Source organism: Mustela lutreola, chromosome 1, assembly GCF_030435805.1.
Source record: "Mustela lutreola isolate mMusLut2 chromosome 1, mMusLut2.pri, whole genome shotgun sequence".
Classification (NCBI taxonomy): Eukaryota; Metazoa; Chordata; class Mammalia; order Carnivora; family Mustelidae; genus Mustela; species Mustela lutreola.
The window spans coordinates 187,812,211-187,880,539 of record NC_081290.1 but is presented as its reverse complement, the minus strand read 5'-3'; the positions used below and the strand labels follow the sequence as shown (position 1 = coordinate 187,880,539).

The window sequence follows — 68,329 nt, the reverse complement described above, 5'->3', positions numbered from 1 at the left end:
CCTGAGGTGACTCACGAGTTCATTTATCCTGCTCTGTCTCCCAGACCCACAAATCCCTGTCGAAGACAATATCTCTCCCATCTCCATACCCTCTGCATCTGTGTGGTCACCTAAACTATGCCCCAATGACCTTTAAAGTTTCCTCTGGAGATTAATAGGAGCTCCCCTTGCCTGATGTTATAAACCTGTAGCCTGGCAGAGGGTAGGTAGTGACATTAGAACAACTTTCTCTTTAATTCCCTTCTATAGATTTCCAAGGGATTTTTAATAATACCATTTGTTCAATTCAATTCTAATGAATATGGATTAATTTTCTGCATTATAGCTATTGATCTTTGGCCATTGATCTGAGGAGGGAGTGTTACTGGTTATAAATCCGTCCATTCTGATTGGGGGCTCCCTGGGGGCAGAGATGGGGAGGCAGAAGTAGCAAAAGATGGAAAGCTAGAGGGGTAGGTTAGTTCCAGAAGAGTGAGACTGGGGAGATGATTGTGGGGGGACAGAGGTGGAGGGGTGAAGACCCTGTGGATCACCTTGTGCTCTATCCCAGTAATCCCATTTACTCTCCTCCAGCCACACCCCATGGTTTCCCATTTCTGGGCCTTTGCTTAGGTCATACTTCCTGCCTGTAATGCCTTCCTCTTTCTCTTCTCCCAGCTCAAATTCTACCTACCTTTTTTATCTTTCCTTTCTTTTCTTCCTCTCTCCATTCCTTCCTTCCTTCCTTAGCTTTATTTTTATTTACATAATTTCTACACCCAAGACGGGGTCAAACTCATGACCCCAAGATCAAGAGTCACATGCTTCTTTGACTGAACCAGCCAGGTACCCCCTACCTACATTTTCAAACTCAAATTTAATGCCATATTTTTCAAGAAGCTTTTTCTGGTTCTCTCCCCACCTATTGCTAATTGGAATTTCTGTCTTTTATGTTCCCACACTGCTTTATCTCTTAGGGTACCTAACACTTTGTGTTATGTGCATCTCTTAATTTCTGGATTGTAAACTCCATGAAAGCAAGCACACCAACAAAACCCAGTCTTGTTATTACCATGAGCCCAGAATCTAGCACGGTGTTGACTCATTTAAATACTTGTTGAATTGATAAGAAGTTTGAGACCACAGAGGTTAGGCTTATTTAAAAGCTCTTCCTTCTGTTCTTGATGGTCTTTATATAAGGGAGCCCCATGTTCTACCTTTGTTTAATTCCATCCCACCATTCACTGTTTTGTAATAAAATGGAATAGATTAAGGTTAAGGTTGTTGCCTTAGTCCATTTGGGCTTATATAGAACACCATAGACAGAACAGCCTATAAACAACAGAAGTTTACTTCTCACAGATCTGCAGGCTGACAGTCTAAGATCAGGGTGCTGGCATGGTTGGGTTCTGGTGAGAGACCTCTTCTGGGTGGCACACTGTCGACTTCTCACTAGCCTCTTTCCTAAGGGTACTAATCCCATTCCTGAGGGCACACAAAGGGTACTGTTAGTGGCAGCATATGGGCTGCATATGGCCGTGGCTTTTGGGCACCACCTTTTTTAAAATTCCTCTTCCTGCAGAAGCTTCAGCTGAATAACTGGGACAGGGAGTCAGGGGCACAGCAGAAATCCCAGTATCACAAAACAGAGTTTGGAAGGAAGGGATCAACCTGGAAAGACCATCGCTGTGGTTCATTCACAAAGGCTACTCCGTTAGGTACTCAGCATCCCTACACTCCTTTCTACACAGATGAGAACTTCCTACACCCATGAAAAAATGTGTCCTTTCATCTAACAAGATGCAGACATCTTTTGTACAAAGAGAGACATTCTTGTTCTCTCCTCAAGATGAAGAGAAGCAAAATTTCTACAGTCATTGTCTCCATCTTTGGGACACATTCCTATTTCCCATTACTGGCTCATGTGGGTTACTGTGCTCAGAGGGTTTCATCATCTTAGAATCTTCTTCCTCAGAGAGTAAATTGCAAAGTTAATCTCCCCATAATTTGTGTAATAAAGGAAGGAGGACAGAAAAGGAAACAATACACACACATACATACAAAGAAGAAAACATGCATAATTGCGATAGCCCTTGTTTGTGTAACTGGTCATAAAAGACAGATATATGTATGTATAAAATATATAAAAATGATATATTACATATATAAGTTATATATAATTGTATATTATACATAAAATTAAATGTGTGGATATATGCATATGTATATATGTGTATATGTATGTGTATATATACACATATGTGTATATAGATACAAATGTGTGTGTGTATATATAATATATATATATATTATATATAAAATCTTCCTTTGTCTACTATCTGTTCCATGTTTTTGAGTTTTCATTATCCTCATGCAGGATATCCTCTGGTTGGTGTTTTTTACCTGGTAGAGTGGTGGAATGACCCAAATCTTCATTCTTGAAGAGTCTGAATCCTTAGAGATTCTGTGTATTTTTTTGATTACTGTGATTCTCCATTAATATTTACGATTAGGCACAAAAATAGTAAGGCATGCCCCAAAGAATCCCCTAGGCTCCAAACATTGTCTTCTCTGCAATTGAATTTCCTCGTGGTCTTAATCACCCCAGCTAGTGGAGTAATTCCTCTTTTCCTACCTGCTGCTTCAGTGGTACATGGACCCCAGAAAGCCAGGGCGAGTCTCAACTTGTAAGTTACTGGAACTGTTGGTGTTTATCCTGGTGGAAGACTTCTCTCCCTTGGAAACCAAGACCTCCAGATCAGCGGAGCTCCAAGTTGCAGTGGGAGGAACAAAAATTCTGTGAGGTGTTGGATTTCCTAGTGAGAAGAACCATGCCAGCTTCTAGCCCTTGATTCTGAGATCTCTGGATCCCAGTTAAGGAAGAAATAGCATCATGTATTGTTCACCAAATCAAAGAATGTACTGCGTTCTGTAGGGCAGTCCCTGTTATTCCAGAAGGCCGTCTCCCGGTGGGAATCAGCCAAGACTCCCCTCCAGTGGCTCGTTCCACCGTTCTTTTGGGCCAGTTGTTTCTGGGTGATGAGGTATGTAACAAGAGGAATTCCACAGGCCTGAGCCTGCTGCCACACTTCTTTTGCTGAGAAATGAATTCCTTGATTAGAAGCAATGTTGTGAGCAACACTGTGATGGTGAATAAGGCGTTTTGTAAGCACATGGATGGTGGTGCTAGCAGAAGCATTACGAGCAAGGACAGCAAATCCAAACCCAGAATTATGCGTCTGTTTCAGTGAAGGACAGCTTTTGTCCCCGTTGTGTTGGAAGGGATCCAATGGAATCCGCCTGCCCCTGGTTTCCCTGGGAAATGGTGCCACACAGAAGGTTCAGTGTTGGTCTCGGCTTTTGGCATTTTAGGCACTCAGGAGGAGTGATAAGCAAGTCAACTTTCATGAGAGGAAGGGCGCGATGTCTATACCAAGAGTAGGCTCTATCCATGCCACCAGGGCCACTTTGTACTGAGGTCCACTGAGCAAGCACTAGCGGGGCTGGGTGTGAGTCTGCTGTCCAAAGAGGGTGAGCATTCATATGGCACAGAGATATCCTCCTAGCTTCACTAGCTTCACAGCTGGCACAAGGACCACCCCAAATTAAAGGCCACTGCGTTGATGAGGAAAACCCTCTTCCAACCTCTGTTCTAAGACAGTGGCTATTGGTAAAACCAGGTTCAAGCTCTACAGGTGGGGTCTGTCCACCTGTTCCTCCTTGGGGAAGTATTTTTCCCCCAGGAGCTTTTTGTAGCACTGTCTGACTTTGTCTTTGGCACTTAGCTCTGGCTGCCTTGTGTTATCCTTTACTTGAAAATATATGCTTGGGCGCCTGGGTGGCTCAGTGGGTTAAGCCGCTGCCTTCAGCTCAGATCATGATCTCAGGGTCCTAGGATCGAGTCCCGCATCGGGCTCTCTGCTCCGCAGGGAGCCTGCTTCCCTCTCTCTCTCTCTCTCTGCCTGCCTCTCAGTCTACTTGTGATTTCTCTCTGTCAAATAAATAAATAAAATCTTAAAAAAAAAAAAAAGAAAATATATGCTTAAAGCCAAGTTTAAATTAGACCTTGAGGGTAGCAACCATCACTAGCAGTTCATTCTGTGGCTCCTACTCAGGAAATAGCAAGATGCACGGGAAAGTTTGCTTCTTAAGAAAAGATGCCCTAGGTGTGAGGCCTCTTCTTCTGCTTCTCTGTGTCACCCTAAACAAGTCTTAGCACACTCCCTATGACCCTCATCTCCAAACAACATTTTACTGCTTTTTATTGCTTTCATGCTTTTCTTATGTAGAACCCCATCTTAATAAAAGAAGATGCCTTCTTTTTTACCTAAAGGGAGATTCAAATCTAATAAGTTAGAGCTCCTTTCAAAGTTGAGGCTGGTCACGATCTTGAAAAAACTCAAGACAAGTAATTAGTAAGGCCAACGAGTGTCCCTTAGTTGATGCCAATGTTGTAATTGATATTCATCATCTTTGTCTCTTAGCGACCATTCTAGATTTCCCTAGCACTCTGACTGGTCTTGCTAAGGACGCCCAGCTTTTACCCATGAGGCATCTAAGTCCTTAGTAGCCCTTGCTGGCTGAGGTTTCTAGAATTGCATATTAAATATTATCTTAGAATATGAAAGCACCAAGTGACATACCTCTAAACACCCTGGGGACCAAGAGTACCCCTCTCTGCCCTTACTGTGTAGCAGCAACTCTACCTCCTCCTGATGGCCAGGGTAGGTTTCCTTGCCATCAAACAAACCCTTTGCCTATTGGACACATAAGGAACCCCAAATAGCCAAATGATAGTCCCAGCTTTCAGTGGAACCCTTACTGTGACCCCTAACAGAAGTCTTTGGGAACCAGCACCTCTAACTTGACTGAGTATAATATTAGGGAGATAAGAAGGACAATTTCTCTATGTGGGTCACTGGAAGTGATGGCGAGGTGAGAATATCCAATCCTACCCCTTGATTCCCATTTCTATAAATTTTGGCTGTTGGGCTATAACACTGTATGTAGGTCATTATTTCAACACATAAAATGTATCTTGGAGGCCAGTATCTCAGTCTACAGGATATGACCCTTAGCTAGCACCTTAGCTAGAGTATTAAAGACAAGTCCACTCTTTGATTAGACTGGCTGTTTTGGGGTGATGCAGTACCTGGTATGGTCATGTGCCTAGTGGTATACCTCCTTTGGCATAAAATAGGAGGTTTTATCCCAAATGTGTTGGATGGGACACCATGTTGATAGGTTAGCATTCCTGTAAGCCTTCAGATGGGGGTAGGCAAGGAAAACAAATTCATATCAAGGGTACTAATTCTCGTAAGAACAAATGGATGTCTCCCTAAAGGATCAAGGGTCTGATGCAATAGAGGTTCTCCTTGAGAAACTGGCCTTTCAAGGGTTCAAGGTAGGTTCCTGTTGCTGGGATCTCAGGCAGGTATCAGGGGGAAGAGCTGAATCAGTCATGATGGGAGGGAGCCTACACTTTGGGGTCCATGTGTAGTTTCCATCCTTTTCACACTGTCACTCTGTTCATGGGATCACTGCATCAGCACTGGCTGGCTGAGGAGATGGGTTAGGTGGTTTCATAAGACAAACCTACCAGATTGTTGAGGTAGTGGGTGACCTCTGCTGAGCAGGAGGAGATATAAGGATCTGGGTACTTGGTGCCCACCTCTGTAGGCCTATTGATGTATCTCTTCACCAGGGCTCCTTGTCCCTGATCTTCCAATTATGTTCCCTACCAGGCTCCTCCCAACCAAGCCATTGGCTACTGAGGTTTTCTGTATGTATGTACAGCTCAGGTTTCTTTTCTTCTACCTATAGTAAATGATAAAGTATAATATTCCTTATCTGTCTACTAGGAATATTTATCAGTGAGAAAATTTCCTTTAGTCACTGTTGAGTAGATTTTAATGGAACTGCAATTCTTGGCTAGTACTAGCATATTGCACTTTTTACAAACTAACCTCAGGTCTTTTTTTTTTTTTTTTCTTTCTTTCTTTCTTGGTTGGTCATAGGAACTCCTCTACTCCATGAGGTCGTAAGTGTGAGTAGAGATATCAGGGAATATAGGGGGCATGGGAGTCTGGCTCACCCATTAGTGTAATTTACATATATCTTCTGAACCTGCTCTGCCTCAATCCAGAATGTGCCACTTGCATTGTGTGATGGGTTACTGTTACAGCCACCCCACCTTATAACTTGAGGATGGGGAATTGGATAGTAGCCACTCCAGAATGGACAGCTCTGCTTACAGCTCTGATTTTATTTTTTAAATTTTATTTTATTTTTTTCAGTGTTCCAAGATTCATTGTTTATGCACCATACCCAGTGCTCCATGCAGTATGTGCCCTTCTTAATACCCACCACCAGGCTCTCCCAAACCCCAACCCCCTCCCCTCCAAAGCCCTCAGTTTGTTTCTCTGAGTCCACAGTCTCTCATGGTTTGTCTTCCCCCTCTGATTTCCCCCAACTCACTTCTCTCCGTCTTCCAATGTCCTCCATGTTACTCCTTATGCTCCACAAGTAAGTGAAACCATATGATAATCGACTCTCTCTGCTTGACTTATTTCACTCAGCATAATCTCCTCCAGTCCCGTCCATGTTGATACAAAAGTTGGATATTCATCCTTTCTGATGGAGGCACAATATTCCATTATATATATGAACCATATCTTCTTTTTAAAAAAATTTTTTTTTTTTAATAAACATATAATGTATTATTAGCCCCAGGGGTACAGGTCTGTGAATCACCAGGTTTACACACTTCACAGCACTCACCATAGCACATACCCTCCCCAATGCCCATAACCCTACCACCCTCTTCCGACCCTCCTTCCCCAGCAACCCTCAATTTGTTTTGTGAGATTAAGAGTCTCTTATGGACCATATCTTCTTTATCCATTCGTCTGTTGAAGGCAATCTTGGCTCTTTCCACAGTTTGGTGACAATAGTCATTTATAGCTCTGATTTAATACGGTTCAGTCTCTACGAGGGCCTAGTAGTTTGTCAGTTGTCTCTCCAGTTGGTTCTTGTAAAAGATTCCACAAAATACCCTTATTTACCATGAATGTCTCTTTCTGCCTCTGGTTTATATGGTCTGATTGGCCTGACAACTTGTACCTGCAGGATATGATGCAGAGGATGTTCTTGTTGGAAGTCTCCAGTCACCTGATAATGGACCAAACCACTACCCTCAAGTGCAGTTGTGTACCCAATGCATGCCTCTCTCTTAGTGGTAGGTGTGAGATACAAGAACTTAGTTTAGAGAAAATGTCTCAACTTGTCCCAGACCACCAGAATCCTAAAAACTCCATTATATCGCAGGATCCTGAATCTTCATAGAATTTCTTATTTGTTGCACTCATTTTTCTTACTAGGCCATCTATAGTGTGGTTTGTAAACTGTTTGTTATTGTTCTGCAATTACATAGATGCCGAGATTGAGAGATAAGACTTTAAGAAATTTTATAGCAAGTTGAAGTTGCTATGACCTCTAAGTTCATGATTAGTGGATTCATCTTATTCAGCCAGGTTAGTCAGTATGGATATTATTGAACTCACACAAGCGTATCTTATATGATAGTTAAAGGTTAGTTTGTCAGATGTAATCCCTGTGTGTAAAACCATGGATGTATTCCTTTTATTAAAAGGTAATCCAAATTTAAGTATAATTTTACAGGATAAACAAAGAACTGAAGAATGATTTTGAAAATACAGCATCACTTGCTTCATTTTGAGGAAAATTAAGTACGCTAAGCTTGTTTGAAATGATTTTAAAATCTCTTCTTGGATTCCTGGCTACATCCCTCTATACAACTGGTTTTTCTACTGTGTGTTATATAATTAAATAAGTCATAGAAGTGGTTTAGATATACTCACTTCTTGCAAGTGATTATCATAAATAATTAATAAATAAATATATTTATTATAAAATATTATAAAAATAAAAAATTGTGTTATCATAAATCCAACCAATTTATGTAATTTTACAAGCAAGAAACAAGCATGTTTAAATGTATTTAATGTAGGGGAATCAATATATCATCATAACCTCTGCTTAGTTATAAATGAAAAATAATAAAAGATTTTGAGTGTAATAGTGATTTTATATTAATAATCTAAAGTACACTTTCAGTGAACATGTGTATGGTTTTTGTTATCTTTGTCCCTATGTTGTGTATTTTTCTGGTTGTATTTATCAAAATATAATTTTATATCTATTGAATCAAATAATTTAAAAAATGTTTTGTATATTTCTGTTTTTTATTTCATTTCACTAGAATTTTTTAGTAGTTCATTTTTGTTGGCTTTATAAAATTGTTATTCTGTGATGAATTGAAACAAAAGACTAGCCCTTTACAGATTGTTTGAAAAGTACTCATCAAGTACATTTGGTACTTCAACTTGTGGGGTATAATAATCAATATAGTGGACCACTGTGAAGGTCTGCAGAGTGTCAAAATGAACAAGGTTCACTGCACAATGGCAGAGTTACATAGCGCTTGGGAAATCTAATGTCAGTGTACTGATGCCCTCACCATGTAATGCAAACTAGTTTTAAATCTTTCCTACTGATGAGGAAGACTTCTGGCAGATCAATACCTATATTCCAAAGTGGGTTGATCTAATCTTGTAAAGTTACTACACCTGCCACATCAGCTGCAAGTCAGGCTACCACTGGCTAAATTCACAGCCATATACTGTAATCTGTTACAATCAGGTCTTCAAAGGGCTAAGGTAGATAACTGGAAAGGGATGTGATGTGGACTAGGACTCCCACATATAATTTTCTGATGGTCATGGTAACTTCTGCAATACCTTCATTGCAGCATTGCTTCTGATATACTGTCTTGGCCAGAGGTGAGAATGGGGTATTTTATGGGCTTCCACTTGACTCATTTTGCCTACCTCTAACCTTTACTCTGCAGGCCAAGGAGTCAATGTAATGGTTCTGCTAGGTGCCACAAAAGAACCACAGAATGGCTTGATAACTCCATATACTTGCTGTGAATGGGGTTGGGCCCAAATTCCTTTTATTATTTGTCCTTCATAAACCTCTACTCTTAATTGAGTAAACCTCTACTCTACTCTACTCTTCATAAACCTCTACTCTAACCTAATAGAGGTTCATGATGCCATTTTGTGTTCCTTGATATCAGAGTCAGCTCAAATCCTGTATCTAATGGTCCCTGAAAAGTCGAGGTAGTTCCTTTTCTCTAGGAGATAATCATTCTGACAAATGTCCTCATGTCACTTTGGGGAAGGATTAGTGTAGTTCATGCTATAAGCTTGTAGTGACATTGTAGGATCTTTTCACAATATGACATGCGCCTCTTCATCTTTGAGCTCTGGGTCTGCCCCATCTGAAAGTTGGGTGAAGACCTACACATTTTCACTGTGGCCGCTGATGGCAGCTTTCGGCTTGCCAGCTCTTTATTTGATTTTTAAAAATTATACAAGCAGCATGATTCCATAGGTAGCTTTCTGTTTCTCCATAATCAATTAGGCAATACTACAGATCCCTGTGGTTCAAATCCCTCTGATTGCTCATACCTTGCAACTATTTTGGTAACCACACATCTCACTGTTGATGGTTAAGTGTTGCTACTGTCCTGTGTCATTTAAAATCCCATGATGTCCAATTCTGTCAGTCAAAGTTCAATCAGAGAAGTTGAACAGATAGGAGATATATATTGATAGATTTATTATAAGGAGTTGGCATAGATGAATGTGGGGCCTGGCTAAGCAAGTCTGGAATCCAAAGAGGAAGCATCAGTAGGGTCAGACTGGGACTCTGAGGCATAGTCTCAGTCTGTTGTCTACAGGCAGAATTTCATCTTTGGTTAGGGAAGCCTCAGCTCTGCTTCTAAGGCCTTTCAATTGATTACACCAGGCCTGCTCAGATTATCTAGGATAATCTTTCTTACTTAAAGTCAATTGATTATGGACTTTAATCATATCCACAAAATATCTTTATACTACCATCTAGATTAGTGTTCTACTGAATAACAGGACTGTAGCTAGCTGAGTGGACATGTCAAAAAGACCATCACAGATCACCCCTTGCCAACTTGGTGCCCATACTCATCTCTTAAAACATGTGTAATATCCAAATAAAGGCAATAACAAAGTCATACTTCTGCTTAACGTGATTCAACTATCCTGAGAATAGTCACAAAAACACCAACACTTACACGAGAAGGGATTGCAAAGTCGTTGGATAGTGTTCACTCTTTTTTGTCTTGTATCTTAAATACTGAGATATAAAGTTAGCTATTATTAATATATCTGATTCGAGATGATAAGAGACTAAGAGGAGGAAGATATTATATATTTATGTAATAAGTGTAAATACTCACATGTATATTAAAAACCATAATTATAAAATTATAAATATATTTATTATAAATATTACAAATACATAATATATTTATTTTAAATATTTTATAATATTTAATATTATATAAATAAATATATACATATTTTTTGTGTAAGGAAAAAATGCTTGTAACTATTATAATCCTTGTTTCTAGTTCTTTTATTTCTCCAGAAAGGGCTTTTATATCTCCTGAGAGGGTTTCTCTAATATCTTCCATGCCTTTTTCGAGCCCGGCTAGAACTTTGAGAATTGTCATTCTGAACTCTAGATCTGACATATTACCAATGTCTGTATTGATTAGGTCCCTAGCCTTCGGTACTGCCTCTTGTTCTTTTTTTTGTGGTGAATTTTTCCATCTTGTCATTTGTCCAGATAAGAGTATATGAAGGAGCAAGTAAAATGCTAAAAGGGTGGCAACAATCCCAGGAAAATATGCTTTAACCAAATCAGAAGAGATCCCAAATCGTGAGGGGAGAGAAAGGGGATAAAAAGAGGTTCAAAAAGGAAGAAAGAAAGAAAAAAAGAAAAGAAAAGAATTAAAAAAAAGAAAATGAATAAAGAAAAATATAAAAAAGAAAAAATATATATATTAGATAAGCTAGTTAAAAAACGTTAGAAAATAAAAGGGTAAAAGTTAAAAAAAAATTTTACCAGAAGGCGAGAAAAAAAAACCAAAAATGAAAAAGAAAAAAATTAAATTAACTGCAAGACTAAAAAAAAAACACAGGGAGAAAGCCATGAGTTCCGTGCTTGGCTTTCTCCTCCTCTGGAATTCTACTGCTCTCCTTGGTATTGAAACCGCATTCCTTGGTAGGTGAACTTGGTCTTGGCTGGATTTCTTATTGATTTTCTCGGGGAGGGGCCTGGTGTAGTGATTCTCAAGTGTCTTTGCCCCAGGCGGAATTGCACCGCCCTTACCAGGGACTGGGCTGAGTAATTCGCTCGGGTTTGCTTTCAGGAGCTTTTGTTCCCTGAGCACTTTCTGTAGAGTTCCGGAGGACGGGAATACAAATGGGGGCCTCCTGGTCTCTGGCCCGGAGGAGCCGAGAGCCTGGGGCCCCACTCCTCAGTGCGCCCTCAGAGAACAGCGCCCAGTTACTCCCGTCTGCCTGACCTCCGGCCACGCTCCGAGCTCACCGAGCCTGTGGCTGATTCAAGGTAACCCTGAGTTGTGAGCTTACTGTTGGCTCTGTCTCTGTAACCGGCTTTCCTGTTCCAATACCTGCAAGCTCTGCGACACTCAGACACCCCCGATCCTTCTGTGACCCTGCGGGACCTGAGGCCACGCTGACCCTGCGTGGGCTTCGCCCTGGTTTAGCCTCTGGAGCGATATCCTTCAGTGGAACAGACTTTTAAAAGTCCTGATTTTGTGCTCCATTGCTCCGCCGCTTGCCGGGAGCCGGCCCCTCCCCCCGGGGTCTATCTTCCCGTCGCTTTGGATTCACGTCTCCGCCAGTCCTACCTTTCAGAAAGTGGTTGTTTTTCTGTTTCCAGAATTGCTGTTCTTCTTCTCTTCGATCTGCCGATAGATTTGCAGGTGTTTGCAATATTTAGATAAGCTATCTAGCTGATCTCCTGCTAGCTGAAGTAGTCTCAGCCTGCTACTTCTCCGCCATCTTGACTCCTCCCCCCATAATCCTTGTTTCTAAAATTGGTCACATGGTCTCTATACATAGAGCTGTTGTATAACTATGTATAGCTAGCTACTCATTGTACCCATTCAACATTACTTTTGTCTTTAGCAAGCACCTTAGCTGTCTTAGTTCTTGCCTGGTACAGTGACCCAAAACTGCATTGCTGAAGGTTCTGGGCCATTAGCTGTCCTGCCTGAATTAAGTTGTTGTAGTTTTCCATTGACTTCAATCACAGCACTTGGTCATACTAAGAGAAGTCCTAAGAGATCTCTTGCATTTCAGACATAATTTTGTCATCTTTTTAGTGTAGTGACAATCCGGATTTTCCTTAAGAGTGCTGGGTAACAGCCATCCAGTTCAGCGGAATTACCATTGTGTTTCTTGGTGGAAACATTCTTCTCTTTGTAATTACGATCTTTAGACAGACAAGCCTAAAGTCATAGGAAGAGGAAGCAAACATTTAGTGGATCTAGCAGATCCACTAAACATCTTTTAGATAACTAGGGATAATAGTTAATGGACCCACTCCCACTTCCAGGTTTTGATCCCTACCTCCATGAATCCTGCCTGTAGGAGAAACAGCACCATATATTGGATGCTGATTTACAGCAGAGATAGTCTTCTGGAGAACCTTGCTTCAGCCCTGTAAGCCATCTAGTGGGCACCATAACTGAGTCTTCTAAGGGCTATTCCACTGCTCTAACAAGTCAGATGCTTCAAGATGATGGAGAACATGGTAACACCAGTGAATTCCATGACCACAGGCCCTTTACAGAACTTGTTTTTCTATGGTGTAGAATACTATGATAGTACATAAGACATTTTATAAATCCATGAATGATAGTTTTGTCAGAAGTGTGGGGGGCAGGGAAAGTAAATCTTGATCTGAGTAATGATTTGTTCTGATAAGAACAAAGTATGCCCCTTCCACCATGAAAGTGGGCCAGTGTAATCAGTCTGCCACCAGGCATGTAGCTGATTATTTTGGTGAATGGATGCCATATCAAGGACCCAGTGTTGGTCTCTGTTGTTGGCAGATTGGGCCTTCAGGTTAGCCTTAGTGAGTGGAAGTCCATGTTGCTAAGCCCCTATATAACCTCTACCTTTGGACAGTGATCACTTTGTTCATGAGCTCATTTGACAATGATAAAGAAAGCAGCCCATTGGTGTCTGCAGAGTGGTCATCTTCTCTAATAGATTATTAAAACCATCCTCTGCTGAGGTCACCTTCTGGTTAGCACTCACACTCATGTTATCTTCATGTTCTTGCCCAGTCAGAGAGGTCTATTCACATATGTCTTTCCCAGATCCCTTTGTTTTCAATTTGCCAATTGTCCTTGTCTAGGTCCTTGACCACATGGCCAAACATTGGCCATAGTCTATCAATTGGTATGGACTTACAGGTATGACCATTTCTCCTTCCAGGCAATATGAATAATCAGGTACATAGCTCAGAATTTTGCCCACTGAGAAGATTTCTCACCACGGTCTTTCTGGGATGTTCTGAAAAGGAGCTGTAAGCAAGGCACATGTTCATTTTCAGTTGGTGCCTATATACCAGGAAAAACCACTCCTCAGTTAACTGTTCATATGGGACTCCCCATGAGGCCATAGGTGCAGGTGTACAGAGAGAAAATAATGTAGAAGAAGTAGGGACCATGGGCATTTGAGCTGCTTCCTTGTGAAACTTACTTGTGCCTTCAGGACCTGCTTGAGCCTTATTTCATATATGCCTTTTCTTGATAATGGGATGCTGGTTCATATGCCCAACTTTATGGCTTGGTGAATCAGACAACACCCAGTTTATGATGGCCAGTTAGCCTAGTGGCCCATGGTTAGGCGCTCAGTAATAAGTCAAACACAATTTCTTGAAAGAACAGTAGTTATTCCCAGAAGATGTTAGGGCTTTGGTCCATACACTAAGTTTCCCATAGGGGCTCATAAAAGGTTCCAAACACATCTCTATTTTCTACTGATACTTCAGACGCTGTTGGATCTACTGGAATATGTGGCAGAGAAGCTTGGATGACACCCTGGACTGGTTGCAGAGCCTTTTCTTATTCTGGGTCCTACTAAAACCTAGCAGATTTTAGAGTCACTTCATGGATGGATTGGAGTAGTACACCCAAAGGAGGAATACATTGCCTCCAAAATCCAAAGAGACCTCTTAGGTGTTGTGCCATTTTTTTTTTAAATGGTAGGAGGGGTCAGATGCAACAACATCTCTTTCACTTTATAAAAGATAGATAGACATGCCCCACAGCACTGGACCTTAGACATTTTACTGAAGTAGAAAGCCTCTGACTTTTTATGTGATTTATTTTCCACCTTCTGACATGTAAATGTCTTAACAATATATCTACAGTAGCTGCTACTTCCTGCTTACCAGGTCTAGTCAGCATAATATCTTCAATATAATTGACCGTGTAATCCCCTGGAAGGGAAACGTGATCAAATTCCTTGTGGACTCAATTATGACATCTACCTGGAAAGTTACTGTACCCCTGAGGTAGAACAGTGAAAGTGTATTGCTGGCCTTGCCAGCTGAAGGAAAACGGCTTCTGGTGGGCCTTACAAGCAGGTGCACATAAGAAAGCTATTGGCAGCTCAGTAGCTGCTTACCAGGTACCAGGGGATATATTAATTTGCCTAAGCAGCAAAACTGCATATGGAACAGCAGTTGTGATCGGAGCCACCACCTGACTAAATGTATGATAATTCACAGTCATTCTCAAAAATCCATCTGTGTTCTGCATAGGTAAGTTAAATGGGGATGTAATGGGAACCACCGTATCTACGTTTTTCAAGTTCTAGTGGTAGCATTAATTTCTGCATTTCCTTCAGGAATCCTGTGTTACTTTTGGTTTGCTATTTCTATAGATAAAGGCAGTACTAGTGGCTTCTGCTTAGCCTTTCCCACCGTAATAGCCCTCTTTACACAAGACAGGGAGACAATGTGGGGCTTCTGCTGGTTGCTGAGTATGTATTCCAGTTATGCATTATAGTGATGGGGAAATAATCACAGGATGGGTGGTTGAGGGTCTGTTCGTCCTATCATGAGAGGCATCTGGACTAGAACTCCATTGATTATCTGACCTCCATAACCTCCTGCTCTGACTGGTGGACCACAGGGACATTTTGGGTCTCTAGGAAATACCATCAGTTGAGAGCCACTATCTAGAAATCCTTGAAAGATGTGATTATGTCTCTTCTCCTCCCAGGCGCAGTTACCTGGTAAGTCACTGTAGATCCCTTTGGTGAAGGGAAGAATAAGATTAACAGTGTAGGATTTTTAACAGTGTAGCAGGGTCCTTCCTCCAGTGGATTCAGGCTCCCTTTCATTCAAAGGATTCCGAGTCTATAAAGCAGTTCAAGTCTGGGCATTGACTGTGGGACCAGGATCACATTTTTTCTCTTATATTATTCTTCTGCTCATGACACCTAGAACTCTTATTTCCTAGGGCCACCATGAACAACTAGCCAATGTCCGTGTGCTACCCATTATAGTAACCATATCCCCCTGGTCTTTGGCAATTGAGTGGCACCATTTGGACCCTGCTACCCAGTGTCGTACTATCCCCATTGCATTTGTAGATCTTAGTTCAATGGTAGCAGTTTCTTACTGCTAGACTTAGAGTGACTAGTGAACTCTTTAATGATGTTGGCACTTCTTTCATTGTTGTATTGCCACCTCCGTGGGAGCTTCCCAGGTATAATCTGAAACTGGCTCCCGTATATGGAGGGCAGGGAGAACCTGAAGGAAGAGGCAGGACACTCCAGATTGGTAGGTGGCAGTTTTAATAAGCAAGGGAACTTGCATATGAAGCTGGTCTTGGGTGGCCACAAGATGTGTGGGTCTCACATTTGTCCCCTACATCTTAAAAGTTTATATGAAGGCCTTAACTAGGTTTGTTCATGTAGACCATTCGCATGGTCTCAACACTACATAAGTATCTCAAGGCTGTGTCCTTGAAGCAGCCTCTAGGAACAGGAAGGCAAATGGAACCCACATTTCAAGGATAGAGGAGAGAGTATGGAGCCTCTCATTGACTGGGTCCAACTCATGTGTCAGCCAATGTTCATTTCTTCTTGAAGAAGAAGAAATTCTTCTTGAAAAAGAAGAAATTCTTCTTGAAAGAATTTTCTTGAAAGAAATGTCTTCTTGGGGCGCCTGGGTGGCTCAGTGGGTTAAGTCGCTGCCTTCGGCTCAGGTCATGATCTCAGGGTCCTGGGGTCGAGTCCCGCATCGGGCTCTCTGCTCAGCAGGGAGCCTGCTTCCCTCTCTCTCTGCCTGCCTCTCCATCTACTTGTGATTTCTCTCTGTCAAATAAATAAATAAAATCTTTAAAAAAAAAAAAAAAGAAATGTCTTCTTGACAATCTCCTCCAATACCTATAAGTATATATTTCATAGTGGTAGGAAAATGTGTCCTCTAGACCCTCCTGGGGTAGGTGAATATGTCTTACATGATAAATTCACTTTAATGTTCCAACCTCCCTAAGTCTTTGAATACCTTTCTTTACTGTATTACTGTGGCATCAGGCAGAAATGGGCAAACCTCCTTAAGCAGGGACAGAATTGCTACTTCTGCAAAGAAGACTTAGCAGAATTTAGGGATTCTCAACTTCATCAGCATCTTCTCGTATCTCCCATTCCAATTTTCAGGGTTCTATGCCCTAACTTTACCAGAAGGCACCCTGTAGGGTTGGGAGTACAATTTTTTTTGTAGTAATTCAGTAGTGCAGGTATCTCACAGGACACCACTTTGGGTTTGATTTTCAGAAATCTCAGCACTGAGGCTAGGAGATAAGGGTTTCTTTCAGGGAAGAGAGAAGATTTCAGGATTTTATTCTAAGCTCAATGGGAACGTTGGAGAGGTTTAGGCAGGGTAGTGACATGTATTGATTAATAAGTAAAGAAAATTTCTTTAGCCCCTGTGTTAAAGAGGACTTGCTGGGGAAAATGAAGAGATTATTGTAGTATTCCCATAAGATGACAGTGGCTTGGACCAGAGTTGTAGCAGTAGAGATAAAAATCAGTGGGTCATCATGGAATATACTTTGAAGGTAACGCCAACAGGAATTGCTGATAGATAGGCCATGGGGGTAACAGAAAGAAACAAAGATGTCATCTAGGTGTTTGGCTTGAGCAACTGGGTGGTGGCAGTTATATGATAGTTACAGCTTTGGGGGGTAGGGGGATCTATAAATAATAACTAATCAATAACTGATGGTGAGAAATCTTATAGACATCAATGTGTGGCTATCAAGTAGAGGGTTGAATTCTGCCCCTCATTCATCAACTCACTCCAAATAGGCTTTGGTTCTTAAACAGTCCACAATCAGATTGCACCCAATTATTCCCAGAATGTCCTTTAGAGCAATTTCATTTTCTGATATAGGACTCAATCCAGAATCACATATTGCATTCAGTTTTGAGATCACTTCTGTCTCTTTAATCTGGAACAGTTTTCCTGCCTTTCTATATCTTTCATGACCTTGACCATTTTGAAGAGTGTGGATCAGTTGTTACATGGAATGTCCCTCAATTTGGATTTGTGTGATGGTTTCTTCATGGTTAATTTCAGATTAAACATTTTTTGGCAGGAATACTACATAAATTACTTTGCATCCTTTTCAGTACATCAGCTCGGGAAGCACACAGTATCATTTTGTCCCACTCTTGGTTTTGTTTACTGTGATCGCTGTGTTAAGTGTTGCCGTCCAAGCTTCTCTATTATGTTTATCATTTCCCTCTTTATAATTAATAGGTAATCCATGGGGAGATATTTTGAGATTGTAAGTATCCTAGTCCTCACCAAATTTTCACTCCCTAATTTTAGCATCCATTTAAAATTCCTGCCTGAATCAATTATTTTGATATTAGCAAAACAATGATTTTTAACGGAATAAATCCTTTATCTATTAGTTGCCATTCAACTGAAAGGAATAGCTCCTAGACAAAATTGAAGTGATTATGTGTCTCTCTTACTAGACTATGAACTTCCTGAGAGCAGGGACTGTTTGTTTAACTTGAACACCAATGCTGTATGCATAGTAGATGTTCAATAAATATGTATTGAAATAAACTATTCTAAAATCACCCTTCAGATGGGGAAGATATGAAAAATACCTACCTCAAAGCTTTCTGTGGGGCGCAAGTGAGATTTTGTACCCAAGAGAGCTTTGTAACCTGCACCAGGCTTGGCAGATGGTGCAGTCCTTATCAGGGGCTCAAGCCATGCCTATCTCAGGGCACAGTGTAGTGGAGTCCATGGCTCCTCACTCCAGAAGGAGGGGAAGTTAGTGGGATGATTATGAAAGCCAGTGTTTAAGGAAGTGGATGCAGCCGCAGGTTCTCCCCAGAGCCTTTACTCTCCTCTCTCCTTTGCAATCTTGGTTCTTCTTTGACTTCTTCAAGGAGGGGCTGGGTGGGTGCTGTTGCTTTGTGGGTTCCCTCTCCCCCTCCCCTTCCTCTCCCTTCTGCCATACCACTCTGCCTGTCTCTCCCTCTCTCTCTTTTCTAGAAAAGCAGAAACTTTCCTGCAGCTGTCAGGCTTCTTTCCCTGAAGAATATCTCTAATCGCCCCGCCTGATTGGGTCTCGTTAGCGGGCTGGTGGCATTGATTGTACTCAATCAGCATCCTCCTGCCCAGCTGGGAAAATGTCCCATTTATTCCTCCATTTTGTCTGCTCTTCCTTCTACAACTATTTTACAGTTTTTCTGGGATTTAAAAAAAAAAAAAAAAAAAAAGCAAGCTCAAAGCCCAAAATTTTCTGCTCTCCCTGGTTGTGGGATCTTTTCTGGTTTTACTTTGCATAAAGCTTTTCTGCTTTTGTCTATCCCAAGGAATTTCTGAAAGTTCCCAGTGATATCTCTGGGGATAGTCACAGCCTCCTCCCCAACCTTCCCTTACCAACAATAACAATGAAGATAACAAGAGCAGGCATTTACTACACATACAACTGACAAGATGTATTTGCATAGATGAGCTCATTGGTGCCTTATAACAATCCTGTACTACAGATGGTATCACCGCCACCATCATCCCTGTTTTGTCGACGAGAAAACTGAGGTCGGGGAAAGTTAAGGGACTTGCCCAGATCATACATCAGGGAGGTGGCAGACTGGGACTCAAAGCAGGTAAATGGCTATGAAGTGTGGTCCTTTCCAATACTACAAGCCCAACGCTTGGTCCAGGAACTGGCAGCTTCACTCTGGGGCAGAAGGCATTTGCTTTGCTTTTGGAAAAGCTGGGGTGGCATCACATTCTCTGGCACAGCTGGCAGAGATCACTCTGCCCACAGGTGTACTAAGCAGCCTCTTGGGAGCCCTGATGGCTTCCGCAATCCCAGTCTCTTCCTTGCTGACCTGATACGGTGGGGAGGCGCTCATCCGTCTCACTCCCCTGAATTGAGGAACCTGGAGAAATGTACTCCAAGATAGGTTAGTCTGGCCCTGGTTGGAGAGAGGGAAAAAAGAGGAGAAGGTTCAGGTCACGATGGGAAATCCCGAGGCAGGTCGGACCCAGATGGAGCACAGGGGACTTCAGGATGCCTTTCTTGCCTCTCGCACCTGATACAGAGAGCAGCCTCATGTGCTTGATCAGGCACCAGAAATGGCATCTCGAGATCTGAGGTCGACTTCCAGGTTTCCTGCCCGGTGGTTGTGTCATCTCAGGCAAATCACTTACAGTGTTTGCCTCAAAGAAAAGTAGTATGGGGACTGAGAGGGAGGCCGTCAAAGATCATGTTAATGTCCCAAAGAAAGACGGTATAGAAATGTGAGAAATGCAGAAAAAAATAAGATTTAGAGTATAGACTGTTGTGCCATGTCAGAGTTCTACGTGTTCTATGGTAATGTGAGAAACTGCAGATTCCTAGGAAGCCTGAAAAGAAAAATGCGAACATTTTAGTATGATTCCACTACTCATGCTTTAATCTAGACATTTCTACGCAGATGGCAAACTGCTTGGGCTCATACACCAACTCTTTCACCCACGTTCACGCCTGTGGTACTTTGTACTGTTTGGCTTTCTTGCTTTTCTTCTGTGGTCTGATTTTTTTTTTTTTTTTTTTTTTTTTACAGCTGGTTATGGCTATTTTATTGGCCACTATATTTCAAAATAATGTCAAAACAAATCATGTTTTTCTCCCTCCCAGTAAAATTTTGATGTTCCACATGCCTGTGACATTACAGAAGGTAGGGTTTATTTCTACCTCCTGCCAGCTGTGAGCATTTTAGCTATGCTATTGGTAATGTGCCTCAGTTTCCTCATTAGTAAGATAGACTGATAAGGCACCTCATGAGATTGTTAGGAGAATTCAGTGGAGCTACTGGGTGCGAAAGTCTTTAAAACTAAGAAGAACTATGCAAATAAGGGATTATTTGTACTTCTCCTGTGAATTTCCTCGCCTTTCATATTTCCTCTTTGTCTTATGACTCTCACTTACCTGTAAGTAGTTGGGGGGTAGGGGAGCCTATCTTACTAATCTTCTCAATGGATTGCATATTGTCTGGAACAGAGAAGGGGCTTAATACATATTGTGTGGATGCACGGATGGGTGGGTGGGTGCTTGAGGAGTAGAAGAGATTTTTGAGCTGGAAAGGGGGGGGACAGGATTCATCGAACAACAGTTATGGTTATAATCGACCCCCTTTAGCCTTCCCTACCATCTGTGAGGTAGGTGTCATTATTCCCATTTTACAAATGAGGAAGCCCGAGCTCTGAAAAGCTCAGACTGGTAAATAGCAGAGCTGGGATTCCAGCCAGATTCATTTCCAGACTTCAGACCTCTTTCCTGAAGGCAGAGAAGGACAAAGGATCACAGAAGAGAAGAATTTCTTTTATCAACACCCACCTGAGTCTCTTGTACGTTCAGGTCCTTCCAAATTACGTGAACCACTGCCTTGACTGTTCTGTTTCTGCTCATTTGATTTGGGGTGCTGTCAACTTGCAACCACAGAACCTCAATCAATGTACCCCCTCTTATCCATTTCCCCATAGCACGCTCCTTATACTTCATTCTAGCGTCAGTGTCTCTGCCTGATAGTACAATTATTTATTCATATTTTTCTCTCCACCAGATGGATCCCCCAGAAGGTATGGGCCATGTCTAATTCATTTTTGAACACCATCTACCTGGCAGGCTCTTTGCTGGGTACCATTGCCACATAGGTAATGTTCAATAAACGTGTGTGTGTGTGTGTTTTAGAAATTGTAATGTACAACTCTTCTGTACTGGGGATTTTCCCTGATTTCTCCATGGCACTTCTTAAGCACCTACTATGAGCCAAATCCCCACTGGGGGGTTGTGCAGAGGCAGCCCATGGTCTGTTTCACCTCTTAAAGGTCTATCGGAACAGGTCACAGCTCACGATCTACCACGATCCTTTCCTCTCTCTTCCTTTGGCAAGAACAGAGAGTCCCCCTCAAGCCACTCAGCAAACACAAAGTCGGAATATGATGAAAATAGTTTGAATCTTTGTTTTAAAACCTTGTTAAATTTTTCTGTTTAAAAATGTTTTGTTCACATAGTGATAGGAGATCTTTTAGAATCCGTTCTGAAGAGCAGCCTTCCCCAGGCAGTCAGTATTCAAAGCAGTTTGGAGAGAGAGCTGGTTGCTAGGGGCAACACGAACTTCTGAGGGGGGAAGCTCTGTGTATGGATATAAAACCCAAGCCCTGGGGACCCTGGAGGAGTGGGGTCCTCTCACCGAGGAGCTGAAGAATGGGAAGTGGCGGAGAAGCTTCTGGACTGTGCTGGCTGCCCTCTTTTGGTGACTGGCAGGCTGATGGAGCGCATTTGCAGGGGGGTCGGGGGGTGAGGCCATAACCCAAGCACACAGGTGGAGGCTTTCCTCCTTTTGACAAGGCCGCTAGGACATCAGAAAGGCCTCAAGTGGCCACAGTCACCTTCCTGCGAAGCCCTGTTCCATGGAAGGAGGCTGTCCGGGCTGGAGCCAGTGGGCGCTGCCTCTCTGATTACCGGTTTTTATGGTCTTTATTATAAGAGCCAATACTTTCTTCCACCTCCATCGCCGGGCATCCCGCCACCTGCTCCCCGTCGCTGTAGTTTTGTCCTTTCAAGAATGTCATGTGAATGGGCCACCTCTGGACACCAGCTGCTTCTGCTCCGCGCACCGCCTGTGACCTTGGTCCCGGTGCTGCTCATCGCGTGTATCTGCGCACAGTCGGCTCCTTTCGATGGCTGGGTGGGACTCCATGGCATGCACGCCCCGTCCGTCCTCAGTATTTGCGATGCCGTATTCGTAAAGTCGCCTACTTGCTCCTCGTTGGTGACCGTGGAGTTGACACACTCGTGGGGCTTTCATGGCTACCCACAGACACACGCAGAGGCCTGAAAAGCTGGAGTCACTCGACCTGCACATTACCGGCGGGCACCCTCCCTTCTTGTTTTGGTGCTCACGCTGGAAACACATGTCCTTTCCGTGACCTATTTAGTGCCATCTTCTTCTGCATTTTTGGGTGCTTTTGCTGCTTCAGATGGCCCCAAGCATTGTGCTGAATTGCTGTCTGCTGTTCCTAAGCAAGGAGGCTGGGCCGTGCCCCATGGAGAAAGTACATGTGTTACATAAGCCTTGCTCAGGCAGGAGTTAGGGCTCTATTGGCCGGGAGTTCAATGTTAATGAATCAGCAAAATGTATCAGATAAGTTGCCTTTAAACAGAAGCTCACATAAAACAAGGTTATGGACTGGACAGTTGATGAAAATGTTATGACCAGGTGCTCCCCAAACCTAACCCTGTATTCCCCCTGGGGACAAAGGTTTGGCAGTTGCTAATTCAGTGTTGGGAGTGACTTTCCAGGACACAACTCCTGTGACTCATGAGAATTGGCTGTAGGGATGGTCTTTATGAAACTGGGCTCTGGGCTAGTTCGAGGGGGGTGGTTTCAGAACCCCGTCCCTGTCCTCACGCGGCTTATCATTAGGTTGCGTGGGGAGCTCTTTCATAGCTGTGTCACTCAGGGAAACTTGATTTTAGTTAGTTTAGTTTTTGGAAGGAGGGAGGCTGAGAGTTGGAGGTTCCTGGGTTTAGGAGGAGCTCTTCTGTGCAGGGCAAGGAGAGAGGTTTCCCAGGAGGACAAAGAGGTCGAGGGGGAGAGAGATCCATCAGGATCCGGGAAGGCGCCTGTCTGCCCCGGCCCCTCTCCTGGACGCCAGTGATTTCAGGAGCAGTTCTGCACCTGAGAAATGCTTGGTGCACCTGGGTTTTTGTGGCCTTTTGAGGAAGGTCCTAAGCTTTGTGCCCCAGGGGGTGCAGAGCAGGATGGAGATAGCGCTTGGGAAGAGGAAAGACATCGGGGACCAGGAATTAAGTAGCTGTGGGGAACTCATGGAAATTAGAGGCGGCTCTGGATTCCCACAGGCTGGGAGCTGGCAATCTTGGTTAAGTTTAACCTGTATTTGGGGAGTGGGTGTCCTCAGCCAGCCACCGGCCCGCACATGAACCAGTGGTTCATCACTAGGGGAGCTACATCACCCACCATTGAGATCTGTGGGACCAATTTCGGCATTATCAGAGTCAGACCTGGATGGGAGTGGTCGGAGGGGGGCGGCGGGAATGCAGCCTTTCACTTTATCTAGGTCTGGACTGAAAGTAAAGGCCTTTTCCCCCGTCTCCATAATAATCATAATGGTATACCTTACATTACATCTAGCATGTAAACTCAGATTTCAGTGTGGAAGGATGTTTTGTATGTTATTTCCACGATGCTTTACCTTCTCTATCTGACCTAGAGGGCTTTTAAATTTACACAGATTACCAGGATCAAGGCGATTGGCTGTCGGCAGTGAATAACGTCCATGCCACTAACTCTGGGACCACCCCGGTCTTACCCAGGAAGGGATGCTGCAGAGAAAATGGCATTTTGAAAAGGAAGATTTTGAGTCCATTCTAGTTTATGGACCTTGTTTCCTGCTGGGAGCGACAAGGCTTCTTGCCCACAAACTGGAGGCTGGTGCGCGGTGCTCTGATACCCGAGCTGGGAATTCTGCATTCTCTTGCACCATTTTCCAACCTCGTGAGATAACTATGTCATCCAGTCCTATTACTACCACAATTACACAGACACGTTAACAGTTGTCACTGGAGCAATAAGGGGTCTAGAACACCCACGTGGACCTAGATCGGTTTAGAAAATACATGTTCTCCTCACACGCTAGGTTTCTAGGCTTTTTTTTTTTTTTAAAACCTCTTGCAAGTTACAAGTTCTAGTTCACCAGTCAGAAAAGGTTTCCAGAATCCCCCACCACACACTGCACAGTCACAGAACGAGACCTTTTCCCCCAGCACTTGCACCTTCCAAATCCTGGGAGGTGTGCAGGGAGTCGAAAGGCGTCTGATGAGGCAGAGGCCGAGGAGGGCTGGCTCTGTCCTCTGACTCTGAGGACTCAGGAGTGGGGGTGGGCACTGGGGGGAGGTCCCTCTGGGGGGGGACACGCTTCCTGCTCAGTCACTCCTTCCACGTGGAGGGAGCTTAGTGGGTGCGTCCCTTGGCTTGGCTCTCTCTCTTTCCTCTGTCTGCCCCAGGGAAAGGGAGTAGACTTACCCACTCGGGAAACTGAGGAGAATCCGCGGGGCAGGCCTGCTCAGCTGCTTACGGTTTTGTTCCTCTGTGAAAGCTCAGAAGAACGGCGAGAGCCCAAGCTGCATTTTTTTTTTAAAAGTTTTTATTTATTTATTTGACACACTGAGATCACAAGTAAGCAGAGATGCAGGCTGAGAAAGAGAGAGGGGGAAGCAGGCTCCCTGCTGAGCAAAGAATCTGATGCGGGGCTCGATCGATCCCAGGACCCTGGGATCATGACCTGAGCCGAAGGCAGAGGCTTTAACCCACTGAGCCACCCAGGCGCCCCCCAAACTTCCTTCTGCCCACGCCTGACATCCATCACACTGGGGCCACTGTCACCTCCACGTGCAAAGCCCTCCAGGCCTCGGGACCCTCTCCTGGACCCTCTCCTGGACCCTCTCACTCAGTCGGATCCTCCACCTTAGTCTTTGTAGCAACACAGGTGACATTTCTATCTTCCATCTTCCACCATTTGTCTTTTTTTCTTAGAACACGGAGGGAAGGAGGGGGCACAAGGGTCGGGCACTTCTCTGCTGGGGACTCCGCAAAGGCGTCTTCTCTTCCACCAGCTAGGTCTGCCCTTTTTTTCCATCCCTGGCTCCAAACTCACCTCTTCTAAGCATTCTCTCTGGGTTAGTTGCTAATTTCAGAGCCAGGGAGCCAATGCGCGCAGCCTGGAAGGATCTGCTGAAAGAGACCGTAGGGGTGATCTGGTCTGGCTCCTTGGGGGGAGCGGAAAGAGCGGTGGGCTTCCACTTGGGAAACTTGGAATGATTTGAGGGAAGAGTCTCGACCTCTCTGAGCATGTTTCCTCACTGGCAACATGGAGCTAACTCATTTCTGCCCCTCCGGCTTGTGGTGAGGACTGAAAGGGAGGGAGCAGGATGGGGTCTTACCAGTTTTAAAGCTCATGCAAATATGGGTTGTTCATCCTGGCAGGACTGGGCAGTGAATCCAGGTTGTCTGGGGTGGGGAGATTAAAAGGACTGAGGGCTTTTTCGCAGGACCCAGAGGAGTTAGAGAGCAGGAAATCCTAGAGAAAGTACGTCAGACCGTGGGCTTTGGACCTGCCCAAACCGCAGGGCCTGGGGGGAGGCCCCTGGAGATGTGTCCACAGAAGGGCCCGCTCTCAGCATCTGGCAGATGTGGGCGGCAGGGGGTGGACAGAGTATGGCGCTCAGGCCCGTAGAAGGAAGGCGTTGAGAGGGAAGTCAGAGAAGGCTGTGCCCCCTCAGGCTGCAGCAACACTCGCTCCTGAACCCCAGGGCCCTGTTGTCAGGGGTCAGGGGATCCTGCCTCTTGAGACCTGGCCCAGCAGAAGTTAGTTAGCATAGGCTTAAAACCTATGATTTCACCTACTTCCTTGTTACATGGCTCACTTCCACGCCCCGCCCCCTCGAGCCTGTAGGAACTGAGGTGAAACCCCATGTTCCTCAAGATCAACCCCTGTCCCCCAGCCAATCAGCCCTCCCCTTCCCCCACTTCCTCCTTGTGACCCTGAAGTTCTTATAAAGACCTGAAAATGACCTTCTTTATGGAGATGGGTGACGGCAGCAAAACCACTCCTTCTTTCTGGGCCTCAGTTTCTCTTTTCTTTCAGTGGAAACAGTATACTCTCACATAAGCTTTGGTGCTTTGGTTCACTGGTATCACTATCAGAAAGATTCTGTGGCTGGTACTGTACTGGGCATTGTGGCTTCCACTCCCCTGAAGCGTGTGTACGTGTGTGTGTGCGTGTGTGTGTGTGTATGTGTACACACAGGTTTTGCTCACATCAAACAAACTTGTTATATGAACACCTGGGTTTACACTAATGATAAATTAGGGGGTGATTATTCACTTTACAAAAGGATTCATGTTAGACTTCCCCTAGTGCGTTTATAATGGGATTCAATTTATACCATATTCAGCCACCATCTATTGTGTAAAAGGGAGACCCTCTTTGCATAAACAAGAGCTTGTGTAGGCAGTATTTTGAGCATTATGGAAGGAAAGAATTAGAGACGCTGAAGAGGATTTTACTGCGAATACAAAGAGAAACACTAGTGCCTGGGAACAAAGGTGACTGTGGATGGCAGTGTCCGTAAGTCTTCCTCCGGAGCACTCCAGAACCCCCAGGGCCGGGCCGAAGTCTAGGCCCCTGCTCACGGCTCTGACCTGGGACTAACGGGGACCCATGTGGGGGCTTGGGGTGGCCTGGACCTGGGAGCTAGGAGCTCTGGCTTCGGTATCAGGCGTCACAAAGGAGCGATGAAGAGGGTGAGGTTACTCGGCTTGTCTTTCTTGAGATCGTTAGGTTTGGGGTGCCTAAGCTGAAGCCAGTGGGGAAGACCCTTAAGGAAGACAGAGGCCCCAGGATAGCCTAGGGTCCTGGCCAAGGCTTAGCACTTGCTCCCACCGCCCAAGCCCTCCCCCCCACCCCCGATCACGCACTGGGACCCACTGCTGAGTTCTCCCGGTCGGTGTCCTTGTCTCTTGCAGTGTTTGCCGAGCCAGCCGAGGACCAGCTCCTGTTTTGAGGCTCTGCGGAAGGTGAGCTGCACCCTCTCGCTTCACCATGTTTTCCAGTCCGGCTCTCCAGATTCATCACCGCTAGAGGAAGAACAAAGAATTCCAGGTTCCAAAGCCACACGGTGTCCTGCAGACGGTGGAAGAGCTTCACGGTTTGGTGATCGGAGGTGTGATTCGGTTACAGCCGCGTTCCAGAAAGATCGTCTGAGGGAGGTGGGGCTGGACTGGGTGTGCGTGGGCCAGGCAGGGCTTCCAGAAGGCCCCTGAGTGGCCGAGGTTATGGGGGTGAGAAGGTGGCATATGGAATGAGTGTGAGACCCAGTGAAGGGGACCCACCTGGCAGGTGCCTGGAGTGAGGGGCAAGGACGGGCCTTCAGATAATTCAAGACTAGCCCTGACCCTTTGTGTCTTCGAGAAAAACTTTCCCGTCCCCCTTGCTTGGCTCCAAAGCTCACCGGCCTCTTCTTCATTCTTGGCTATGCATCTGCATCATCTTCCGAGCCGGGCCCAGGCAGGAGTCTGACTCCCACCCCTGGATCATGACCCCCTCTGATACGCTGAGACCCAGAGCCGAAAATGCCCGAGACCACCCTAGAGTTCTCTGGGGCGCCTGCTTCTCCACCCAGATCACAACTCACGCCTGGCCTCAGGGGCCCGGAGGAGGGCCAGACAGCCAGCTCAGACCTGGGGCCCCTTGCCACTGAGCCCCACTCCCCCGCACTGGGCATCTTCAAAGGGATCTTTGGTGTCACCGACCAAGTCAGCAGGGGTTGGGAGGGAGCCTGGAGCTTTATTAACTAATCTCGGGCACTTGAGTAATTTATTATGTTTAAGCTGGTGCCATCAAGTCTCTCAGCGGTGCCCGCGTGCGCGGGGAAATAAATTAAAGGCTGTCCACAGATACTTGGATCATCTGCGTGATTGCCGGGCTGGTGAGATGGAGGTTTAAGGCTCTCTCTTCTTGCAAATTGGAAATTAGGAATTAATAAGACAGCAGGCCAAAGAGCTGTGGTGGTGGTGGTGACTTGGCTGCAGGGCCAGGACTGGGGGAGGGAGGGCTGCTGCCTGGGAGGGAAGGGCCGGGGACCAGGCAAGGGGCCTTACCAGGCTGGGCCGAGGGGCCCTTGGTTGGCCTGTGCAAGCTGCGACTCTGTCTGGGGGCTGGACAGCCTTCTTGTGGCCCCAGCCTGGCCCCTGGTCTGCTGGGTGACGTGGGGCAGGCCCCTGCCTCTTCTGGACTTCAGCTTCTCACCTCCCACAGCAGGAGTTTGGACCCAGAGCTGACGTGTCCATTAGGTACAAGAAAAAAGTTTTAATGTCTTTTAAAGTCAGAAGAAGAGCAATGAGCTTTTTGGTTGAAGAAAATGCTTTAATCTACTGTATAAATGTATTTTATAATTTTTAGTATGAACGTCTTCGTATGCAGGAAGGGACCCCTGGAGCTCCCCCTGCAGCCTGGGTGGGACGAGCTGACTACCAAAGGCCCCTCCTGCCGGGACAGCATCAGGCTTCCAGAACAGCCCGCGGCTCGGGTCTGTCTGTCTATCTGGGCTCTAGCTTCGGAGCTCCAGAGAGCGGGGCCGCCTCCCCCTGGGCCTGTATTCCCTGCTCCTGCTGCAGGAGCTTCGTGTCCAGGGAAAGAACCACCGTCTGTCTGAGGGGTACCCGGGGATAGAGCCAGGCGTGAGGTCCAGGCTCGTGGCCTTTCTGCTTCCTCACTGCAGGCAGGGAAGCAACAGGGAAGCTGGTCTCCGAGCCTGAACTACCTTCTCTCACCAGCCCCTGTCCTCAGGCCTGGCCCCTGGGACCTTGCCTCGGTCCTTGAACCCGACCTCACCCCTGCCTTCTGCTTTTCTGTCCCTGGGAACTATTCCAGAAGGGAGCAGCACAGGCTTCGGCGGTTGGCGCTGGGGGGCCAGTGGGCACAAGCCGGGGGTGGGGGAGGCGACCCCCCCAAGTGGGCCTCGACCCCCTCAAGAGCCCCGGCCTGTAGTTGGGTGGCCTCACCACCAGGTGGCAGGCTTGCTCTACACAGATGCCTTGGCCGGAGCATTTGCCTGGCAATGGCTGGAGGTGTCCGAGGGTGCCAAATCAGCCCGCGGCCGGGGGTGTGTTGAGGCCAGCGTGGGCAGCTTCAGAAACAGGGCTGAGGCCTCCCAACTTGGCACTGGGTTCCCCCTGAGATCCTGGCTCCAAGGGCACCTTGGTCTCCTTGAAAGAGGCTCCAGGCTGATGTCAAGTATCTGACCAGAGAGCGCCCCCTGGAGTCCGGAGGGCTGAGTTGCCTTCCTTCGCATCTTCGTATGTGTAAGGGGGGAAGGCGTGGGTGGGGTCACCGAAATGGATCCGGGATCTTCAGAGACATTCCAAGGCCTCTGGTTCTGGAGAGAAAGGTGACTCTATCCCTCTACTTAGACTATCCCTGCTTCAACCAGGGAGACCTGAGTGGTCGTCCACCTCTGCCCAACCCTCTGACCTGCCTGGCCCAGACCCCTGGCCCTCCAGCATACTTGCCTTGCCCTGGGGGATCCTTCAGGGGCCCACCCAGGCCCTCTTTCCACCAGGAGGGAACAGGAAAAGATTAAGCCCTGGTCTAGGGAGCACCAAGGGGGAGACAATTAAGACTGAGGGACCAAAGGGAGAGGTGGTCCTAGCAGCAGAGTAAGGGATGCTGGCCTAGGCTTACTGGGGAGATGAGTGGGGGCTCCAGGTCTAGGGAGGGAAGTGAAAGGGCCCAGCTTTGCCTGGCACTGGTTTGTGGCAAGCAGGACAGGTTGTCCCCGGGCCTGGCATCCTCCTGGGACTCCCCAGCAGCGCCCGGATTGCTCTGAGCCACCGGCAGCCAGGCCCCGCCCCGCCCAGCTACCGATCACATCCTGCTCTCAGTGGCATCTCTTGCTGCCATGCAGGTCCCAAGGCCCAGAAATAAATGCTGGACCTTGCTCCCCCGTCTCGTTCACCTTGCCTGTGCTTCCTCTTGCTACAGCTGGTTCCTGGCCCTGCCTCCAGCCCTTACCCTGCGATCCTGGTGGGGCAGGACGGGTCACGTGGGCCTGGACAGGGAGTCCGTCGTGCTGGGGCACAGGTGTCCCTGCTCTCCCACGATTACAGTTCACAGGGATGAGTCTGCCCAGGGCCTAAAAGAGACCAGGGGGAGGGAAACAGAGGCAGAGACCGGAAGCTGGGAGGCAGGTAGACTGTGATCAACAGAGAAAAGATACTGGGGGGGGATGCGGGGAAAAACAGGAGGGAGGAGAGGCGGAGGAGGAGGAGGGGAAAGAGATAAAAAGAGAAGGGAAGAAGGAACAGAAGAACCAAAAAAAAAAAAAAAAAGGAGAAGGATGGAAATGAGATACATCGCAAACCAAGAAAGGAGGAAAACAAAAGGAAAAAAAGGGAAGACACCCAAAATATCAAGAAGGATAAACACATATACACAAATGTGTGTGTGCACGCATATGGGTGTGCACATACGTGTGCATGCACACGGACACGCAACACACGCGTTGTTCTGGTCACTGTCTCGGCCAAGGGCTGTTCCTCCTTCTGTGTCTCCATCCCCTTGACCTGCTCTGGGTCTAGAAAAGGGCGTGGTCTCCAGATAAAGCTCTCCGGTGACACACGGCCCGCCCAACCCCCAGAGACCCTCCACTTAGGCTAGACGCACCAAGGGGACCAAAGTCTTTATGCCTCACACTTGTCACCCAAAATTGGATCTAACCGCCTCCCTCTCTTCCTCTCTCCCTCCTAGTTTCCTTAGTAACTGACAGTTCCCCAGTGAATTCCAGACCCCGGGTGACAGACTGCTGTCACCGTCAGAGAAGCACAGGCTCTCCGCTGCCCCTCCCCCCACCCCACATGGATTCACAGTCTCGGGCGGGGGGTGTGAGGATGCCTGGGCAGGCTCAGGGGTAATTAAAACATGTACCATTTATTCCATAACAGGGAGCAGAACTTTAATTACTCACTCTGAGGGTGAGGGCGTGAGTGAGGAGGTGGCCGTTGCGGGGGTTGGGGAGGGAGACCGGGAACGTGTCTGCTTTTCTTCTTTCTTTTCCCTTTGCCCAACTTGGATGGGAGAGGTAGGAGGTGAGTCCCAGGAAGCGAGGGGGTGCTCAGTGTGTGGGGAGGGGAAGCAGAGGGTGAAACCTGATTGTGTTCATTAAGGCAACACAAAACTGGGAGCCGTAATAATAATTAAATTAATTATAAAAGCAATTTGCTTTTGAAAATTTGATTTGACAGCTTACTAGTGGCTGCACTGATCTAGCAGCTCTGACTTAAAAATAGTCAGAACAAAAAACCAACTAGAAGAACTATCAGCTAATTTTAATTAGATGCCAGGATTGGTAAACAAAATTCCGCACCACCCTTTCATTGTGGCTGACTTCGATTTAAGGAGATGTCGGGATTGATTTTGGGAAAGGCAGGGGAAGGGAAGGTGCCTTTTGGGGAGGGGATGGAGGCTCTGGGGGGTCCAAGGAGGGGCCTTCCCTGGGGGCTGCTCCCTTCATCCCCACCCATCCGGGAATATTTGCTCAAAGGCCCTTTAAGGGTTCCTCACCCACTTGGAGAGTGACCTGCTGTGTGACCTTGGCAGAAGGCAGAAATGGCTCTGCTGTGTGACTGTGTGTGTGTGTGTGTGTGTGTGTGTTGGAGGGGGACATCAGACTGATAGCATTCATGGAGCTGGGAGAAACTGCCAAGAAGAAGGTGAGAGAAGACATAGAGTGTTGGCCACACTCTCTCCCCCCATCTGGGTTCTAGAAAGCCTGAGGTCTGAGGGAGCTGTGTTCTGCATATGTCATCTAGGAGTTTTGATGACAGAGGAAGGACAGCTGGATTCTGGCAGGGAAAGGCTGCTGCGTCCTGGGGATCTAAGGTCTCCAGGCCCCGCTGTGACTGACCCCTGACCTCCAAGCCCCCCGTCTCGTCTCCACAGAAGTGCTCACATCCCTTGCCTCAAGAGCGGTTCCTGCCTTGGTCAGCACTGGCCTCATGATGCTGTCCTGAAGGGAGCCCTCTCTCCTCTCCGCTGCGGTGGGGCTTGATTCATCCCTGGGTCCCCTGCAGGGCCAGTGCCCTGCACGAAACAGCACCCAGGAAACCACTGGAACAGAGGACCAGTGGTGACCTAATGACCTTTCCTAGCTAGCATCTGCCAACCCACCTCCCTCTTTCTCCCCTAAACACAGTAATGCCACTCCCCATTCATTCCCCACTGGTCCTTTGCAGGTGAGCTGCTGCCACGGTCCCCCTGAAATTGCTCTCTGAAAGGTCACTGAGCATCTCCCCACTTTACCCATGGTCCCCTCCCTACCCCGTCCCCTTGTTCCCTGCAGCACCTGCACGGTTGACCACCCCAGGGCGACTGTCGGCAGAGCCCACCCCACACCCTGACCACCCTCAGGTCACTTTCAGGGTGACGTCACTGGCTTCACTGGACAGATTTGGGCTGAGGTGTGCTGACCCAGGCTCCGGTGGGGGGAGATATTGGGAGGAGATGGTGGGGGTGGGGGGGTGGAGCAGATTTTGACCCCACCTCCTGCAGCTCCAAGTTCAATGCCCGGTAGGTACTGTCTTTCATGTCTCCCTCCTTGCCTTTTCCCTGCTGCTCTAGGCCCATTTTTCTGACCGCCCAACAGGCATCTCCATTGATTCCAGAATCAGTGTTTGAGACAAGATTTTCCACCTTCTCCTGCCCACCCCGACCCCCAGACCTCTCACCCATCAGCCCTATTTCTGGGAAGGTCACCACACCTTTTCCAGCACCTTCGGTTTTCCCTAAGCTTTGGTGTCATCTGCAATAGCGCCCTTTTCTGGTTTTCCAGGTTGTGATCGCTCTGGGAGTCCAGTGGCTTTTTCCTTTAAACCCCCCTCCTCTGTGTTCGCTGGCCATCCACTGTGCCTCTCTCCTGGGCCCCAGGGCCAACCTGTCCTGTTCCTGGCCAAGTGTGGTTCTTGCCCTCTGGATCCTCTCCCGGGTGGCATGTTGACAGCAAGAGACAGGCTGCACACACCAGCCCGCCAAGAAGCCAGGAGCCCTGAGCCTGGAGCCCAGAGGCAGGAAATGCAACTGCAAAGGTTTAACAGCCCAGGTGTAGGGAGCGCGCTGGGCAGGGTGGAGCCCCAGGAAGGAGGGTTCCGGTGTGGGGGTGAGGGGGGACCTCGAGGGGATGAGCGGGTGAGTGGGGATCAAAAGAGAGAAAGGACCACGTGAGAAGACAAGGCGTGGAGCCATTTTCTCTGGAGCAAAGAACAGGACTTGTTGTCTGACAAGAATCCTTGACATTGAGACGGGGTCTGAAAGTTCAGGCTGTGCTCCTGTCAGAGCAGGGAGGGGCGGCTGACTGTGTGAGACGGGCCCCACCGTGTGGCTGCAGCCGCCACCTGGAGAGTCCCAGCTCCAGGCAGAAAATGTGGTGTGGGAGTGTGTTTGTGTATGTGTGTGTACGTGTGTGAGGACAGCTGTGAACGTGTGAGTGCGCGCGCATATGTATGTGTCTGGGTGCACATGTGAACGTGTGGCTGTGGGAGTGTGTGATGGTGTATTTGTGTGTGTGAGCACGTGTGTGTGATGCACCTGGGAATGTGCATGTGTGTGAGCACGTGTGTGATGCATGTGAACACGTGAGAGTGTGTATGTGTGTGTGTGTGCATGGGTGTGGAAGACCGCACAGGTGGTTGTGTATGTGTGTGGATATGCATGTAAGTATGGAGCCGTGTACATAAATATGCACGTTTGGATGGGTAAGTGTGTATGTGTGCACACGTGTGAGAGTGTGTCTGTGTGCATATGTATGTATGTGTGTGAATGTGTACAAATGTGTAGGAGAAAGGATGTGCGTGCACGTGACTGTGAATGTGATAGTGTGTGCACACGTGTGTGTGAGTTGTGTGTGTCAGAGCGTGAGTGTGTGTGTAGTGTACAGGGTGAGAAGGTGAGGGAGAGAAGCTGGGCATTCCCGACCTCACGGATGATGAGCTGTGTGACTTTGGACAATCACTTCATCTCTCTGAGCCTCAGTTGCATCATTTATGAAATGAAGATAATTATAGCCAAAAACTGTGAGGATCAAAAGAAGGAACGTGTGTGAAGCCTCGAGCTGGGTTCCCAGACTTACCCTATGCGTAAGAAGTGTTACATTATGAGTGTTATTCACGCCAACTCTTCCTGAGGTCTACATTTCTTACTCTGGCTGTCTCCCTCTCCCTAAGCGGTTGAGCATGGCGCGGCCGAGCCGGAGAACCTTCCAGCAGCTCTCATCCAGCCTCCTTGCTTCATGGATGGGGCCATAATGCCCAGATTGTGCAGGAGGCCAGCCCAGGGTTTCCCTGCAGTGGGTTCAGGCCTGGAACCGGGCCTCAGGTCTCTCATGCCAGGGCTTTCTCAGTCCATCAGGTCTCTGAGTTTTGAGATCAGGTTAATGTAGGTCGGGACCAATGAAGCAGAGGCTGTAGTAAGGACCAGCGGATGGGGCAGGAGCCATGGCGTCTCCTCCTCCTCCTGGTGCCCGCATCCTGGCATCATCTAGGCAGGCTCTGCCTGGAGGGGTGAGATTCACAGAGTGCTGGGAGGCGCTTACAGTGTTCTGGCTGAAAATTCTTCGCATGTAATGCCTGTGAGGTGATGCCTGTGAGGGGAGAGAGCAAACTTGCCTCTTCCTTGAACCCCCTCCACGCTCCGATTCCACCAGCATGAAAACGTCATCCACCCCAAAGAGAGAGGAGCATGGGCTGGGCTCAGCCTGACACAGGTGAGCTCATCCTCCAGGACCTGGGTCGTGGCAGAGGGAGAATCCTTTTTCCGCTGTGCTGTGTGATTTTGGATAAGGCACTTGACCTGTCTGGATCCCACATCCCTCACATGTGAAATAGTAGAGTCAGAAAATGTCTGCTAGTCTAGGATCCTAAAGCCAGCTAATCCCCTTGCTCAGAACCCTCTCTGCTCTCTGTGGCTCGAGTGACACTTAGGTCAACTGGTCAGGGGTCAAAAAGTTCTGTGTTCATTCCTCTGCAGAGAGCTGGGTTTATGAGTGTGGGTGGATATGTCGGGAAGAAATGGAGAGCCAGAGCTGAAAGGAAGGGCGAGGTCAGAGACCAAACCCCTGGTCCCTTAACCAGACCGATGCAGGTGGTCACGGGAGGTCCGAGATGAGTGGACAGGAGTGGAGCACTCGCTAACCGCCTGGCCCCTTGGTGATCTGCATTTATCCAGAGCTTACTATATGTCAGACACTATGCTAATTTTTTACATACTTCATTTTATTTGAAATTGCATATGCCCCAACACACACAGATTTTTGTTTTTTAAAGACACCAAGTGTATCGTTTGGTGGCTTGCTTTTTTACTGAACAGGTCTTGGAGATCTTTCATGAGAATGGCAATTTCTCCAATTCATTCTTTTTAATGGACCTGTAATATCCCAGAATATGTACCATGGGTGCTTTCATGAGTCCCTCATTCATGGATATTTACAAGCTTCCATTTTTTGTTATTATTATAAACAACGCTGAACTGAACATCCTTATGTATTTGACTGTCAAGGAATGCTGGCTTTTGCAATGTAATCCTTTGAATGAAACCGTGGATCAAAAAGCAGGTGCATTTCTTAGCTTGTGAGATACTGGCACATTTGCATTGACCTTAGATACTGGGGTTCGAATGGGGGTTTAGTTCTGCTTGAATTAGGAGGGGTAGAAATTGACTGAGATCTGGCCTGTCTGTTCTTCCCTTGGGTTAGATGACCTGTAGGTGAAAAGCAACCGGAAGAGAGACAAAAGGAGCTTGCTGCCACTACCAGCATGGTCAAGGGTGCTCCAGCCAAGGGACCTGGGGGCGGCACCAGGCCCTCAAGCTCTCAAAGCCCTACTAACCAAGGCCCATGGAGCCAAAAGGAGCCGCTTTGCTGGAGGAGATTTTGATAACTGCATTTGGAAGGCAACCCAAAGCCAAAGGATAATCCACAATTAGTTTTGTCTTTGTTTGGAATTTATAAAATGATTAGATTTTCAAAAGAGATTGACCTACCCTTAGATGCTTGAATTTGATGGAGATTAAAAGGGTTTATTTGCATCTCCTGAGCACATCCCCGAAGTAGTCGTCCCGTGCCATGCTGGGGAGGGCAGAGGGTTGTGCTGTTCACCAGCCCCACAGGGCTGACCCCAGCAGGTGCCATGGGGGCGGAGAATTGTTTGTGTTCACGGCTGTACCTCCTGGGCCTGGAACAGAGCCTGGCACCTCACAGTGGGTGCTCACTGCATATTCATTGAATAGATACAAAGCCTTTGGGGGCAACAGAAAGCAACGAAGCACCCAGACTCTGATTCAGACCCAGACCTCACAGACTAGCTGTGCAATTTTGAACAGTTTTAGAGTTTTCTGTCTAAACTTATGTTGTCACATCTGTAAAACGGGAATAGTAATATTTCCTAATACTGCCAACTCTCACAGGATTGTTATGATAAGAGAAATTATTAATACCATTCATTATTTTAATGACAATAAACACTTAACATTGCAGGTTTTCCTTCTTAAATCCTTTCTAAACTAGCTCATCTCATTTTGCTTGAACACTGTTAACTGTCCTAGAATGTTCCCCATTATGCTTTCTTCTTCTGTCCATTGGGCATGCCAGGTTCGGAGGGTTGTACCCGTTGGAGCCATGGGGGGTATGAAGCCTCGGGCTGGGCGGTGGGTGAGGAGCACTGTCACCCTCACCATCTGCCCTCTGCAGGAGGCCCCCGGTGCCCCCACCCACATGTCCTCTGCCTCCTGTCCTGCTCCTCCATGAGATCCCCTGGCTCTGATTTCAGCCTGCCTGGGGCCTTCAGGCTGAGCGTCTACCAGCTGTTGAGTCTGCCCCTTCCTTGGGAAGCCCCAGTTCTGCTTCTGTTTCCATCCCTGGGTGCTAGAGACCCTCGTTGGTGTTAATCAATCCGCAGCGTCTATGAGCAGGATAGGATGGCTCTTCCAGATTCATTCTAGAAGGCAGGGAGGAGAAAGTCACCATGACGGGGCACCTACAGCGTGGTGGCCCCCGGACGAGGGAGGGTTCGCTGGTGGCCGTGACCTGATTCGTCATCGGAGGTGGAAACATGACAAAGAAGGGCAGGTCTCTGAAAGTCTAGGTCACAAAGCCAAGGTCACACAGCTAGGTGGTGTCGGAGCCAAGGGTGTGACCGGCTGACCTGGGGTGCAGAGGTTTGCCCTCTTTCAGCCTCGGCTGTCTTACCTCCGACAGCCTGTCATCTAGCGCTATGCATGGCCCTGGAAGAAGAGAGGCTGAAATCTTATATAATTACCCAAATCATGGCTCCTAAATGGTCTCTGATTACAGCACTAAAGCCCCTTTCTGCAGTGCCGCCCCGGTTCTCCTGAATAGAGCTCTGGCCACTTGGTGTGGGATTTTTTCTTTTAAAGTGAAAGAGATGGCTTATCCGCATGCAAAGTAGGTCAGAACCTTAGCAAAGATCTTTTCAAGCACTTGGCTTTTTTGAAGTCCTGCTACGAAACTCCTTTTGTTTCTCCTGTCTTTGCCTCTTTCCTCCTACCCTGCTCCTTTCTCCAAAAGGCTCAACGACATCAAATGGCTCGAGCCGCCAGCGACAGCCAGCGCTGCACACGATAGGCTCAATTAGAAACGATGCCCAGCCTCGCCCAGCTGGGCCGAGAATGCCCACCGTGGCCCGGCTGCCTGGGTCCCGCGCCGCCCTCGCCCCGGCCGCCCGCACATCATCGTGGGCTCCTGGCTGATCCGCCAGAAAACTGCATGCCCTTGTCCTTGGTCCCACCAGCTCAAGCGAGGCGTGGGTGGACTGGGTTTGCACCCAGGCCTGGGGGCCACTGGTTGGAGTTTGTGGCGCTCATTATTAAACCAAACTTGCAGAAGGGTTTTTCTCCAGTGGAAAATTGGTTCAGCTGGAATGGTGCAGTGCTTTGCCTCGTGGGCTACTCTCGTGGGGTTATTTCTCTCCCATTTGCTCTTGCTTTTCCAGTCCCCCAGACCCATCCTCACCCACGGTAGGTAGGAGTCAGTGAGACTGGCCAGGAGCAGAGGCATTGAGAGTGTTTTCAGCAGGCTGATGTCACAAAGGCGGCCACACCCAGTACCACCCGAGGGCACGTTTGGCCCCATTTCTCAGGGAAGAAAGCCAGGCTTCCAGAACTGAGAGAGATGCCTGCTGGCCCCAAACACAGCAGAGAGTGACGGCTCAGGGGCTGGAACACACACCGGGCTGACTCTGGGGTTCTTTTCCTCAAACCTCAGTGACTTTGAAAGGAAACAGAGGGTGTGTGTGTGTGTGTGTGTGTGTGTGCATGTGTGCACATGTGTACCAGATTGAAGACTAGTGAGCAAGATGAATTTGTTCCTTGCATGGCGATGGTGCCTTCAGGAATTTGTGGGATTTCCATCCAAGAGGCATGACCCCGCACATATATTCTGTCTCCTCTGGACCTGGCAGCGGAGGTTCCCCACTCTGCTATCCCTGTCCCCTCTCTCCTGTCAATCTGAGTCTGGATCCAAAGGAGAGGTAATTTTCTAGGAGGGCTGGTGTCTTCAGAGGTACTTAGAAGGGGCATTGCTATAGGTACCACAGGGGAAGTGGGGGGGGGCAGGCTTAGGGATGTTTCTGTCATTCAATGTGTAGTTACGTAGGGCCTGCCATCTGCCAGGATGCCTCTGGTTTCTGAGAACAAAACAGACAAACCCCCAGCCTTCATGGAATGTGCACTCCAGGGAGGGACACAGAGAGTACACTGTGTGAATGAGTAAGCAGAGGTGGTCATAAAAGCTAAGACAAAGTAGAGTAGGGAAGAAGGGCAGGGAGCGTTGGAGTGGCTGCGGTTTTAGGGAGGGTAACCAAGAAAGCTCACTGAGAACATAATGTTGAAATACGGTCCCAGGGGAGTGAGGGCTGAAGACATCTGAGGCAAGTGTTCTGCCCAGAGGAAATAGCAGGTGCAAAGGCCCTGAGGCCCAAGGGCACTGGCATGTTTGAGGAGTGAAAAGAAGAGGCTGCAGCTAGATCAGAGCAAGTAAGAGGCAAAGTCCCAAGGGATTTCAGAAAGGAAACAGGCCGGAGGGGTGTGTGTGCAGATCCTATAGCGCTTTCTCTTTTATCATGAGTGAGATGGGAGCCATTGCACACTCTGGGTAGAAAGCTGTCGGGATCTGTGCTCCCCTCCCCCAGCTTCCCAGTTTACTGCTCTTTGCTCAGGAGCTAGGAGGGGCTGGGGTAGACTGCAAGGGGATTTGGGTCCCTTTTCCTCCAGGAGAACTCAGAGAAAGAGAAAAGAGTTCAGACTAAACAGGGAGACTTTGTCCATTCGGTGTTTCTGGGGCTGTGGGAGTGACAGCTGTGCTGGTCTCTTTGCCACTCCAAGGATTCTGGCCTTTCGGGGACTGGACAGCCCCAGGCTGGGCCCCATCTCTCCCAAGATGTTCAAGCGCACGTACATCTGTGTGCAGCCCTTCTCTTCATTTTCTCACCCTTCGGGGTGTCCGGCTTCCATTTTTCCTGTGGGCTAATGGCTGTGAGATGAGGTATTGCACACAGCAGAGAAGCCAGCCGTGTGGGCAGGTCTGAAGATGCTGGAGTTCTCACCTCTCCCGCCTGCTCCCTCTTGGTGCCGCCTCTCCCCCTCCCCTCTTCTCACCCCTTTGCAGAAGAGAACGACAATGCATGTGTGAAGATTGCTTGCTGGCTGGAGGCACTCCCATTCTCTTCCCTTCCCTATGCAGAAGCAACCTTCTTCCTTTCCACATCCTGCCCCCAGCCCTGTTTCAGGGTATCCTGGCACCCCCATCCCCCTCTCCTGTTTTCCTTCTCCACATTCAGAGACTATCCTGGTCCTTTCATACCCAGTCAGGATTCCCTGGGCTGCTTAAGTGGGGACGAGTGGTACCGGGAGGCTTAGTCCATGATGCACCTGTTGGGTGGGGAGGATGCCGGGAGCCTCCTGGTGGGCCCAATTCACATTATTTACCCCAATATAAAGGATTCCGGTCTTGGAGGCAATTATAAAGGCTGTTTGCGTTTCAGAACTCCAAAACCAGTGAGCCCAAAGGTATCAACTTACATTCACACCCACGGCTCTAGGCTTGCCTCTCGATTTGGGTAGGAGAAGGTGAGCCACCCTCGGCTTCCTGTTGGCCCCTCCATCCCCTTGTAGGGATGAACATCCCGCTGTAGATCTCCGGGTCCAGGCTTCCCCCTTCTCCTCTTAGGAGGAGACCATCCACCAGGGAAGGGCGGGCCCAGCAGCTTCTTTCCAGGCTAGGGTGGGGTTTGTTTGTCTGTATAAATTCCCTCTTTTTTCAGAGAGAACACGAAGAAGAGAGAAAATGAAACACTTTTGCCACCTCCTCGTTAGCTCGGAGTCCCAGGTGAGCAAAGGAACTCACAGCTCCTTTTTTGTGGCTGGCGGCCTGGAGCGTCTCCATGGTGATGCCTTGAAGCTTCTCAGAGCTGGGGACCAGCCCTCTCAGCAGCATCCCTGAGCTACCAGCATCAGGGAGAGGCCGGGAAGAGGGGCCAATGGAGTCAGGGGAGGACTGGGTCTGGGTGGCTGGGGGCAGGCCGTGGATTCTCACCCCTCTGCTTCTTCAAGGCCAGCGCCAGCTTGGAACCTGGGATCCGATCTAAGAACACGCCCCTTGTGTGGGACACTCGTGGTCTTCTAGAACCTGGTTTCGTGCTCCCTATCCAGGTGTATCTCCCGTCTGTCCTCCACGCAGGGAAGCTCCTTGAGCCTGGCCTGGTCTCTTCACTCCCCACTGAAAGAGCATTTATTTCTGCTTCTGAGCCTTTGTCCCGGGTGTGCCTCTTGTGGGGGACCATTCCCTCCCTTAGTATGTTTCTGACTTGGTTCCAGAGTCACCATCTCTGGGAAGCCTTCCTTTTTCTATTCCTTCCTTCCTTCCTTCCTTCCTTTTTGAGAGGACTTCTTTGATTAAGACCTGAGTCTTCTAAATCCACATACACACCGCCTCTCTGGTTGTGTGGTTTTCTCTCAGAACACATAATGGCTTGTGTTATTCATTGGCTTGTGGCTGAGGGGCAGGTGGCGCAGTGCGGAAGGCACAGACCCAGCATCTTTTATTCCTGGACTTGAATCATGGCTCTGCCAGGTTGGCTAATTTGCTCTCCTAGGATGAGTGTCCCTTATTAGTCGTCTCAGAGAACTCCAGCCTCAGTTTCTCCACCTGCAAAGTGGGAATCCCAGCAATTCCCTGCAAACTTGTGGGGATGACATAAATTATTATAGGGGCGCCTGGGTAGCTCAGTCGGTTAAGCATCCAGCTTGATTTTGGCTCAGGGTTGTGGGATCGAGCCCCACATTAGGCTCTGCACTCACTGGGGCATCTCCTTGTCTCCCTTGCCCCCCGCCCCGCTCATTCTCTCTCTCTCTCATAAATGATTTAAATTTAATTTAAAAATAATTATATAATAATTTGACTTCAGTGAATGTGAAAGTGGTGATACAGGGTCTAGTGCGCAGCAGGCATGCTCACTGCCCCCTCCCCACTGCCTCCCTCTCCATCACTCGTTTCGCTGCTGCTATTTGCTCCCCCAGCACCCTGGATTGTCCCCTTGTAGTCCTTTGCATACGCGTATAATGAATGACTGATTTTTTGTATCGATACCCTTGATGTTTCTCTTGGGGGAATTGTAGGCAATGGGCTTCCTGTAATAAGTCCATCTCTGTCTCCCTGTGCTTAGCACCGAACCTGGACAGGAGGAGCTCAGGGAACATTTGCAGACTGACCATCTGAACACAGACTAGGCACTTCCACTGCTAGACCATTCGCTGAGGGAATGCAGGCTCTGTTTTCTTTCTTACTGCTTTGAATCTCCACGGAGCTTTCAATATAGTAGGTGTTCTGTAAGTGGCTCTGCAGAAAAGAGCCTTCGGCTGAACATTTTGCCATTGAGGAGCGACTGACCACAGGAAGATTCTTCTGGGTGATGCTAGGAACGGAAGAGGGGCCCCCTTCTGTAGAATGGCTTGCGGGGAGATGTGTGGTTTGGAGGCAGAGGTGAGTAGACCAAACAAATCCCGCAGTGTTGCTTCTAGTCCTGGAGCTTATGGTTCACAGAAGCCAGAAGCACTTTGTTCCAGAACCCATGAGTCAGCCCCAGAGAGACCACACCCTTGGGGCCCGATGGAGGAGGTGGAATCTTTTTCTCTCGGAGAGCTGGCCAGGCTGATTGGCTAGGGTTAATTCCCATGAGCATTGCTGAAGTTGGGACAAACTCAATTTTAAGTGAAGTGGAAATATTTTTATTTGAGTTAATGTACATTGGATCTGGTAAACACACAGAGTATATTACTACGCACTCTGGAAATGTGCAGTCCGATCAGCAAACAGATTAGTTTTAAGTGAAAAGACACTGGCAGGCGCTTAAATTCATTGACTTGTTGAGAACGTCTAGATTTGGATACAAATGCACTGGAACGCTACATCAGTTTGGTGTCTCAGCCCATCCGCACGGAGAAACTATTGATTTTAGTTGATATGCATTGATTCCCAGAAAACAGGACGGCTTTTGAAAATGAACTTCCAGTAATTTCAGGGAGAAGCTGGCGCGTTTGTCTCCACGCGAGGCTGACTTGTTTTGTTAAACGTGTCTCTACGCCTCGAAGGAACGGAGCAGCAGACAAATATCTTCGTATGAATTAAAATGCATTGATTCTTGGAGGGAAATGATGGTCTCTGTTAAAAGCTTTTTTGGAGATGTTAGCACCCCTTCCTCCCTGCCTTCTGCTCTCCCCAAAACGGTGGCAGTTTTCAGAGCCCATCTGAAGTTGGAGGTGGCGGGCGGGCGGGCGGGCAGGGTAGGGAGAGGAGGAGGGACGCCCAGCACTGCCAATCCCCTGCAGCCTGCGAGCAGGAAGCCGCTCTCCAGGGAAAGGAACAGCGCTTGGGTTCAATGTTGTCCATCTCCTAACCAGACCGAGACAGGTGCCCTGGTAGGAGCTGAGGGGAGGGGACACAGAGATCCATCGATAAGGACAATAGTAACGAAGAGGAGAGGTCCGAGGGTCAGGGGTGGGATGCAGAGTTGAGGGCGCATGTGCAGTTTTGGTCTCATGGTCAGTGGCCTCTCTGTGTGGAAACGGGAAATGAGTGGGTGATAATCACCAAAAAGATGCAGGAGTGAGTTATCTCACTTTCTTACCTTCTGAACGAGCTGGACATGAACCAGAGGCGTAATTTAGGCATTTCTCACCCTCATTAATGAATAGCTCCCTTGGGGTGAGCAGACAGCAGGGCTAGAAAAATGATTCCAAGAGCCAGGAAGGAAGCAGTTGGCCCGGAACTTATTTTTCATGTACTGAGACTCCCTGGATCTTCCTGGATCAGAGCCACTTGGGGCAAGTTTGAGGGTTGATCACCGACTTAACTCCTCTGTAGCCATCCCTAGCTCCTGCTCAGCCCCCCTGACCACCCCCTGATTCCCCTGATTGGGGGATTAAATCCACCTGGGAGGTATTTGTTGGCTGTTGGTGGGCTAGAAAGTGCTGACCCGTTATCCAGGTAACACTGCCTATGGAAGCTAGACCTTCTCCAAGACAGAAGGGAAGACTGCCGAGAAAGAGCCACGTCTTTTCACCTCTGGCTGTAGTTGTTACAAATCAAGGGTCTTAGGTCTGCATCTACTAACCCCCGGACAGTAAATTCTCCCCCTGCACCGCCCTTCACTTTCTCCTCCTCCTCTTCATTCTCTTCCAGTTGTCCCTACTCTGCTTTGGAAAAGGGATCGCCTGACCCAGGAAGCATAGAATCAAAGCACTGGAAGGGATTTTATGAATCCGTCCTTCCAACCCCCATCTGGCACCTTATCCTCTGCCTCTGCATCAATCTTTGCCAAATACAGTATTGGTTTAAAACCTCTGACCGTGGACTGCACACCACCTCCCCCGTGTCTTTTCAAATAGTTCCCACCAATGCCAAGTTCTCCCCTGCCCCTAGCCCACCAACACCAACACCAACACCAAACCTAAATGAGCCTGCCTCAGCCTGGTGGTTCTGGTTCTGTCCTCTGGGGTAGCACCTGGGTGGTCTTGTTCTTCTCCCACGTGGATGTTTATAGACATTTGTTACTCTGTCCCCACCGAGGCTTCCTTTCTCCAGGCAAAACTCCCCAGGTTCCTCAGCTGTTTCTAATATGACATGGTTTCAGGTCCCTCCACTGTTTGTAGGACCAGCTACCTTCTTTGTGTGAGCCCCCAGTGCAAAATGAGAATGCAGAGCTCTGTGTTTGAAAATTATTAGAAATATCAAGATGACATTGGGACCCTTCTGAGTGGTTGTACAGGTTAAACACCCACAAGGCAGCCCTGACCATAGGGGACCTCTTTTTCCAGATCTCAGTCTGCAATGTCCTCCTAAGTGATGTTATAGGATTGGCCTGTCCAGAAGTGGAGTGACAGGCACTTTTTTCTGGATATATCCATTAGTGTTAGCAAAGCAATTGACAATCACATTAACTTTACTGGCAGTCAGAGCGTACAGGTGAGTCATGCTCAGCATAAGGTCTGCTCTGAAGTCGGAGGTTTGATTCATAGTTGAGGAGCTGAGCCACGTCTCTCACTTCGGGGCAGTTGCAAGAATCCATGGTGGACTTTGCTTTGCCCATAGAATCCATCCCAGGGCTGAACCACGCTATTATCTTTAGACCATTTTTCACTCATTCAATCCATAGAGAGACATTTACCAAGTGCCCACTGTGTGCTAAGACAGTAATAGGAGTTGGGGTACACTCTTGGATAAAACCTGACCTTGACCTTAAGGAGCTTCAGTGTAGAAAAGATATTTAAAAAATCATTACATGAAAATGTCCTAATCCCTACAGAAAGGGATGTGCTACGGGAGCAGAAAAGATGGGAAGTCCTGGCATGCATTTGGGAAGCCAAGAAGTACCATTTGAGATGGCTCTTAAAGCATGAGCAGAGATCTGGTGCGTTGGAACAGGAGGTGTGAAAGCCCGTCTAACCATGGCCTGCTTTCCTCCCCAGAAACTCCCACCTCTTTTCTATTGGCCATTCTTCTAGGGCAGCACTACGGATCTCGGCCCTGGTGGTTCCTCACAGAAATCCGCAGTCTGTTCCATTTCTGGGGCCTTTCCGGCAGACCCCAGGCCTTGATGAGAAGACATTGCTGAAGTTTTTGCTGCAGTTTTAATTTTTTGACATCATCTGGGTGCGTTGGGAAAAATGAGATCTAATAATGAATGATTACAACTCTCAAGTTAAGTCTAGTTGGTTGACTAATCAATTTGGTTAAGTGAAAATCCATAGCAAATGAGTCGACCGCAGTATGACATTTCTCCATCCAATTTAAATTAAAATCACCAACCATAATAATTTCACAATTACTCAGGGAGGGCACACTGGAGACTTGACCCCCGGAGCAGAGAAATTGCAAATGCCGCAGAGGATGGGCTAAGAGTGGGGTGATGAGGAAGTCACTTGAGCTGAACTCTGCTTGAACTGCTCAGCCTAGTCAGCTTGTGGGGGCGGTGGGGCGGCAAAGGATGCCGAGGAGCTGTTTTATATTCTTGGGTGCAGCCCTGCGTCTCTTCCCCTGGGGAGGCAGGAGTTTCCAGTCTCCTGGCTAGAAAGCCCACAGGGAGCTCCTCCAACAGGAGAGCAGATTTTCTCTTCTCTAGGTAACAGGGTGAGGAAAGAGGCGGATGTTATCTTTGCATGTTAAATCCCCAAATTTAGACTATAAATTCCTGGACAGCAGATGCCATGTCTGTTTATCTTGAGTGGCGAGTGCTAAGTGGGTGTAACAGGCAATTAATAGGTTTTTGATAATGAGGGTGACGATGACAGAGCAGAAGAAAGGATTAGATTTTATCTGTTATGATAAACGTCTACTTGCTGAAAGTCCCCTTTATACCAGGCACGGTGTTAGGTACCAGGGAGTGAGAGATGGCTCAAATGTACAGCACTGCCTTCCAGGAGCTCCTAGCCTCTCGTGTAGCCTGAGAAATAAACATTTAATATGAATATGAGGCCGAAAGTCATTAATGTTTAGTAAGGAACTTGAAAGATAAGAATGTTTTGGATTAGGGAATTTCATGCAAACATTTTGTCTGCCGGTTCCCCCATCTATAAAGGGCATTTATTTAGTAAGAGTACTAGCTCTCAGAGTGGTCAAATGAAGGAGGTGCCTGGTACTGCTGGTGGTTCCTCAGCCATTTTCTCTCCTTCTTCAGCAATAAAGCTCTCCAATGTCAGCTGACCACGTGGTGCCTGGATTCAAGACTACATTTCCCAGGATCCCTTGTGTTTGTGGTCACATGGCCAAGGTTAGGTCAATGGAATTCAAGTTCATGCAGCTTCTAGAAGTGCCTTAAAGGGAAGGATCAGGGTCTCATCTTCCCCCTGCTTCCTGCTTCCTTCCTTCTGGCTGGAATTCAGGTGGAGTGACTGGAGCTGGAACAGTAGTCATCTTGGAGTAGAAAGTGACTTTGGAAGTGGAGGCCATACAGGCAGAGCAGCAAGATAGAAGGAGCCTGGGTTCTGAACGCTGTGATGGGCACACTAGCCCTCAGTGCTGAACTTGGAAGTGAAAACAAACATCCACTTAAACCACTTTTATTTTGGGGTAACTGTCACTCCGGGATGAGCCCAGTTCTAATTAATTCAAGTGAACTGTTGCACAAAAGGCACTTAGAATAGTGCTTAGCGTATAATAAAGGCTCCATGACTGGTGGCTCCTATTGGTATTTTTGGTTCTTACTTTAAGGGAGACAGAAGACTAAGACTGCCCACTGAGCCACAGGGCACCTGCCTTATTTCTCCATGGGGACTCTTGGCTGAGGCGCTCACCCTTCTGTGTCATGGTCAAGGCTCAGCTCTGCAGCACCTCCTCCTCCCATGGTCCACTCTTCTTAGACTCTCAGCTTACCACCCCCACTCCCTGACTTAAATCCCACTGTCACCAGCTCAGCCATTACTTACAGAGAGAAGCAGCAGCGGCCCGGGAGAAGTATGGGCAGAGAGTCAGGTCCTGTGGATCAATTTGTAATTTTTCTTGTGGCGGCAAGAAGAGCACGAGCGATGTGTGCACTAAATCCCCAGCATGGCAGCAGCATGGCAGCCTGTCTGGGCTTGAATTATTTATCTTTGTGTGGGACTGGGGCTTAGAAGGAGGGGGAACACTGGTGGATGTAAGTGCTCTCCAGCGTGGACTGTCATGGGGAGTGAGGGTGGTGGCAAGCTAGCAGTGATGTTGGTCCTGGGCACCTTGCTGTAAGAGATGACAGAGCAGTGGTCTGTATGGGTGGGCCGAGGTGCTTACAGTTTCTGGACAGATAAGGGTTGGAAAGTCACCCTTTGCATTGCTGGGAATCACAGTAGAGAAATGGTGAAGTTATTAGCTCAGGAGGAACAGTTGGCTTTTCGCCTGTTGTTGGGTGCATACACTGAGAAAGTGCAAGTACATATTCCAATCCCTAGAGGGGAAGGAGAAGGGAATGTGGAGGCTCTCCTGCCTGCAGGGGGAGGTGTTATGGTTATTAGGAGTGTCACTTACCTGAAGGGAGGAGTTTGATAGACATTACTAGTGCTCACCAATATTTCCAAATATCTTCCCTTTCTTGTTCACGTGGAAGAATTAATCAGTATTGTGAGGCTAGTTCTGGCTAATGGAGTGTAGCCAGAAGAGATGTGTGAGTGTTTAAGAGTTGGCAAAGAGTTGGCATGCATTTTTCTCCATGTTTTGTCTCTCTCTCTCTCTTTAGAAAATTCTGAGAAATTTTTGGAAAATCCTGGTGATGTCACAATGTCTTGGAACTTACAGCAGCCTGGGTCCCTGAATGACGGTGTGGAACAGAGCCCCAGGCCCAACAGCGGTAGGTATGGAGATGAGTAAGAAGTAAATGGCTTGTCTTAAGTGACTGAAATTTTGGAATTCATGGTAATTGCAACACAGTCTAATTGATCCTGATGAGTGTTGCCAAAATCAAAGGGGTGGGTGGGTCCTTTCGTTTCTGGTATGAGGTCAAGGTTAGCAAACCAGGAATTGGAACCTGGGTGGGTCACTAGATATTTGTGCATACAGTTCGGGCTGAGAAAAGGCCAATTAAGAATGCTCATATAAAGAACTAGGGATGGGTGAGGGGGCGCCAGGGTGGCTCAGTAGGCTGGGCATCTGCCTTCTGCTTAGGTCATGATCCCAGGGTCCTGGGATGGAGCTTAGCAGGGAGTCACCTGTGCCCTCTCCATGCTCCCCCCTCTACTCTCTCTCAAATAAATACATAAATAAAATCTTTAAAAAAAAATAGTGGCAGGGTCAACTGATGAGTTGATGAGACCTGACAATGTAGCTGGAATTGATGTCATTGCCACTTCTGACATTCTGCTGCAATACAGGTCACAGGGGGCAGATCCCAAACCAGATCAATTCCAGAACCTTCCCCACTCCTTATGGACTGAATTGTGTCTCCTTTCCTCAAATTCATATGTTACAGTCCTAACCCCTAGTATGACTGTATTTGGAGATAGGACTTTGAGGGAATTAATAAGTGTTACAAGACATCATGAGGGAAGAGAGACCAGAGATCTCTCTGTCTCTAGTTGCATGCAGAGAAAAGCTGTATGAGGATGTGGCAAGAAGGTGACCGTGTACAAGCCAGGAAGAGAGGTCTTCCCTGAAACCAACCCTGATGGCGCCTTGATCTTGGACTTCTGGCCTCTGGAATGGTAAGAAAAGAGATTTCTGTTTCTTAAGCCATGCAGGCTCTGGTGTTTTGTTATGGCAGCCTGAGCTGACTATTACAGATCTTGACCTAGGACTTGTTCCCCAGTACTCTCTTCTCCACTCACCCCCTGGCTTTCCTGCGACCAACTTTGTATATGGCGTCAGATGTTTTGAGATGGAGAGGAAAGCGACCAGAGGGGAACAATGCAGATATGAACGCCTCCTTGTGCTTCTAACAACAGGCTTTTCTTTCCCACTAGACATCATGTACAGCTCTGTAAAATAGGGATAATTATTCTAGGTTTACCAATTGTATTCATTTGCTTAGCAACATTCTTGGAGCACCTACTATGTGCTAGAACACGATTCTGAGCGTCGGGGTGCAGGGTTGAAGAGGCAACAGCGCCTGTTCTCAAGTGACTGAGGGAATTGAGGACCCTCGGATAAGCTGCTAGTTCAGCGAGAAGAGGCTAGTAAAGGACTCAATCCTGGATTTTAGCTTTGTGCCTGGGCTCTTGGTAGAGAGAAGCAAAGCGGAGAAGTCTCTGTAAGAGACGCTGGTCCGCCAGCTGGAGTCTGCTAAAGCCCGAGAGGAAAGGGGCCATGGGAGTCCACGATGGGCCCTGTTTTTTTGCCCAGTCTCAGAACCACCTGAATCAGAACTGGCAGGATCCCCGGGAAATGCAGATGCGGCTTCCACCCAAGACCTAATGAATCGCCTCAGCTTTGTGTCCTCCGCACCTCACTGTCCCTTGTCACCTTTGCACTGATGCTAGCAGGCGAGTGTTTCTGGTGACTGCGTTTTACGGAACAGGAAACTGAGGCTCAGCGAGGCTTGATATATTGACCAAGGTCACACAGCTGGTAAGCGACGGAGCTGGGACCCACACTTAGGTTTGTCTGATGTCATTCTCTGTCCTGGCTTGGCCTGGGAGCGAGGCCTCGGGTGAGCAGGTAGCTTACTTCTCTAGCTTGCTCTCCTGTCCCAGTCCCTTGCTCCAGTGGCCCCAGAGTCCCCAGACTCTCGTGCCTCTGCAGAGACACTTTTCCTGGAGGCTTCCTTCTGTGCCATCACACTACTGGGCACCTCCAGCATCAGCCACACGACTCCCTTGACTTCTAGATCTCTCAGGACATGGACCCTCCTTCTGCCCCTCTCCTCCCTGCCCATGCCAAACAAAATAAAACCCAACAAACAAAATCTCTTTTCATTATACTTATAGGTCTTGATATCCATTTATTTTCACTCACTAGCCATCACATCTGATTGTGCGCTTATTATGTGCAGATATTGTTAAGTGCTAGAGATATCAAGAGTGCGTCTAAATGGATATGGTGCCAGCCCACACAGAGTTATGGTCAAGTGCACTTCGCACATTGAATCCCGTTCTCCTCCTCTCTCTGGACGTGTCAGCCCCTCAGTGCCATGCTGCACTGAGGAATCATGCTGCACCTGATAGAAGTCAGGTTTTAGAGTGGGCAGGACAATGCCTAGCATTAGCAGGTGCTGCGTGGAATAAATAAATTAAAGACATGGGGCAAAGGGTCACGAAGGGCAAGGTGAGTACAAGAGGCACATTTCAAGGAGGTCAGGCGGCCTGCCTTCTGTTGCTGCATCCTTAGAAGATGCTAAATTGTCTAATAAATGGTTTCCCAGCCCCGGGCCCTGGAGAGGGCAGCTGACGTGCCCGTAGGCCTGAGGCAGGCCCCCAGCCCAAGCCCATGGTGCGAGGATGCATTATGAATGCAAGGTGTAGGAAATAGAAACTATTAAACTCGCAAATCGGGACAGAAATGCCTTTGTGCGGCTGCAGAGTTGGGAAATGGTGCTAAAGCCATGCATTGCAAATCAGCCTGTGCTTGGCAGAGAGGGCTTTTATTCTACGGCCCCCCCGACGTTCCTTCGGCAGCTTTTGTGCGCAGCCCGGGAGGCCCTTCTGGGAGGAGAGAGAAACCGGTAATTTCGTGGCTGATTGGCACACTGTCCAGAGCCAATAACGATACTTGTTTTCTTGCTGAAGTGCTCAAAACCCAGATCTCGGCTCCTCTGTTTTATCCTTCTTTCTCTTCTGGTGATCCTCCCACTTCTTTTCCATGATGGAGAGAAATGGAACCGGGACTGCCTTCCTGATTCACATGGCTTCGTGTGGACGCCACGGGGATCGGGCTCCCATCAGGGCAATGCGTGAAGACAGAGGCCGTTCCAGGCACCCCGTTTGCTTTGGCAAAATCTACATAGATTTACTGTGTCGCTTTGGTACCTTTGGCGAGCTCAGTGTTTACACCTCCGTGAATCTATCCTGTGTCCCTGAAATGTACTATATTGTTTGTCCCAATGGAAGGATGAGGGTAGGTGACTCGTCCAAGGTCACAGGGTTGTAAATCATGGCACTGCGAGTTGAAGTGAGATTTCACAGTCTGTGTTCTTGGGTTTCTTGAGTGTCCCCAGTGACACTTTGGTATTCACGACACCCCTGCTGATTAAAGATGCCCTCTCTGGTGACTGGGGACTCTTTTTCTGGGTTCCTAACTGGTCAATTTTAAGTCACAGAGCCATCTTGAAATCTAACAGAAGTGTCTGGTTTGGAAATGGAATGGACTTTTTTTTTTTTTTTTAACAGTTTTTTTTTTTTTTTTTTTTTAAAGATTTTTATTTATTTATTTATTTGACAGAGAGAAATCACAAGTAGATGGAGAGGCAGGCAGAGAGAGAGAGAGGGAAGCAGGCTCTCCACTGAGCAGAGAGCCCGATGTGGGACTCGATCCCAGGACTCTGAGATCATGACCTGAGCCGAAGGCAGCGGCTTAACCCACTGAGCCACCCAGGCGCCCTTTTTTACAGTTTTTATTTAAATTTCAGTTAGTTGACATACAGTATAATATTAATTTCAGGTGTACAATTTCATGAATCAACACTTCCATACAAGACCTGGTGCTCATCACAAGGGCCCTCCTTCCTCCCCATCCCCTGTTCCCCCCTCCCCGTACCTCCCCTCTGGCGACCATACGTTTGTTCTCTATAGTTAGGAGTCTGTTTCTTGGTTTGCCTCTCTCTCTCTCTTTCCCTTGGCTCATTTGTTCTGTTTCTTAAATTCCACATAGGAATGGAATCATGGTATTTATCTTTCTCTGACTCATTTATTTGCATTACTATTGCTTTCATTTATTATTGCTTAATATTATTCATCATTATTGCTAATCATACTACTATCCTGCTCCATCCATGTCATGGTAAATGGCAAGATTTCATTCTTTTTATGGCTCAGTAATACTCCATTGTGTGTGTGTGTGTGTGTACGCGTGCGTGCGCGCACACCACTTTTTCTTTATCCATTCATCAATCAGTGGACATTCGGGCTGTTTCCGTGAGTTGGTTACTGTAGATAATTTTTCTGTAGACATCGAGTGCATGTATTCCTTTGAATGAGTGTTTTTGTATCCTTTGGTGTAAATACCTAGTAGTGTAATTGCCGGCTGGTAGGGTAGCTCTATTTTTAACTTTTTATGGAAGCTCCACTGTTTTCCAGAGTGGCTGCACCAGCTTGCATTCCCACCAGCAGTGCCCGACGGCTCCCCTCTCTCCACAGCCTCACCGACACCTGTTGTTTCTTGTGTTGTTGATTTTAACCATTCTGACAGGTAGGAGGTGGTATCTCTTTGTGGTTTTGATTTGTACAAAACTGAATGGATCTTTGAAACTATGTAGCTTACTCCCTTTCCCTTCTGCACCCATTTTACAGATCATGAAAGCTTAGGCCCAGAGACTTAGGGATGGACCCAAGGCCATAGCCATCTCTAGTGGCAGGCTGAGGCCAGGAACGGGTTACCTTTGCTCCCTCTTCAGCTTTCTGTCCACTTCATCTGCGGCATTGATCAGGACTAGGTTTGGTTGTGAGTAACAGATACCCTCCAAAACAATGGCCTCACTCCCTGATGTAAAATAAATCGGAAACAAGCCAATCAGCTTTAAAAGACGTCAGAAGAAGGTATGACTCCATAGCGTTAGGAACCAAGACTGTCTGTCTTGCCATTTTGCCGTGTGTGGCTTCCTTCTCAAGGTCACCTCATGGTCCTAGATGGCTCCTAGAGCTCCAGCCATCACATCCAGCAGCTGCAAGGAGGAGGCCCTTCCCTTTTAGAAGATATTCTGGAAGTTTGACACAACACTTCTGTTTCACTGGCCAGAATTTAACCTGTGGCCACGCTAGTTAAATGGGAGGTTGGAAGATGTCATGTTTTAGCTGGCTGCCTAGTTAGAAGTCAGGACTTGGGTTCTACTCCTGTGAAAACAGGAGGGAGCAACTGCGGGGAAGCAAGGAGCACCTTCCGGACAGGCTCTTCATCTGTGAACCGGCTGCCAACACCGTCCTCTCTCTCAGTCTGTAGCTCCAGGAATTCCCAGTGGGAGGGAAGCTGAACCAGCAGATACTGACTAGCAGAAAAACACGTTTGTTCGTTTGTTTTCCTTTCCTCTTCCAGATAAAGGCTTTGCCCTTTAGCTGTGCAAGAGTGTGCATCGTGGACTTTTCCACGTAATGCCACCTGGCAGAGGTTTTGGTACGCGTCTGTTCTGCTCCGTGCCGAAGATGACATTGGTATAGCTTTGGCGCCTTCCTGGATCTTGTAAAACACCAGGGCGGAAGCTGAGTTGACAAAAGGAGACGTGCTGGATGGGAGTGTGTCGGTGTGCGTTTGCATCTTTCCAGAAGGGGAGGGAGCCTCTACACCCAAGCGTCCTGGTACGGTTCCAGTCCTGTCTCAGGCTGAAAACCTGCGAAACACTGATTGTGCTCTTGCGCCGACTCTTCCGGCAACAAGGAGCCGAGGCTGCTTCTTTGAAAGCCTAGCGGCAGGTAGAGGCTCCGCGTGAGCAACACGGAGTACGAAGCAGCTTCGAGGTGGGCGAGTGCGACCACCTCCTTCTATAGACACAAAAAACCGGGGGCCCAGAGATCTTACAGGTTTGCCCGAACTTTACAGAGGTGGGATGAGGGTTCTACGCTTCTGACTCCTAAGCTAAGTCTTTCCTTCTTTTCTCCTGTACCTGAAATATAGAGAGTTTATATGGTTCTCCAGCCATTTTGTGGGTGAGACTATAATTTTCCCAACTAAGGACTCTGAACCTCTCTTACATTTGAAGCACCGTGCGAGGCCTTGGTGGACGGAGGGTACAGTTGTTCCCCTAAAGAAGTTGCGGTCTAGGGAGGGGTGCACATGTTTCCACAGCTAGCTGCACGGGAGGAGACAGGAGAGGGGCACTAAGGGTAACACGGGATGTACGTGCTGATCGCTGTGCAAAGACTGGTTGGGGTGGGGATTGTGGCAGGGGTCTTTGAAGAAGAAGGAGCTTGGAGGAGGAGGTGGTCTAGATCAGCCAAAGGGCACAGCTAGAGCCTGAAAGTCACAATGATGGGGCGCCTGGGTGGCTCAGTCGGTTAAGCTTCTGCCTTCAGCTCAGGTCATGGTCTCAGGGTCCTGGGATCGAGCCCCACATCGGGCTCTCTGCTCAGCAGGGAGCCTGCTTCCCCCTCTCTCTCTGCCTGCCTCTCTGCCTACTTGTGATCTCTCTGTCAAATAAGTAAATAAAATCTAAAAAAAAGTCACAATGCTAGCTATAACCTCCCTGCCCTGGGCACTATTGCTAGAATTTGGAGGGCTCTGTAGTAGGACCTGAAGAGAGTAGCCCAGAAGGGTCTCCTCTGCCTCTAGGGGAGCGTTCCAGTCCCACTGACTTGCTGGGTACTATTCTTGGTCCCGTTTGGCCATTAAAACACCTGAAAGGGACCCAGGCACAACTTGGTCTCACCAAGACCAGCTGAGTCAGAGTCTCTAGGAGGGGCACTCTGGAACCAATCTGAAGGTCTCTTGGTGATGCTGATGTACGAGGGGGCATTTTAGAGGAAGTGGCAGGAGGAGGTATAGGGCATAATCAGCTGACCTCCACAGCGGAACCTCCAAAAGGAGGAGACCAGGTATGAGAAGTGAGCCGGCAGGGACCGGATTACGCTGGACTCGCTCTTCACTGTGCGGATGAGGATCTAGAGATCCAGAGCAGTGGGGAGCTTGCCCAGGCCTGGACCACCGCGGTTCATACCCCTACCCCTCCCAGCCCGGCCCAGAGACACATTCATTCAGCACGCCCCCTCCCTCTGCCGGTTGCTCAGTCCGCCGCAAAGCCTCTACCCAGCAAACGAGGAGAAAAAGAGTCTTTGTGGCTGTGGGCGACTCTCTTCATTTGTGTGCAGGGGGAGGTCTGGCTGTTTCCAAGAGTGTTAATTAGGAAGTTGCCTGGTTCTCCTTTTAGCTTGTCTTTCTTCTTGCTTCTGAGATGGGCAGGCAGAGCTGGGGCTTCCGAGAAGAAGGGGCTGGTTGTGTTGATAGTGTGGGAGGGGAGGTGGAGGTCATTACTCTCTACCCATGTTTGGAGGTGGGGAAAAGGATGGGGCAGTGCTCCACAAGTGACGGGGCAGGGGTTGGCAGGATGACTAAGAAGGATTGCTGCCTTCGGAGCTAGCTGAACAGAGCAAGGATGCCCCAGGGTAAAAGGGACAGCCAGCAGCTGCTGTCTGTCTGCAGTTGGTTTCTTGGTGGCAGTGAAACACATTGCTTGTTCATTGTCTTCCCTTGGGGGCAGTGGAGTCCAGACTTGTCCTGTTTCTCTTCTTATACACTCCCACGAGCCCCATGCTCCTTCTTGGAAGTCCTTTTTTCAGTATATCTGCAATAATTTGTTCAATGCCTATTTCTTCTGACAAACAGGGGCCTCCTTGAGGGTTTGGCTTGTTCCCCTCATAGCCCCAGCACCTTGCACAGAGCCTGGCCAGCAGCAGGCATTCCGTAAGCATCTGTAGATGGTGCCGTGGACTCACTGCAGGGAGAAGCCCTCAGCTGGGCCTTCGGGATGCGGGTTCTCGCCTGATTCTGTCCCTGATGTTCTATGGGATCACGATCAAGTCGCTGTCTTTCTGAGCCTTGTGTTTCGCCAACAACAACAATAAATAAAGCTAAATTGCAAAGAGCATCACAATCTGTTTCTCAATATCTGAATCTTATCAGATGGGACATTGAACAGAGTTTTGGGGGGGGGGTCCCGATTCTAGTTCCAGACCCACTACTTCCTGTTACCGCCTCAAGGGAGGTAGTGTGGGGGTCAGTCCTCTGAGTGGGTGCAAGGGACTTAGAGAGAAACCTTGACCGGCCACATACTCGGATGGTTTTCTTTGTGTAAGGGATGGCCCCTATGTGTTTTAACTGAGGACAGAGCAAAAAGTCTATTCAAGAGAGATTTGAGACATCAACCCACACTCGCACAGGTCTGTCTGTGCTAACAGGGGGTGAAGAAGAAGATGGCATAGCTGAAAGGGAGCAGGGTGTCTAACTCATGGGGAGGGGCGGATCAGAGCAGGTCTGACCTGGATGAAGGGTCTGGATTACAGCCCCTAGAGGACAACATCCCTAGAGGATGTTGTCTCTCATTGGGGTCAATGGCTGGTGGAGTCTGGGCACCGATTTCGGCTCCTTTGCTGATTTTCTTGAAGCTATGGGTAATGGTGTTTGTGTGGGTACAGATTTGCAGCGAGCACCTGCTGAAGCCCTTGTCTTGGGAGAGGCTCTGGCAGGATCCGGGAGCTTTGGGGAAAAAAGCCTGCGAGGCTGGCAGCTTGCTTTGCCCCTTCCCGTAGGGACCCCGGGTCCTCACTAGCAGAGGATCCAAGGACCCAGGTGTCCCCCCCAGGCCTGCCGGGCCCCCCTCCCTCTGCCAGTTTGGGGCTTATCCCTCTTGGCTCTTGCATGCCTCAGGAGGGACCCAGCCCAAATCATCTCGGCTCCAAGAGAGAAAAGGAAGAACATCTGTTAACACAAATGCTTTTCTAATTTCTTTTTAAATCTCACTCAGCATCTGCGTTAAACAAGGCTGATCGGCTTGTACAATATTTAATTTTGGAACCATTTCTAAAGGCACTTGTAAGAGGGGAGCAATGGGGAGGGCCACAGCTCCTAAATCTTTAACAGCACGCTGGGTAGGAGCTTCCACCGGCTCCGGCCTAATCACACAGAGGAGAAGAAGCAGACACAGAATTTCTTAATAACAAATACCTTTGCAGCACCTCATTAAATCACTGCGTTTCAGAGACACAGCAGGACACTTGGGTGAATAAATAGTGCAATCTCCCAGTCTGAAGGATTTTCACATCTGACTTATTTCTCTTGCATGTGATCAGTTCTTTCTCTTTCTCCCTCTCTCTCTCCCCCCGCCTCTTAAAAATTTCCACAAATGATTTTAGCTGATGAGTTCAATTAACGAAGACATTAGAGCAAAGTTGAAAAGCGTCTCTTTCCTCTCTCCCTTTCCCTTCGCTTGCTCTCCCCGCGCACCGCCACCGCCCCCACTCCCCCCCCAGCCACAGAGCAGGATTTTGTGTGTTTTTGCAGTTTAACAAATAGCACTGCCAAATGAGAGATGAGAGAAGGAGAGGGGGTGGGGAGGGCAGGCTGGCTGATGGGAAAACAAAGCATTCCCTGGCTGGTGTTTATGGAGGTGGTGATATGTGGAGCCTGGGAGGGGGAGGCAGCAGGCCCGGGGCTCAGAGGTGCATCCAGGCTCCTGACCACCTGTGGATGTGGGTCCCTGTCCACGGGCCACACCACGTCTCCAGGAGGACTTGCAACAGGACAAGGCAACTGAGGAAAGCCATCCGTTTTCAGCTGCTCCTCCGTGTGACTGTGCCCGACTGCGTGCCAGGCCCGGTACTAGATGCTAGAGTTAACGCTGTCATGAAAAATGTAAGCCAAAGCGGCTCTTCCCACATCCTCCTTCCTACAGTAGAGTCAGTCAATCCACTGATCAATACATCAAGATTTTAACGAAGAGGTCATGAACGGGCAGTCCAGGGACTAGCTCAAAAGCGGTTTTTGTTTGTCCTAAATACTGTTGGTTGCTTCTTTTTAAAAATAGAATCAGTTGCTCCGGTGCTGTGTTTTTAGAACTGTGATTTATGACCCCTTTGCGGGCCTTGAAATCGGTTTAGAAAGGATCCCAAGTTGCCTATTCTTACGTTTTGATTCTGGGAAAAATCTATCTCTGAGTAAGTCCCTAAGTGGTCTATTTTCCGAGTCTTTCAAGGCATGGGGGATATTTTCTCTTACTTTCATGAATAAACATCGCTCTAGGAGTGATAGTGGAGGGGAGGAGAACAGGGTAGGATCGGAAGGAATGGGAAGGAATAGACCGACACGAGAAGAAGTAAGGGGCGAGGAGAGAGGGCGGTCCCCGTGTGCAGTACACGGTCAGATAACTACTGCTGCAGGTCTGTGCTGGTTCTATGCGGGGCTGGGATCTAAAAAGCACCTCACACTGTGGGTCCCAGACAGCAAAGCTGGGAGCCTCTGTTCCCATGGGGAATGTCCAACACTCAGCACGTACTCAGAGCTTCCCTTGATGCGGTCCTTGTGCTGGTTGGGGGTGAGGGGGGAGCGCACATTGACTGCCCCGCTTGCCCCAAGCTTCTGTGCGACACACGCTTTCCATGTGACCTCCAAGGTGGAGCCAGCCGCTGCCGGGGATGCTCCCACCAGTGGCCAGCGGCGTCAGTGTCCTAAGCAAACGTCCGCATGGTCGGGAGCTCGCAGGCTCTCTCTCCCTTGGATTCTGCCTATTTTCCAGTTTTTGTTTCTTAGCTTCTCCTCAATTCTGTGAGCCCATCGAGCTGCTTCTAATGAAGTCATATTGCCAGCACACGTTGGCCAGGGCCGGCTTCCATGCTTGCAAGCGAGAACCCGGCCACACTTAGGAGATCTCACATGAAAGGTTGGGTTTTTAGTTTCTTTTGGGCCGGGGGCTGTCGGTAATGAATGGAAAAGAATAGGGAAGATCTAGTTCGAGGTCTGTGTTTCCGTCTGGTAGGCCTCAGGATAGTACGTGAGTCTCCTGTGGCTGCTGAAACAAATTACTGCAAGTTGGGGGCTTAGTACAACAGAAACTTAGCCCACCACAGTGTTGGAGACCAGGAGTCTACAGTCCCCCAGGCTGTGCTTCATCCGGGGTTCAACGAGAGACTCTGTTCTTTGCCTCTTCTAGCTCCCGGTGGCTGCCAGGTCATTCCCGGCCTGGTGGCCACATCACCCTCAGTCTACCTCTGTCTTCCCATCAAGTTACCTTTTCCCTGTGGGTCTGTGTCATTTCCCTTTGCTCCTTCTTGTAAGGACATTTGTGATGGCCTTCAGGCCCCACACTGATCATCCAGGATCTCTCTCTCTCTCTCTCTCTCTTTTTTTTTTTTTTTTAAGATTTGTATTCATTTATTTGACAGACAGAGATCACAAGTAGGCAGAGAGGCAGGCAGAGAGAGAGGAGGAAGCAGGCTCCCTGCTGAGCAGAGAGCCCGATGTGGGGCTCGATCCCAGGACCCTGGGATCATGACCTGAGCTGAAGGCAGAGGCTTTAACCCACTGAGTCACCCAGGTGCCCTGAAGATCTCTTTATCTTGGGATCCGTAACTTTATTTCTGCATAGACCCTTTTCTCCCCTCAAATAAGGGCACACCTAGAGGTTCTGGGGATTATGAGTGGATGCATGTTTTGGGGGGCCACCTTTTGGCCCATTACAGGTGGAACTCCACACTGTCACCCAGACAGCTACGTTCATTCCCACAGCCACCTGGGCCTGCCGGGATGTGAGATTTTGACCCCCTGACTTAACAAATGTGTGCTCCCTGCCCAGGCACAGTGAGGAGATGCAGAAAGGCAAGGCATGCTTTCCACCCTCCATAACCTGTCTCCCTGAGCACGGGTATCCAGAGAAGTTGGGGGGGCAGTGATGAAGCTTCACCGGGCTGCTGGGTCTTATAGCGGTCTTGAAGGATTGGGGTGAGTAGCAGGGAGTGGAGACTCACAGTCTCCTGGTGTGAACTGCTCCAAGTGCTGGGAAGATGGCAGTGAACAGCACAAAGTCTGTGCTATTAAGGAACACTAGGAACAAAGGCATACGAACATCAGACACTAGAGGTGTGATGGAAAATGGGGGTGTGAATACGGAGGGAAAGGGGGTGTTGCTATTTTCCGAGGGTGGCCTGGGAAGCCCTCTCTGATAAAGTAACATTTGAATGGAGTCCTAAAAGAACTCTAAAAGAGTTCTCCCTAAAAGAGGGTAGGAATCACATATATAATTCTAGGAACAGCAATCCAAGCAGGAGGACAAGGATGGGCAAAGGCCCTGGGGCAGCTGCCTGCTTTGTATGTTCTGGGAGTGGCAAGAAGGCTGATGACGTGGCTGAAAAGGATCCAGCAGGCGAGTGGTGGGAGACGAAGACCAGGACGGGGCTGCGGTCATGCGCAGGACTTTGCAAGAGCTGAGGATCAAGGGAATATTTCTTAACAAATCTTTCCAGCAGGGGATCATGAGCACAGATGAGAGAGGGGGAAAAAAAAGCTTCAATTTTACTAACCTCTAACTGGAGTTAGCATCTCCTTTGATTACAAATGTAGGCCCCATCCATAGCATGGAATCCGTAGTAATTCTGGCAGTACCTTGGACTTTGTCACCCATGGAAATCACAGATATTTTTACATCATATTACAGTTATTACACTTAATCTTGAAATATTGTTTTCTCCCGGCAGTACTTCAAAATCGTGTAATTAGACCCGCCACTAGAACTTATTATTTACTGCATTAATAAAAAGCTCATATATTACTATATCGCAAATTAGTTTTTAAAAAATATTTTTATAACGGCACTTCAATATAATTTACTTCCTATGTAATCCTATGTATTTTATTTTATGCATTTAAAGACGTGATTCTGGGAAGAGGTCCAAAGGCTTCACCAGACTGCCTGGGGTGTCCACGCGCATGAAAAGGGGAAGGACCTCTGTCTTCATGCCTTTCAGATGTAGCCCCGACTTTACCCTTTGGCCCCATTTCTGGCCACCCCTGACCCCCTGCCCCCATGACTCTATACTTCATCCGTACTGAGCTACAGACGGTTGCTCCAGATGTGCTCTTCCTTCCTGCGAGCCTTTGCAGATGCTGCTCGTTCTGCTTTGAACACTCTTGCCCTTTGCCAACTCCCGCTGGTCCTTCGAGTCTCTGCTTTGCCGGCACTTTCTGCAGGACGCCCTCCCTGATTCCCCCCGCTGCTGTGGGAGTGTCCATGCGCTCAGGTGGACTGTTTCCTGCTCTGTTCTCCCCTGGACCACCTGCTCCCGGAAGGCAGCTGCCTGCAGGCTCCCCCGTGCTTAGCCCCGGGCCTGGCACGCAGCGGGGCTCAGTGCGCAGAGTATCTGTGGGCTCCGAGCATGAATCGTCTTCCCGACTTCTGAGACCATCTTGTGATGTCTTTGGTGTTTGCTGCTTTCTGTAAATGAAGAAAGAGGGGGAGCAGGGGGTTAGTCCATGAAGGAGAAGCGCTAGAGAAAGGGGCTTGGAGATTTGGAGACAGTCCAGACTCTGCAAGGAGCAAGGGCACTGAGGGGAACAGAGAGGGCTGGGCTGCGGGGTCAGGGCCTGACGTGGTTGGCAGCGAGAGGAGGTCAGTTTCCTGTCCCTCTTCCCACCCCTCTTCCTGTCCTCTGGGGAAGAAGACCCGGAGACTTTGGTCACCAGGCTTGGTTGCAATTCCGACCATTCATACCTCAGTCTCCTCTCTGAGCTTGGAATTTCTCGCTGTTTTCTGCTTTTACCACCTGACCGATGTCTTGTTTCTTCAGGCAGTGTAGGGATCCCATCTTGGTAGTAAAAAAGTGAGATAGACTTGACTTTCCTCTGCAGCCCTCATGAGCTGCGTGACCTTGAGCAAGTTTCTGAGACCCTGAGAGCATCTAGTACCTATAGGTTCCCCACTCGACTCGTGTTCCTGGCAAGCCCTCATCAGGAGTGACACCTGATTTGTTTTTAGTCTTCTTGATTTTGCTCATCCTTGCCCTCTGCCCATGGGTTGGCCCAGCTCTCAAGGCCCCCCCAGGCCAGCATTGTGTCGGTGGAAGCCACAGCCGTCTTTCCAGGCCCAGATCTAATGCCACCTTCTTTTGTGAGGTCTGTGATGCTGTTGGCAACGGGCACGTTATTCAACCCTTCTGTGTCCTCCCCCAACTGTAGGGAATCACTGTGGTGGTCATGTGAGCCAACATACCCAAGGATGCTTGCACACAGTAGGCGCCTACTGCAAGCTTCCTTCCTTACTGGGGTGTTGGAAGCAGCTGTCTCTATGCGCACGGAGACTCTGCCCTTATCTCGGTTAGTAGTCCCCTCTCTAAGATGTTCTGTCCCCAGGCACGTGCACTTCCTTATTCTCCAGCTTGCCTTCCTCTGGCTGTGTCCCACACAGATCTCTTCTATCAATCTTTTAGCGCCTTCTTCTTGAGCCACGAGGCTGCAGGCCTGGGTCGTATCCACATCAAAGGGCTGTTCTGGGAGCTGGATGGAGTTCTCCTCCGAGGTAGCTAAGGGACCTCACCATTTGTCTGTGCCTTTGGGGGCAAGGCTTGGGGCTACCTGTTTTTATCTGGGCTCATGCTTTGGGCAAAGAGTAAATGCCACCAAGTGAGATTTTTAAACGCTGGTCTGGAAGAGTCATTAGGAAGGAGGCCTGGCATTTACCGAAGGCCCTTTGGGATAGACACTTACCAGCCCTGTTTGGACCCTTGCCCTTCTCTGATCTATGTGGTAGGTAATATTTGCCCCCATTTTATAGACTAGGAAACTGAGGCTTCGGGGATTAAGGCATTTTCTCCACGTTGCCCAGTTTGTGAGTGTCACAGCCAGGAATCAAGTTTTTTATTGATCTGCCTTCAAAGCCTAAAGCCTTCCCCTTCTGCCCCTCTTTCTGGACACCCCTGCCCCCCAGCATCAGTAAACAAGGCTAGGTTGCTGCGTCCTCATGGGGGCAGGAGTCCAGCTGGCTCATCCTGGGTGAGGTGCACAGAGACACCACAAGGCTACACCTTCCTAACCTGCACAACAGAGGCCAGGAGTTCTGTGAAGGCTACTGTCTTCAGTGGCCGAGAGTGAGGGGAACATCTGGGTTCCCAACCTTGTGACCCAGGGTCCAGGGAACATACCAGGGGTGCAGTGGCATCTGGGGCCTGGGATGCTCAGTGGGCCATGGAAGTAATGATGTCATTGGCCTGCCCGAACCCTGCCCAAGCTGCTCCGGCTGGCCGGGAGCCCACAAAACCTGGGACACTGCCCACATACTCTGGAAGGGGACTCTGACATGCAGGCTAGAAGAGGCCTCGGACATATTACCTGGACTTCCGATTACTGGTTCTTCTCAGTGGGCCCACTCACTGACTTTCCCGACTCCTCTACATTCCCCTCCAAGTCCCCCTCTTCTGTCTTCTCCTTCTGTTCTCTTATAGAATCTCTGCAGCTCCCCATTCTTCATTTTCATCCCAGGACCACAGTTTGAGATTGGGCCATATATAGTTAAGAGCATGGATTCTGGAGCCAGACCCCCGGCTGACTGCAACCCCACTGACTTGCCCTGTGATGTCTGTAGCCACCCTGTGCCTCATTGTCTCCATCTGTCCAATGGAGATAATAATGGTGCCAGCCTCGTCGCCTCTCCCCTCTGCCCTCGTGTGTGTACCCTGCGGTCCAGCCGGCCTGGACGCTGCCTGCCACTCTTGATCAGTCTGTGCGCCCTCCCCTGACCAGCATCCTTCTCATTCTCTCCTGGAAAGCTCAGTGCATGTGTCTCCCCAGGAAATTCTGCCTGCACGCCGGACCCAGTCTGTGAGCACCGTGACATCCCATGAGACACTGCATCCCTTTTCCCGGTCCCATCTTTGAGTTTGGGTGTGAACCTTTGATATAGCAAACACCCAACACTCCCATGTCAGATTAAAACCAGGGGCTCTGACGATTTACCTCTTCTACATAAGTGCCTCTCAATGACAATTCTTTCTAATTCTTTCTAATGTTATGGTGGAGAGAGCTCACTTCCATAGACAGTATATTCTCATCCTCAGAGCATCTCTGGGAAGAAAGTTATTAGCCCATTTGACATAGCGGGGAGTGAGTATCAGAGATGTTTCCTGCGTTGCTCCAGGTCACATGGCTAGTAGACTTCTGGCTCTGCTTCCCCTTCCAGACATCCCCTTGCCTCTCCCATTGTTTGGATTCAGACATAGTGAGCTCCCCACGTTGACTCAAAACATTTCAGAGCAACAACTCTTGTTCTCGATACTGATGGGGAGAGTCCTGGGTCTCTCCTTCCCCGGGCCTGAGGATTCTCTCCTCCAAGGAGCTTGAGTGAAACAATGCTGCCCAGAAAGCAGATGAGGCACGTAGGTCCCCAACTACTGGGCAGTGGTTTGGAGCCACACAGATCTCGGCTTAGAACCCATGCACTGCGCGTCCATTTCCACCTGTGTGAGATGGTTTGCTCCCAGCACCCGGGGCAGTCGTGGTGAAGGAAGGCTGACATGTTTGTAGGTCCTCCAGCACGGCGCCTGGAGCGCCAGCGATGCCCAGGACATAGCAGCTCATAATAAGAGTTAAAGGTGAGGAGTTACTTTGCTCTAGGGACTGTATTATTTTCCCCGCTTATCTCCTTTATTTCTCCCTATGGTCCCTTGCAATACGGTCACTCCCTCTCTGCCCCCTTTCTGACAGAGGAGGAAGCAGAGGCTCAACCTGGTACAGAGCAGCCAAACGCCACATCGTTTTTAAACAGGGCCACACGCAGGGCTGTGCCTGTTTGCTCATGGAGGCCTCCCTGGCTTCTATGCCTGGATACAGGGCCCACAGTTAGAGGCTATAGATGGAAATTGTATTATATGATTGTGGTGCCAGCAACCAAATCTGGAGGATGGTTTTGACAAGCTTAGCCTGCCAACGTGGGGTCGGAAGTTTGAGCTTGGGAATGTGTTGCTAGGGCTGCGATATGGGTGCCGGGAGGGAGGCTGGTGCTGGGCTGTGGCCACTGCAGGACCACAGAGCAGGGAGGGGAGAAGCCCCTTTTCTTCCCTAGGCACCGGGGCTGGAGGCAGAGCCCTGGGCCCGCTGGGCCTGCGGTGCCCACGAGGATGCCCTGATGGATGGACTGTGACAGAGAACTTACTCTCCTGGGCCCCAGCACCGGCCCTCCAACCACCAGCCAGTGGGCACCTGAGTCCCACTGAGCTGCTGGCCCCAGGCAAAGATAGACACTTTGTGCAAACAATGCCTCCTCCCTGGGGGCTCCTATCTCCCTGGGCATCCTCTGAAAGAAACAGTGTGGAGCAGAGAACCAGCAAGGCCAGACCCGCAGAGGCCGTCTGCCCAGGGCGGCCCTACCAGGGATAACTCTGGCCAGTCCTGCTCAGTCCCACTTGGATCAGGAGGCCTCTGTGGGCTCCCTCCTTTCACCCAGCTCAGGAGCGGTGAGGAGACCATCAGAGGTGACACTGGTTGGTGGTCTGGATAGAAAACTAAGGACACGAAGGCTGTACGGGAGGCTGTTCTAGCTCTGGGTCCATGTCCTCAACACTGACCTCCCCCCAACCCCATAATACGATGGTCTACTTTTTTCAAGGACTTAGTGAAGTCTAGCCCTGGAGGGCCCTCAGAGTTGCCCAGAGGACCCTCTGCACCGAATTTCAAACAGTGCTGTGGCTCAGGCACTTTTCTGTGGACTTGGCCACAGAGGATGACTTTGGGGTGAAGACAGCTTAGAGGGTGTCACCTGTGCTGGGATGCAAGGCTCAGTGAGTGGGAAGGGGCTGAGACTTCAGCCCTGACTTGTCCCCTTGGAAAGTTCACATCCACAGCCTGGTCTACAAGGATCTGACAGCAACCAGGTCTCAGCAACTACCAGCCTCTCCTCCCGCCCACCTTGCAGCCATGTTGGTTCCTTTGGCGAATCCTCCCTATCTTGGAGCTCTTTGCATTGGCAGCTCTCTCTCCCTGGAACATTCTTTCTGTTCCGACCGGGGTAACTGCCATGCACCCTGTTGTTCTCAGTGTAAATGTTACCTCCTGAGGGTAGCCCTCCCTGACCTCTCAGGCTGGCATAAGACCCCCATGTACGCTCTTGCAACAGATTGCATACAGTCGTCATGAATTACTTGTGTATTTGCCCTCCCCTTCCCACTTCCGGTGTGGAAGCAACATGAAGGCCAGGACGATTTTGTTTATTGTAGTATCTCCAGCATGGAGAGCAGTGCCTTACACAGGATAGGCACTCAATAAATCAGTATTGATTGTGTGAGTGAAAGGCCTTTCCCTAATTTACTGACCCTCTAGGAAGCTCAGGGTGAGGTGTGGTCACAGCACTTTCCAAAGGGCAAGTGCCTGCCACAGAGAAACGGCTCATCCGGGCACCTGGCATAGGATGCAGCTCTGTGTCCCTCCTGTCTGCCCCGGAGCGCCCACACGTTCAGACTCCAACCAGCGGCCTGCAAATTCTCTCATCTTTCCCATGATTCTTCACCCTTGGCTTGCTCACCCGTGTCCTGGGGAAGAAGGTTCCGGCTCTCTATGCACCGAGCTCAGGAAAACACAGCATCGGCACCACCTTATCTTTTATTTTTAACCAGCAATTGCTCTTGCTTCCGGCAGACTTCTTTTCAGTGTGGGGCCTGTAGGCCAGTGCTGATTTGCATGCTTGGCTCTGCTCTTGGGAGCCGAGTGTCTCAGATGGTCACCTGAGATACAGAGACACGTCCTGACCCCTTCTGGTTTCTCTCTTCGACATACAAAGTCGGAATGCAGGTGCTGATTACAAAAGGCAACGTCCCAGGTGAGGTGAAGGATCTCAGAAGCAAGAGGATAGAGAGACGGGGAGTGCCTCCGTGGGAGCCGAGGGCCAGGCCTGAGATCCCGGCCGACCTCCCTGTGATCCGGACTTGGCTATGGAGCTATGTCCAGCTCTTCTCCCTTCTTCCAAATATGCCACAGGCTCTGCTTATACTATTTTTTTTTTTTAATTTACTCTTTCAACTAACATTTATTGAGCACTTGCTAGGTAAGTGCGTGGTTCTAGAAGCTTCGATTGGGGTGGGATGACAAATGGGCTTCCAAGGCGTTAGCCAGCCTTTGCCTTGCTTCAGAGTCACAATCTGGGGCGAGAATAAAAGATTCCGTGATCAGTATCTATAATTGATGCGGGGAGAGGAGAGCTAGTTAATGTGGCTAGAGACTTGTCAGGGAAGGCTTCACGGAGCTTGTTGTCCGCACTGCGTCTCTGCAAGCCGAGACCTTGTGGGGATAGGCACGTTCCAGGTAGAGGGAACAGCGCTTGTGAAGGTATGGAGGCCAGAAGGTGGACAATGAACTTGAGAAAGAGCCTCCTGAATGTGGCTAGAATCTAGATCTCATGACAGCAGGTGGTGAAGGATGAGGTGGGGAAGATAGGCGTCTGCCAGTTTGAAAAGCTCAGGATCACTTTGGAATCTCTACATGCTGCCTACCTCTCTAAATAGCCTGCAAGGGTCTTGAGGGGAGGCACCTCTGAAGGGAGGCTGTGTCTGTGATCGTGGCCCTGCCTTCCAGTTCCAGGCCCGGGAACTGCATCGTGGCCAGAGGAGGAGTCCGAGCCTGGCCAGGCTGGGAGACAGGGCCACCGGGAGCCAGAAAGGATCCTCCCACGTGAAGTCTGAAAGGAAGCATCTTGCAGCTCCGTCTAATTACAGGGTAAGTGAGCGGGCCTCCCTCCTGGTTAATTTGCTATGTGCCTTTATTGCCAGCAGAAGACAGATGACTCACAGAGGGTATGCCATATAGACCTGCCAGTAATTGTCTTTATGACTTCATGAGACTTTTATGGCCCCCGCTGGGAAAGGTGTTTTATTTTTCTTCTTTTAATTCTCCATTTTCAGTCGGTAAATAACCAACTTCCTGGGAGCAGGAGGACTGTCAAGTTCAGGATCGAGGTGAGACACTCCCAACAAGAGGGCCCGTGGCTGTAGAAGTCACGGCCGGGGCGGGGAGCCGGGCGCAAACGCAGGGGACGAGGTGTCTGACTCACCCTAGAGTACATGGGGTGGATAATCCCCAACAGTGATTAATATATACATCATCAAAATTTAAAAGTGAATAAATGTTTCTTTTCAGCAGATTTACTTTCTCAATGATGCTTGGCTTAGATTAATGATAATGCGAGTTTATGTTTCCAAAGTACACACAGATTGCTGTGCTTGGAGGGTTGCGGGGAGGAGGTGGGAGTGGGTGGGCAGGGAGGGGACGTGCGGTGGCCGCAAAGAGCGCTGTGTGAGAGGGTGGCTGCAAGCACGTTATTTTTAATTAATGTCCAGTCTCTACACGTGCAAGATGGGCAACGGTCAGCTGCTTGAGAATGAGGTGGCGTTGCATTTCTCTGGAACTGCCCCCTACTGGCTTGCCAAAGCTAATGCTCAATTTTCAGGAATTTTCTGAGTTGTTTTAAATCATAGTGGCAGCTTGAAATCAATCCTAGAGGGATTACTTACACCTAGGTAACTGGCAAGCCCTACAGAGCAGAGCCCCGCCCCTCCACCCCCATCTGGTTCTTAAACCATTTTAGCGATCCATATCACTGGAGCGTTC

At 48.6% G+C, this 68,329-nt stretch overlaps 2 long non-coding RNA genes across 3 annotated transcripts; one reads left to right on the top strand and one right to left on the bottom strand.

Annotated features, from left to right (window-relative positions):
* Window positions 1–46,067: 46,067 nt before the first annotated feature.
* LOC131820328 (uncharacterized) lies at window positions 46,068–47,864 on the bottom strand. Of its 2 annotated transcripts, none has more exons than XR_009349589.1 (3): window positions 47,657–47,864; window positions 47,083–47,231; window positions 46,068–46,680 (listed from the first exon to the last, which is right to left on the bottom strand). It is a non-coding gene; the product is annotated as an uncharacterized LOC131820328 (long non-coding RNA). The 2 variants fall into 2 exon arrangements; XR_009349588.1 differs by having other exon boundaries at window positions 46,071–46,680; window positions 47,083–47,131.
* Window positions 47,865–48,709: 845 nt separating this feature from the next.
* On the top strand, window positions 48,710–67,847 carry LOC131820323 (uncharacterized). The gene is made up of 3 exons (XR_009349584.1): window positions 48,710–48,825; window positions 67,298–67,438; window positions 67,624–67,847. It is a non-coding gene; the product is annotated as an uncharacterized LOC131820323 (long non-coding RNA).
* Window positions 67,848–68,329: the final 482 nt, after the last annotated feature.